Here is a 70,832-nt window from a genome sequence, read left to right as displayed (position 1 = left end):
TGTTATCTAAGTTTCAGCATTTGTTAACTAAGCACAAATTTGATAGCATTGAGGGGAAGCAATACACTCAAGAGATTACACAGACAAGAATATGCTGATACTAAAGGCAGTGAAAAAATATTTTGTATGCCAAGAAAGAAAAAACTTGGGGTATGACCTGGAAATTTGAACACTTGAAGAACAAGGGTTCAGCGTTTTTTGTTTTTCATTTTTGGCACAATCCATTCACTCCAATTTACTGCTCATGTGTTTGGACACAGATTCAACTGTCTCCTGTATCCAAGGATAATGACCTAGGACTCCAGTGATTTAGCAAACCTCAACTCTGTGCAGCCATTCAATCAGTGATGGGCTAATCCCTTAATGGCCATTTGTGTCTTTCCAGTGCATCCTAAGGAGTTCTGCAACACTCTGATTCTGCTGCACAGAATTATGTGCACTTCTTCCACCCTCGTTATCTTATCAGGTAGCTAATTCCCACAAATGATCATGCAGTTTCAAGTTTAAGATGAAATTGCAATTGAATCATAAATTTGTCACTCTCCAGACAGTTGCTAAGTCAGTAAAATCTTGATCAAGTGGGGATTAGTCCCTGGACTGAACAATTAAGACCTGTGAGTGCATCTGGCCCTCTGTCAGAGACATGTTTATTGATAAAAAAAAATAGTTTATGTAGAGGTTTAAAATGTTATTAATTCTTAAGTGGGGTATAATCCTTTGTCTACTATATTGTGACACACAGCTAACTATCCCACTAACATCTTCTTCTGCTCAATTGACTATTTAAACAGAATTAATCTTTTGAAATAATGATGACTGTGAGCCTTAAACTACCAGAGAAGAGTGCAATGAGAGATGTCATTTACAAAAATTGTTTTCTTCCATGACTTTTTTTTCAAAAAACTTGTAAAAGGAAGTAGCCTTTCAAATCATTCCCTAGTTTCTATTAAAATGTTGACATACACTAAGCAATATATTTCCTAAATAAGAAAATTCTCCTTGCTGCAGAGAACTGTTGTATATGTACATCTCTGAGCCTTATTTTGGAAAAGAATTGAGGCACAACGGGTTACAGGAGTGCTATTTTGCACTGCTCATTACATAATGGAAGCAAATAAAGGAGATAAGCACTTCCCCCAAGTTAGTGACCCCTATCCAAAGTTTTCTCTAGTAGATACTTCTCCCATTGTATCACGTAGCCATGTTTTACCAGAATCTAATTTTGTTAGTTTATTGTAGGAAATAGTAGGTCTCTGAAACATGAAACATGACGGTTCCATGGCTGTAGATTTTGCACCTCTTAAATTTTGAACATCAAGGCAGTTTCTTAGCTACAGGTATCTGTAGACTAAGATTCTGGTGACTTCTATATTTCAGTTATGGAGTTTTCACTGTGTTGTCAATCTGAACTCAATTTGCAGAACCGAGCACAGACTTAAAGTCTCATTTCAGGCATACTACAAAGAGCAGCAGTTTTCGTTCATCTTTGTGCTGACTGAGACCTCAAGTAGTAAATCAAAAGTAAATGATTTGAGGTATGATTCACTAATGATACCATGAGTGTCTGCAGTCTTGTTACCTGACAGATTCAGTGCCTGCTAGGTCTGTAGTAGGTGGCCATTGACCAAGCTCTTCCAGCACCAGCAGTATCAGTTTTTCTGATTTATCTGGTGTAATGAAAAAACCCCAGCATTCCTGTATCTGTAGATAAAAATGTGATTTTCTTGCCTGGTGGAAATCTCCATGCTGTACTTGTTTGTTATGAAAATGACTCACTGGAATTGCACCAGAGAAAGGAGAAAATTGAGCTTGCACTTTCTGCAGCCCAAATACTCTCATTCCATATTTCTGAACACAAGACTTCTTTGTTAAGCAGATCTGTACCCTTCAATCCCTTTGCTTTTTTCTCGAGATACTGAAACAAAACATTCAGTTTGGGGTTTGAGAGAAACATTTTGTTCAACTTGACATAATGTTTTTCAGCATTTTATTTCTAAAAAATAAAAAAGCTCCCAAAACATTAAATGTAAATTTGACCCAATTAATTTGAAATTTGGGATGGATACCAAGGATTTGCTTTCCATCTGAAAAATTAATTCATACCCCCAATTAACTTAGCAGTGTGCTTCATACTGCAATGTTTCAGAGTTCATAGCCATACCAATACCACAACAATGCATTTATTCCACACCAGAAGCCGAGAGGAATTAATGTTACAGAGGAAATTAGTATCTCCTTATAGAAACATAGTGATGATACTTTTCCTTGCATTTACACTGAGCAGCACCAAATGAAGTATCACATGCAAAAACCAATCACCATAATGTTTAGCTATGTGAAGCATTCACAGAGCTGGAAATAAAGGTTAAATCATAAACCACATGATTTTGTCAGTGCACAGTTACATTCTGCATCTTCAAAACACTCTTTAACCACCACTTGTTACTTATGACTGGTGCAGGCCCTAAGTAAGGTGTAGAAATGAAACCAAGCATGGTTCAAAAGTTCTCAAGAACAGCTTAGTCAGGCAGGTACTTATACCTGCAGTGTAAATATTAGGTGGATTTAGCAGTGGGATATGGTGGAAAACTTCTTGTCTAAATTAACTCAAGGGTCCCAGCCATCTCACAGACAACATTTCTGCAGCCCATCTCACACAAGGGGGCCTCCAAAAGCCAGAATTACCACTTCAAAACTTGCTTTTGCAGAATCCCTGGAGAGTTTAATTCCCACTCAACTGCAGCACCAGGTGGGGAGTTTTAGTCTCTGTGTGGGCAAAGGTAACAACTGCCCTGGGCAGCAGAGGTGGCCATGCCCCTCGGGACTCTCCTCGTGGGGCTTTGCTTGGTGCAGCACCAGCTCTGGTGGCTGCCCAGGGGTCTTTGGGGCTGAGCCACCTACACCTGCTCAGACTGGAATGTTTAAATCTGTATCCACCATGGCAAATGCTCCCCCAGTATCACACCCGATGTTTTTTGTCAAATCACAGCTGAAGGGGCCCTTGCTCAAGGAACGCAGCCCAAATTCTTCTGACAACCAGGTTGGATTAGGGTGATTCACTTCATGAATCAGGCAGAATATGCCCTACACCAGCCACTGCTTCTCCATGCTGCTCAGGAGGAGAATTTTGTAAATACTCTGAAATCCTACACTCATGGGTCACAGTCATTTTATTTTGCCCTTGCCTGTAGCTAATTAATGCAAATTAAATTTTGTGCCAGTCAGCTCAAGCAATCTGTGCAGTGTACAGAAATTCTGAGTCTCCAATAGCAGGCAAAATTTATTTCACCAGTTATTAACATTTTCAGAAAAGGTCAGAATTCTAAATGCACTGATATAAAAGAGATTAAAAAATTCAATCACAATAATCTTTGATTTAAAAGTACAATTGAAAAATACAGTTGGGTTACTTAAGTTTTTGGGGTTTTTTCAGTTTTGTATATGTCTTAATAAAAACATTTAAAATCTAAAACAACAACCCTGCATCTAAAGATGGATCTCCACAAAAAGAGCCAGGAATGCATTAAGCTATTTCCAGCAAATGGCCAAATTAAACAGTACAAATTGACAAAGTTTCCTCTGACTAAAAGCAATGTAATATTTCTCATGATTATTCACTACATCGATTCTAAAGTGACTTCATGGTTTGGGACAGTAGGGGTCTGAAGATTAGCTCACCCCCATCTTCTAAAATTTAATACTCCTTCCAGACAGAGAGGGGAGGTTTAAAAAAAATAACAAAACAACAACAAAAGCAACAACCAACCTGCTGTAGCTTTCTCTGTCACTTGAAATGTTATTCTACTTATATATCATTTACAAATCTTACCATGTGAGAGGCAGAAACACATACCAGAGGTACTGGAATGCAGCTGAACTGTAAAATACACAGAATATAATTCCTGTACATAGACCTTCCTATAGTCTTGCTGCCCATGTGACAGAACATCCACTAACTGTCTACTCATGTGGAGTAACTAGGACACCTAATTTGGAATGATCACTGAGTTTTAAACCTAACCCACCAATTTTTTTCCTTGGGTGAAATAAATTCATGAACATGGAGCATGTCTAAGTAGGAGTCTGAGGTTGCAATTTCAGCAGAGGCTCATACTATTAGAAGTGCATTACATTATATTACATTTGTTAACAAGGGAGATTAATGTTTTAACTGGCTGGTCTCAAAATTCATGGTTAATTCAGGGTCTTTAGCATGTTTTTGTTCCCTATAGGACCCAGTTTCAATAAGTACTCCAGTGCTATTAGTAATTACATTGTGCAAGTGTCTATTAAGTAAAATGTTTCAAGATGTAAACCCTTAAAAAGAGCAGTATATGTTAACGGAGGCTATACCTCAAAAATTTATTTCAGTCACACAATTTATTTATATGATTTTGGATATCTAGTCCATACAAAACTTTTTGTAATCTCATTAGATAGAGCAAAATAGCACGCCAAAGGAAGAAAGGTGAAGTCTAGAGGCTCTTCACTAAGAAAAATGCACTTCCTTTATTTCTTTGAGATTATTTCACGAAGAGTTTTAGTTCTTTCTGAAATGTACAAGGAAATATTTGTTCCCTAGGCAAAATTTACCTGTGTATCTGTGAGGTTTTAAATGTTATGGCTCTACAGCAATCATCACTGAATATCTCAATAACATTGTCAAGTATCAGCTGCTTCATGTTTGTCATTGTGGAGCTGGAATCTTCTCCTTTTAGCTGACTGCCTTTAATTTAGACCAAGTTCATGATAAAATATTTGGCTGGAGGACCAGTGGTTGCTGTGAAGGGAGCCTGGGACTATGTTTCAGCTTCTAGTGACTGTATTCTCCATGTGTGCAGCCATGAAGCACAAAATCCAAAGACTGGGAGAGCAGGAAAGGCAATCTGTTACCTCCCCACAGGGTGCAAGTCTAGGACTCTCCAACGTGGATCTGAAGTATGGTGGTAAATGCCTGAAGAGAAAATTACCTGGCTATTGCCTGTTCTGTGTGTTGTATAGCTAAAAGTAAGGTTCTGTCACTTGGGGCAGGAGTATTTCCCTATCAGTGCACTCACTCATTTTTTGCCCTTAATAGTTAATGATTTGTTAAGGAGACAATGGAAATTTCTTCAGTGTTTGATTCAGCTTTAGAAAAAAACAGGGAAGTCCTGAAAGTCTTGAGTATTTTACCTGTGTGTGATAGATGAGAACTAAAGGGTTAAAAGACAGCCATCAAGCAGCAGAGAGTAGCAAACACACTGGACACAAACAGGTGATAAAAGGCGATAAGAGAGATGACAAAATTAAGAAAATAAAGAACACTGTTATAAAGATTTATAGATCAGCTAAAGCAGAGCAAAATAAATGATAACAAACACTGATAAAAAATAAATGGGGCATCAGCCATATAAACACACAGGGAACTTCAATGCTTCTGTATAGTACTATGACACTGCTTTGTTTACACCAGCATTGACCTTTTGCTCCCAAAGAAGTTTATTAACCATCTTGGTCTTTCTTTGTGTTGCTTTACTCATCAAGAGAAAGTTGTACAGGGTTGATTCTGATGAATGGCTTTTTCAGAAAGTCAAGTTATCCCTGACTAGATGCAGATGGCCCAGTAAAAAATGAATGCTGCCAGCAGACATTGTCTTTATCAGTAGTAAAAGTTCAGCAGGGACTAGACTTCCTCATCTCTGGCCAGAGAAACCCAGCCTTCTGTTTCAGCACCATATCACATATTGTCCTAATGAATTCTTGTAACACACTGCAGCCCAGATAAATATGCTTATATTAATGTTTTTTGGCAGTCTGGGGCATGGTACAGAATCGACACAAGTGTTTGGATTCTGCCTGCGGCAGACACTAGGAATTTATACAGCTCAGAAATACTGGACTGTTGTTAGGTTGCTTGTCCCATGTGATGACCTTCAGAGTTGCAAACTGCAGCTCACCCTTCCCAGAGCGGCTACACAGAAGGGGAGCCTGGAGCAAGGCACGCTGAAGTCCTGCAGCTCAGAGCTGGAGAGGGAGCAGCTCACTCAGGGCTTCATCCTCTCCACAACAGTACCAATGCCATGTGACCTTTCTTTGATTCTCGATAATTTTTCCTTCTAATAACAGAAGCACTTATCTCCACCTCTCTGAGGTGACAAGCAGTGTGTGGTTTAGAGCACACCACCCTTCAGAGCATGAAGCATCACCCTAGGCAGCCTCAAGGACAGCAGAGGCTTTGGCCTTTGAAGAACACCCCAGGCAATCAGATTTTTGAAATTCTCTAATTGTCAACAGCTACCCAGATTCACGGGGATAGAACCTGTGACTGTAACAGCAGCACAATTGCACGTGTGGGCTCTGAACTACATTTGCAGTTGCATCACATGAGAGTCTCTAGCTCTGACTGCTGCTTAGTGAGGGCTGTAACTTTCTGTTGCAAGTTTGGAAACTCCTCCAGCGGCAGCGGGGGCTTGGCAGCCCTGCTTTCCTGGGAAGGCAGCTGTCCCAAGAGTGAGCAATACAACTGGGATGGGCCATCTTGTGGCTGGGAGCAAAGACACCCTCCTGCTCTGAACGGGGCTCTGCTGGGCTGTGGTGATGGCCATACAGCTGATAAAAAACCCTTTACTTGCCTTTACAATGCACCTTTGCAATGCACCTTTGCTGGGCAGCCACACCATAACTTAACCTCAAAACCTCAGTGATGGAGTTAAAAATGTCAGAGACTTTCCTGTGAGGAAACACTAGGGAGATGTGATTATTGAACAAACAGAGCACATGAATGAGGACATGACATTTCCAAAGAAATTCTGGAGCAGGATTTTTTTTTTGTGGTTACGTTTTACAACATTTCATTCAAATGAATGGGAGTTCTGGGGTGTGACTCAGATGAGAATGAGCCATAAAAAGAAACAGCCTGAGAACAGATATAGTTGTATTTCTCCCCTGCACCTCCATACTAAGGTGTCTCAGTGCCCTGTGTTTTCTTACAACTCCTTTTCATTAAAAGGGCTTTTTTGATGCTGGGGAAGAACAGATAGTTTTATATTAGATTTATCTAGCCATTCAAGCCAGGATGGTCAGCCAGGTCTTTCTGTTACTGCTCAGCCTATTTTTGCAGATTAGGATCTTGATTCTGCCAGAGTTCATCAGAACATAACAAGCCTATTTATCTTTAAAAAAACAGTGATGCAATTAAATTATATTTATACCTATGGGATAGTTATTTAGTCATCAGGAACAGGAAAGTCCTTCCTGCAACTAGATTTTCTCATTCAAGATTTCCCATGCCTTTAAACATTTGTCTTTTAAAGCCTTATCTGTGGCTTGCAGCCTCTTTAAAACAGAGTCTTCCTGCTACTCCATTCCTACAGCACCTAGCAAAGCTATGTCCATGTTACTTGTGTCTTCTAGGAGAATACCATCTTTCAGACCATCCTCACTACTCAGAGCCCTTTGGGGGATCAGAGCTAACTTTTTTTAGCAGCAGAAGCTGGCATTTGTGTTTGGATTGCAATCTATACAGAAAACTGCTTTTTGTTTGTTTGATGCTCTGGCTTACTTCCACTGGCTGTGCTGGTCTTGGTTCTCCCTCCACCCTTATTTAACCACCTTGCTGTGCTGGTGGAACCACACATGCTTGTCAGTGCAGAGATGGCCAAACCAAGCACTTCAAGCCAGGCTTCGTCATGCTGCTATGTGAAGCCACGGAAGTTCTGCCAGCTTTTTTTATGGGAATTGACCCAAGTTGTGCTGACAACATGAAAGTATGCAAAACTTTGTACAAGCAGAGAACATAAGCACTGTATATTTTGTCTCTGCCTCATTTGAATCATATTCTAGTGAACTCTTTTCTTTCCTATGTTATAAGTAGACTTTAATGAAAAACAAAAAGAAAAAAAAAGGGGAGTTTTCTTCCTGGGATTTTTTTTTTTTTTTTGGCATCTCTTTCTGTGCTTTTCATTGGCAACTTGCAACAAAACAAGCTGCTTGGGTAGGACTTCTTCAAAAATCTGCTTTTCAGCAAGTTTTTCAGGGAATCTCACTAGTGAAACCAAGGGCAGCCCTTAGGATCAGTGCATTGAGAGCACACCTATTGAGAGCGCACCCATTGCTGTCTGCCAGGCTCACCTTCCTCTCAAACAGCTCTCACAGGACGCTGCCAGAGCGCTGGTAAGTCTCCCTAGAATGCCAAGAGCTGTTCTACATCTCTGCTGAGCAACTGGGGCTCTGAGCACTCTCTGAGGCTATTGGCCCACCACTGTCCTCTGGGTTTATCTCAACTTTACCCCCAGTTTTGTCACTGTATCCTTCAATCCCCTCTCTCCCCATAAAAGTGTCTAGCTGTCTCTTAAACTCACTTTACCATTTGCTTCTTTGACCTCGCTTGGCAACTTATCCTTGTGTTTATTATTTGAGGTGGAATAGTTCTGGCTACATTCCTGGTTTTACTCTTAATTGTCTAATTTTTAGAATGGTGTCAGTGGGGTTGGGGTTTTTTTAGCTCATCACTCTTGTGACCAGGTCTTCTGTTTCATTAGGCTCCTTTGTGTCATCAGGACTTCCAATAACTCAGAGAATCCTAATGAATCTTTTATTGGATCTTCCCAAATATTGCAGCTGGACTTTCTTGTCCATTAGTGCCATTCTGAACTGCATGCACTGCCTTTAATTACTTTTTTGTTAATTGGAGGGCAGGGAGCGGAATGAGGATCTTCCCCAAGCAAGGAAAAACTCAGTGGTTCTTCCTTTCCCTACTTGTCCCAGGGGGAAGTTACAAACAGGGCTCAAGCAGGGCTGAGCAGTAGAACTCTTTCATGTCCTCTGGCAGCAGGAGCTACCTGTGTCTGCTGGTGGCCTTTGTGTGCCCACCTCATGCTAGGAGGAGGACCTAGGGCCTTCCTGGAGGCCCTCAACCTGCTCCAGAGATTTTTCTTGGGCTTTTAGACAAAGTGCAGGGAGCAGCTTGCTTACCATACTGGATTTGCTGTCAGGTCCCATTGATGACAAAAACAGGCTGCCCGTGACAGGAGTTTTTCAGAGCCTGTCTGGGGAATGGAAAGGAGGAAGAAACACTGGTTTAAGGCACCCACCTGCATCTTCAGGAACTGTTCCCAGCTGCTGTAAGGTTCATTGTTGGAGCAGTGAAATGAATCCTACTGACATCCTGAAACAGATAGGCCTGGTTGGAGTGGCTTCTGAAATGAAAAATTTGCTTGACCCACCATGGAAAGAAAAGGAAAGAGCTACTTCTTACATACCCCCCCACTTCCCTTACGGGAACCATCACCTGTCTGAAGGATGGACTGCCTTCAGGTGGGTTGCCTAGCTGAAGCAACCTCCTGTTTGGTCAGTACAGTCCACAGCCATGAAGACCTGTACCAGAAGCCAATCATGTGGCAACAACCCAGGCATGTTAACTCTCATGCTTTCCTAAAGCAGACAGACATTTTGCTGGATTCACCTACCTTAGAAATATTTGTCCAAGTCAACTCCTGAATTCCAGCTGACACCATCGGAGAGGGAAGAAATCACATTCCCTTTCCTACTCAACATATTGTACCTCGTGAAGGGGCAAGAAAAAAGGGGAGTGTTATCTCTAAAATTAATATTGCCCATTCGGGGGGGCTATGGAAGCCACAGGACAGGAATTGTGTGCCAACCTCACTAAGACATTAACCATCAGCCAAAATCACATCAGTCACCATTTTCAGTTTAAGAATAGAGGGCAGAGGCATATAAGATTTGCTCAATTAATTGTGGGATTGAAAATTTTCCAGAGAGCTGAGGATACTTGTAAGATATAATAGAGTGCAGCCCCCTCATCTTTCATACAGAGGTCAAGCTCACAGAAACTCAGCCTGCTGATCAGTCTCTGCATGTCCCAAAATGAGGAACTGCATGCTGCAAGAGCCAGAGTCTGGGTGCTGCTTCTGAAAAATTCATGCAGTAAAGCACTTCCATAAAGGTGGTTACCTTGCTGATAGAGTCTCAAAAACAGGGAAATGAAAAGCAAAGACATAAAATGCCTTTCATAACAAACACTGTAAAATAACAGGGAATAAAAATTTTTAAAATCTTGTAAACATTTACCATTGTCCTCTCTGTGCTTGGCAGATTGGGGGATGTAATGATCATCAAACAGCAGAGTAGCAGTAAGTCTTTCACTGAAAAAGTGGTGACAGCAAAAGCAAAAGGACATGCTCTGTCACTCATCAACCCGCGCTTCATTTTTTGTAGCCATCTACCATTATTATTTGGCATGTGATTCCCCAAGCAGCAAACCATGGCTGTAGTTATTTACAGGTCACTGGAAGTCTGGCCTATGCTGCAGTGGAGTTTTGGTTGTATTTCATAAAAGATAGTTTTATTTATGTTTGACTGATGCAGACAAAACGGGAGGCTGATTTTTCTTTTTTTGGCTTCAGTGTAAACACTCGTGGCAGCTCTCTATTTTGGGTGCAGACTGAAAAACATTGTTTTGTAGTTGCAGAAGTCTGCTGTGTAAGTCAGAGGACATTGTTATTGCAGCTGAACTTTTCTTTCAACAAAGCAGGAGGAGTTGCTTTATTTTTTAATTCTGTGCAGTTTTATGTACACCATTCGCTCCAAATATTTGATGTTTGCCACACTTGTTATGAGTTTCTCCAGAGAGATGCTGTCTTTTGGCAGCGAAAGATAAAGTTGACTGATACAAATGAGTCACAGTACCCCAACAGTAATTAACAGTGATGCAATACCCAGGCGAAAAAGAGGACTTGAAGAATTAACTGTTGAGTTTTCTTGACGATGCAGCTGCACTTTAAGAGAGAAAGCTCAACCCATCATAGAACTCCATTGTGTACATTTGAGAAAAAAGCTTGGCAAGATACATTAAAGATTTTTGCTAAAGAGATACAAATATTTTGCAAGGGCAAAGGGCTCTGAGGCAGGCTGTACTTACTTCCAAAGAAAAGCAGGCAGTATGACAAAGAAACAGTAATATTTCTTTATCTTCGTTTTCACACTTCATCATCTACGAAAGACTGTCTTTTTCAACCTGCTGCACTGATTTAAGCCACCCCAACTCTAAATTAACTTTTACTTAAAAGTCAGTCTATGACATCCTAATCTAAGAAGTTATCTGTGCTTATGGTTTCAGCCCAGTTCTACAGAAGGCCAGTTCTGCTATTTATAAACGGGATTTTACTGTTCTATAAAGTTCTTACACAAATCTCACGGGTCGAAAGAGAAGGAATGGTTGGGTAAGAAGATGAACGACTGAAGCAACTGCTTTATAGCACAATATGAAACTTGACACTGTTTTCTGCTGCCAGTATGATTCCCAAGTGAGATGGATAAATTGTGGTCAAGACCTGGACAGGTTAACTAGTGGTCATCAGTGCTGGTGGTACCTTTATATACAAAAAAAAAAGGGATACTATTGGACAGGGCATTTGAAATTTAATACCAGACATGAAACAAGACATCTGTTGGACTCTCATTTGTTTCTCTTTGAATGGGCTTTAATTGAAAGCTCAGTGAAAAATGCAGGTTACATTCTTAGTGTTATCAATAGTTTGTAACAGCAACAACATCAGAACAGTGATGCTTCTAATCTTTATACATTTTCTAATTGGAGATGTCTAAGAGCAATACATTATCAGATATATATATATACACACAATCTCAAGCAATTAAAAGTAAATAATAAACCCCTCCTCCCAAAACCCTGAAATAATATATTTCCTTACACTAATAATGTCTTTTCCACATATACTTGACAAAGAGTCTTTTTTAAGTTACTTATCTTAAGAGTAATCTGTTAATGGAGATCCTGGACCAGCCCCACTAAAAGTTCAGTTTTAAGTTTATACAGCTTGCTAGCCACATAACCAGTGTGGCTTTACATTGTAAACAAATCCCAAATGTCTACAATGATTGGAATTAGTTTTGTGTAAAGGAGATCTATGCATCTCATGATAGAATAAGTTTAAACCAATACATTAAAAAGAGAGAGAGAAAAGGAGATAGCTAATTGACAAACAGAACAGTTTTGAGGCTTCAATTATGCAATTATTTAAAAACCAAGTTAACTTAATGGTAAGATTCTTATTTTCTCCACAGAGAGGCTCTGGTTCATCTGGTTTTAGCTGCTCTAGAAAGACAACCTTTAAAAAAAGGTTTGATTTGTGAAATTCACAAGCAGAGCTTCCAACTCTAAAAGCCTGCCCTCTGGCAGTAGGAGTACAAAGTTTACCAGAAGTACCTCAGGTGACTGTTCCTTCCTTTTGTGAGGAAAGCTGCACTAGCATTCAGGAACCTCAGCATATGCAGGGATGATGTAAGCATAGAGCTAACCTTCAACAGGGAGGAGTCATCCTACCCACTGCAGGAATTAAAAAGGTACAGCAATCTGTACCCAGAAAAGCTCAAGTGAAAATAACACAAAAAAGCCGGAGACAGACATGAAAGCTAAGCACAGTTTATAGTAATCTCGAAACTGTGGCAATCTTGCTTGCTTTTGTACAAAACCACAAGTAAAAATCTCTTGCACTTATTGAATAGGAACTTGTGTAGCTCCAAATGGAAGGCAAGGCTGAACAGAATCCTACGGTTTAGTTAACTTGTGTCAAATAGGATGCGAAGACAGCTGCAGCTCTCTGACAGAGGTGATCGAAGATGGCTGAGAAAGTTTGCAGTAGCTTATAATGTCCCATCTGGTTTTTTCACTTGTTTGAACTGTCTAAAGGGCCAACTGCAGTTTAGTCATGTTCCTCTGGTGCATGTTGTGATGACGAACTAATTCATCAGACCTGGCAAATTTTTTTTGACAGCTGGGCCACCGGCAGCTGAAAGGCTTTTCACCTGTTAACAAAACACCCTGTTATTAGCTGAGCATACAGCTCATCTGAGACACTGCTGTTTGTTTTCTTTCTGCAGGGTTGTGAGGAGCTGGCAGAGCCCTTGTCAGGAGGAAAGGAACCCTGGGCTGTCCTGAGAGGGCGTGGGAGTGCCCCCAACTCCTGCTCACATCAGCGCTCAGTGCTTTCCTACATCTGCCTCAGCTGATGTTTAACAACAGCCTTTTCAGATGGCGTAGAACACTTTGCAGTGGTTCATTCCTGAGGACGGGCCCTTGCTGAACACCGTGTTGCCATGACTATGCTACTCTTGGCTCTCAAATGACCAAGTTTCAAAGTCACTCTGGCATTCACACAAACTTCAGTCACACCTCGGGCGGTGGTGCAGACATACTGTTAGTCACTGGAAACTGTCAGTGACTATTTAGAGCTTAATCTCCAGTCAAGGGGAGTTTTTTCCAGCTAATTCAACGAGTTTTGGCTGAAGTTCTTTGAAACTGGTGAGTGTAAGTGAATACGGTAGAAGCAACAAGAGTTCAGCATGAAGTCTGCTGAGCCAGACTCAAAGTTTTCCACTACCATCTAAATAAAGTGGATTTGCATCTATGGGAGATGTCAAATGCTCAAAATAGCATTTTTCTAATATTTTCATGAGCATAGTATTCAAATAACTCCAAGCAACGCACATTCAAATTTAACAAGAAATGCCACCACTTTTTAACTGTTTAATCTGGTCTCTTGATTTCCTACAATGTTTAAGTGGAATTTCAGGCTGTGTTTCTGATTCCGCAGGAATGTGGATGGAATGCTTTCATTAGCTCAGAGCAGTGATTCATGCTTCTTTTTTTCATTTTCTTTTTTTCCCCCCTCAAAATAAATGCAATATTTTAAAGTAGGTTCAGCTCTGGGGCTGGGCTCTTCAATGCTGTCTGCACATCTCATTCTCTCCAACACCCTCCAGACACAGCGGGGTGGTAGAACCTCACCAAGGAATCTTCTCCTCTTATTTACCTCACACTTTGGGCATTTTGCAAACCAAATGCAAATTCAGGCAAAACGGGATTTGCATAAATGTGTATTTCTGTTTGCAAACTGCCATGTGAGGTATTTTGGGTGGGAGAGGGTTGCCTAAAATCTACTTTATCCATTTAGCATAGATGCTGTCAAAAGCATCAATTATCTCCCAACAGGGCATGAAACACTGTGGGAAAAAATTGATCTGGTCAAAACCCACAGATTGTATAAACTGGTCTTCTTTCATCAGCATTAGCAAAACCATCCTGTGAACTCAAGTGAGGTATCTATGACTGACCAGCTCCTCACAGATCTGCCACAGTAACAGCAGCAGAGTTTCACTGTTTCGCAAGCAGTCCTGGTTGTCCTCTCACAACAAGGGGGAAGCAATCTCTATTGCTTCTGTGCTCAGCATAAATTACTTTGCACATCTTCGTGGTGCAGATACCAGAAATCACATTTCCATTGCTAAACATATCTATGGATGGATAAAACTTCCTTTGGTTAATTTTTTTTTGCTTTCAACAGCAAAGATTGCTGTTACAGTGAAAATTTTTGTGAAGATAAAACCCCTGAATCTTAACAAATAGTTTGGCAGTTGACTTAAAATTAGGATGGAATTGCATGGAAGCCACCTGTGCTTTGCTTCCTCGAGATTTAACATGGAGCAAGTTAACTTGATCTAGGTGTTTTGTCACAAAGTTTAGGGGCTACAAGAAAGAAACAGGAATGAAGCTACAGGGCAAGGTGGAGATGAAAGATCCCCACCCACCAGTTGTGCTTATTCCCCTCAGGAGCTGACACATCCAAAAGCGGTGTCAGGAGCAGCTCTGTAACACCAGCCCAGGTCCTGTGCCAGTGGCAGGCAGCAAACCCACAGGAAGGTCTGTGCTGCCAGGCTGGGCTGCCTGTGCTCAGGGGCTCAGACCACAGGGAGCCACGGGGAACTAGGACAGGGAGAGGAGCTTCACTAGCAAAAAAGAGAGCAAGTTCTTCTCTGTAGCTAATCTGGGCTAAAAACATTACTGAAGTCATGCAAGTTCTGAATTGGCAGATCAGTTAGCAGTGAAATGTGATGGGGAATGCAGTTTATCCCAGCTTGCCAGCGTGTTACAACCACTTGCCATTTTGTCTCTCCCAGAACATTACCTCTTGCTGGTTAAGAAAACATCTTTCTTCATGCAAATGCACAGAGACCCAGGCCCTGCAGCTCAGCAGGACCATGGGGAGAACCCAGGAACACAGCCGTGCCCTTTGCCATTTGCAGATTGCAAGTGTAGATATGGCCCTTGGGTGAAGCATTTATTTGGCCAGTGCCACAGAAAATGCCATTGTTCTCAGGTGAATCATTTCCTTTATTAAAATTTCTCTTTTATTTTTGGAAGTCTGAAATATGTGTTTTTATGGTCCAGAAGAGAAAAAAGAGTTCTTAGCAGGGAGAAAAAGATTTTCAGGCTCCTTGTCCATCTGTACAGAGACTGAATTTAAAAGGTTAACACCAGTATGGAAAACACCGTGACATCCAACAACATGCCAAAGTGCTCGGTAGACAATTACTTGGTAAAAACACTGCATACATAGCAGAAGGAACAGCAAATGTCAGTACACAGGAATAGTTCTAAAACTTAAAACTAAAATACAGAGGTTGCTGCAGTTGCTCCTTAATGGTGTTTACATTTATGTGAGGGCAGAGTAGACTAAAATGGCCTCCTTTTTCCCCCGCTGTATTTACATGAAATACTATGGTTTCTACAGAAAAAAAAGGTCCTTGAATATTTGAGTAAGCTTTTACTTTAGTGTCTGTCAGTGTGAGTTTGCAAAAGGCACTGCTTTTATCTTCTGGAGAGATTACAGTACAAGCAGCAACAGCAAGAGCTTTGCCGTGCTATCCTGCATTAGGCTCAGCTGACACTTGGGAGAAGCATGAGTAGGCATGAATACTTTAGATTACAGACCTTTGGCTAAAGCTAGAATTAAATATTCTATCTCGTAGGGTTTTTTCAGTAAAGGCAGTAGATCAGCTTGACATTTGTGGGCTGAGACCATGAGTCTCATTTCATAATAGCTGACAAAATTTATTTTGCCAAGCTGAAATTTCTTTAAACATTAAAGAAGAAAGCATAGTTTCTAAAATCACCTAAATCCCTTTGTGAAAAGTGACTATCATGCTTTGGGAATACAGCCACACTGAAAAATCAGCACACTCTGAAATTCTTTCTGCTGTTTTGAATATTTAACTCCTGGTTAAGACACTTTCTAATCACGTAATTTACAACAACATTGATTTAAAATTTAAAAATAAAGAAATATAAATGTGAAGAAAAGTTTACGCACTTGTTTTACCTGTATGAGTCCTGGTATGAGTCTTCAGATGATCAGATCTGGAGAACTTTCTCTGACAGGTTTTACACTGAAAGGGCTTCACACCTAAGAGGCAAAAAAAAAAAAAAAAAAAAAAAAAATCTATTCTTATGTCCCAACACTTTTTGGAAGGGTAAATGAAATCAGATATTTCTGAAGTTTCAAAAGTCTGGATTTTTTTTTTGTTCTAGTTACTGTAACTGCTCCACCCAGCTCTGTGCCTACACATTACAGAAAGTTAGTCATTAATGAGGCCAGCATCCCCTTGTAACCTCCTCTTCCAGTGTCTGGGTCTGAAGCATCTGAACAGCCCCATCATAAACAAACTCCAACTTAAACCATTGCACCAAGGAGGATCTGCAAACATTGTTAATCCCGATCCTGTGGCTTGGCCCTGTGAGTATCGTGAAGGAGCAAATAGGATAAAAGAAAAATCAAGGTGCAGAAATCTATTTTCATGTGCTCCCAATAGGTTTAACTTACTTCACACTACTACTTTAAACATGACACATAGTTCTTGGGAAAATCTTACACATTGGCAAACTTTTCTTGTGGAACTGTTTAGTTTTAAACAGAATATATTCCCAATACTGTGCATACAGTATAGAGGAAACAGTTTCATTAAGAGAGTTGTTTCAAATGGTGGTGTCAGGATGTAAAAGTCACCTAAACAATCACAGTAGGCCAATTAAAAAACCTAGTCACGGCCTTCTCCTAAAATTAACTTCAAGAATTCAGTGTTATGAGCAGACAACATCAGAAAAATGGAAGTTCAGGAGTATACTCCAGGCATCACAACTCACGTATAAAGATGAACTCTAATTAGTAGGCAAGTCTTGTCCACAAACCTGTGTGTCGTCTTTGGTGCCGTTTGAGTTGGTCTGAACGAGAAAATCTTCGTTCACAGTCTTTAAAATCACACTGATAAGGTTTTTCACCTGGAGAGGAAAAACAGTTTATCAGAAGATGTGCCTAAATGAGGGAACACTTCAACTAGAATCAGAAGAGGAAACATGTTGGTCTGAAAGACTCCTCTCAGTCTGAAGCAGTCTAGTGGCACACCAGGACAGATTTGATATAAAGCCATACAACTCTGCTGGAAAGGCTGGCATAATTCTACTGCATTGACACTGATACTGAATCTGCTCATTCTAAGAAAATAGTTTATTAGGTTAAAGCTGCAAAATAATTCAGGTTGAGTGAATTTTTATTTTTTCTGCTGGAAAAAACCAGGAATGTCTTGGTTCATATTTTTCTAAAAACCCCATTAAACCCTTTCCACCTGTTTCAGTAACACATGATTCATACAAAGGAACAACTTGCAGTTTGAGCTAAATTGGATTTAAGGCAAAAACTAAATAAATTCCGTCCACATAGGTGGCAATTTTAACCACATTAAATTAATTAGAAAAAACTGAGCAAAATTCAACCTCAGAAAAAGACATATTCTTCCCCAAAACACAAATTAAGTTTCTTCCACAAAGGGCCATTAAACAGAACTTCTCACATAGCTGCACAGCTCCCACTGGCAAGGCCATGAATTATTGCAAAGCCTCATCTAAATATAAACTCTTCCCCTCCTCCCATGCAGTTCAGCAGAGATCCTCAGGGTGGGATTTCTCTGGGACGAAAAGTGAGACTCTGAAGTTTTTAGAAAGAGAAATCCCTACAAGCAAGGTCTCAAAAAGAACATAGGTTTCAATGCAAAGGTCTTCACCAGCCACATAAACATGCAAAAAGAAATGCAGCAGTTGAGGAGTCTGAGGAAAAAGGGGAATACTGCCAGTGGGTAGCAGAGCACAGAAGTGGTGAAATTCGGCCAAGACAAGCCAAGACAATGCTTATGCTGTTACAGGAGGAACTCTATGATCTTCCAGATCTGACTTAATCTAAACTAAGGTCCCTTTGCACAACAGTGGAATCCTGCTGCAGCCTCAGATATAATGACATTTATACCCACATAAAGTCTGATTCCAGTGCCACAGCACAGAGGCTTCAGCACGAGCAGGAATGAAACATTTCTCACTGCAAAGCTGGGAGGATCCTGGGCTTTATCTGGGACGTACACACAGGAGCAGCTGGGACCTGCTCTGTCTGCTGTGGGAAGCTGAGATGTAAACCAAAGGTCCTGTGGGAAGGACCTACGGGAAAACATCAGCTGGAGGGGGCAGTGGGTTTGATTTCTCTCTGTTTAATTTTAAAAACATATCACTTTGATAAACCTTCATTGCAGGTGTCTGCATTTCTGATTCTGCTATGATGAGGAAATGTATTCTGGTTGCACTGGTATTCTGAGACACCAAAGCAAACCAGTTTAGTTTAAAGCAGATGCCTTTTGATCCAGGTGACAGAGAATAAGCAACACATTAAGGAGAGCATTCCAAATTCATCCTGGTGTAGCTAAAATAAAAATTTTACAGAAGCAACTAAATTGGCAAGAATAAGCTAACTTCCTGTGACAGTCACCCCAAGGAGTTTACTGATTCTCAAACCTAGGTGTGGACAATTTCTATGTCTGCTGTGCTTAATTTATTAGCATAAGAGATTAAAGTTGCCACAGGTGTTTGAAATAGTTCCATACACTTTGACCGCAAGGACTCCCTGGGGGGTGCCTGCTTTTCAGAAACCACTTACTTCCAAGGAATTCAACCCTTTGGCAGATTTAAGAGGGGGAATGTCAGCAGAGCAGAATGCAGTGACAGGATGATTGTCTGCTAATTGCAATATAAACTTAGAAGATGGTTAAGGAGGCATTGGAATAAAAGAGCATAGAGGGTCTGATGGCATGCACATGAAAGTATTTTTTTAAATACTTTGGAAAATAATGTTGACTAAATTAAAGACACATTTAACTCATGCATATACTAAGGGAGTCAATCTAAAATGTTTACATAGGGATATGGTGACACTGGGAAGAAAACAAAAAGCAAATAAATAAAAAGAGGCACAACATTTGGACAGAAATCCTAATTTCACTTTCCTTCTACATCTTCCATGTCAGCTGCCAAAGCTGACTGTCACATGCCTGTGAGCTCCCATAAATTTCATCAGAACAGGACAACAGAAACATCCCAGATTAGAAAAAGTCTGTTAGTACCCCATTAAATTCCCACAGTGAGAGTGTCTCATTTCCCCAGGCCTATCAAAGCCTCTCCAGTAAAAGGCTAAAATCTCTATGTATGAAAATATCCAGCAATGCCATCACCTCCTTATGTGAACACGTACAGTCTCAAAACAAAACAGGAGATGCAGATGGAGCTTCACCAGCCCTTCTACCTGAGACATGATTACCTACACTACTGAAAGAGGGCACACAAAAAAAAGGCTGAACTTAGTGCATTATGAAATAGTGAAGACGAGAGAGGGTAGAGGGAATGGCATACCTTTAATATTTAGGAAAATAATTTTTAAGAAAAAGCTCAACAGTTGTAAGACAAGCGTGAATCTGCCTTTGCACATATTGCAATAAATGCTTCTAATAAAATAAACTTATTTTGTAAAAAATAGCTAACTTAAACTAAGGGAAGTGGGCACATTTTCTCAGGAGCAAATTCATTTGCTCAGATGCATGGGAAAATAGAATATTCTACTGCTGTAGCAGTTGCACAAAATATTCACAGTCACTGCTTTTAATTAAGGAGTTCTGCAAGAGTAAAAGCCTGTCACTAACTAGAACAGATGAGAAAAGGAGGCTCATCTTGAAACCAGAGACTGCAAGTGTGAATGGGAATCTGAAGACTGATCTGTATTCCCTTCATCAATATAAACCCCTTTTCTTAAATAAGTACCCACTTAATCAAACGAGTCCCATGGGCACAACTTTGCCTTGCTAATATTGCATTTTTTATTCAATATAATTTGCTTTAGCAAACTCACACAAAAAAACATGTTTGTTTATTTATTTAGTAGGGAGCCTTTATAGTTAACATCTTCTGTCATCTTCACACCATGACAGCTGTGACATGTCATTACTATTCTGAAACTAATCTTGTATTTTAGATTCATAAGTATTTTTATTTTATGCTGTAGAAATATCAGCCTGAACAGATACAGCTACCCTACCATAAAGGACAACCCTCCTGATCTACACATTCTCATCCTCCATTGCAGATCATACCTGCAGCTGAGCCTATTTAGACTAAAGACTCTCCCTAGCAGACAGGCAGAGGATATTCTCTCTGCAAACCTGTTCAGCTTCGTGTTAGGATAAATCCAGTTTTCCCAATGAGTGGCACTGAACCCAAAGGTTCTCTGGCAAGAATGCTGGTGCTTCCACCAGAAGTTAAATTTATGGAGGTCTAGACATCAATTTGTTTCTGCAAGGAAGTGCCTGAAATCTGCCACAGAATGACAACTCACATTATTTGCTTTGAACAAACTGTTGAACAGTTAGACATATTTCTGCATTTCCTTCCAGAGGCCTATCTGCTGCAGCAAAATACACCAAGATAAGAAAAAAGCTTTTTTGGCTGTACATGTTTCAATAAAGGCATTGTTAAGAACAGATAAGCAGCCTCGGAGGGTACAAAGTGTTAACATATTTTCAGCTAAGGCTATTTGAAACATTGGTAAAAACTGACTACAGAATCCAACTTTGTGTTTCAGGGCCTTGCTTGGTTTTGCAATACTGCAGCTGGTGAAGAATAATGGAAGATCTGATGAGCCAGTCCTTTGTATGTATCTATTATAGAAAGAAAATACATAATCTAGAGGCAACAATATTCTGCAAAGACACAATCTTGTGGTTTAATATCAGATATATGTAACAGCCTGTTTTCAAATCATGTGTTCATCATTTAAAACGTTGACCTACCACTACACTAAGATAGTGTAAGGTGGAAGAGCTCCAAGCCATGAGTGAGTCCAGAACTAATAAAGACTAATAAAAGTTTTGTTTGATGAGAAGAGGTGTACCAAACACAACCACACTATTTTTGGAGAAAACTGGTTTCCAAATTTTGCTTTTGACATGCAGGAGAAACAAATCAGGGTTAGACAAAGACATGAAGTTGCAAAGGAGACTGGAAATGGATCTGCATCACAACAGTGGGTTTGACTGCCCCGGGCTCCTGAAGAACATGGTAGTGGAAGACCTTTATGGCCACTAAGTCCAGACTGTCCACACATCCAGCAGCCAAGAAAATATGATAACTGGGAAGTTATCCCCTCCAGATGCTCCTACAGGTCACCAAGCAATCCCAAAAACTAGGGCTGATAGACCACAGGAGGAGAGGAAATGAAGATCATCATATTCTAAGCCTCCACAGCAGCTGGGAATTTGGTAAGTAGAATTCCCAGATGATAATAATAGGAAATGTCTAGTACCCATTCAAGAGGCTGAGGACAAAAGCCTGTCAGCTGATAAAGGGGAAAGCTCCCTTCTGATCCTAAAGCTGAATGCATCAGCCAGGCAGGCTACCCAAGCAATTTTCATTCCAGCAGTGAATCATCCCTTGCTTTCTGTCTTTGGCTGCAAGAATCTTTGAAAGCTTACATGGCAATGTTGGTATCAGCAAACACAAGCTGGCTTGGGAAACATGCTGGCCTCTTATGGAAAGAAACTTGGAAAGATTTGAGAGATAAATAATTTTTGCTGTCAACATATCAAAATGTATGGGCAGAAAAATCTGCACCCACTTGTACAGAAAAGATGTTTAAGGGGAAAAAAAAGTTTTTCCTCTACCCAGTTCCACTACAGCATGAACCAGAGGAGGGGCATGTATGACCTCAAAGACAATGGGAGAAGCCTCTCTGGGGGTGTTAGACAGACACAGGTCTGTCCCCTACTTCTTTTGGAAGTTTTCTGACTCTAAAAACCTACATTATATATTATATTAAAAATCTTCTACAGCTAAGGAAAAAAAATTAAATATGTAAGTTGAAGTCCTTGTGATTCATTCAGAAATAACACTGGGAAAGCCAAGCAACGAAATGGAATAAAATACAGGACCAGAACAAGCAAATAATGACTGCTAAAACACAGAGTAAATCAGTTTAGGAATGAAGGAAATAGTGATTATGAGAAAAAAATCTAATCTGTTTAGGCATCATGGAGAAAAATAATGAATTTAATGGCCTTCAAAAGATTTCCAAATTTTCTTGTTTCCAATTTATTTACAGAAAATAGAAGAGCATTCCTGTAGACCTTCCTTTCTAAAGATGAACTTGAACTTACAGTCTAAAGTATCTTAACTTTTTAATTTCAGCAGCTCTGAAGATAGCTGGCTCAATATTTTCTGACTTGCCCATTCATTAAATAAAAGTGCTTTGTGTGCATTTCTCACAATTTCACACAATTAACTAACTGAATGGTCTCCAAAAGGAGAAGATTGCACCTATCTGTTATGGAATGTTAGACAATCTGCTAGGTCACCCAGCCTGGGCTGCCTTCCTGTTCTCTTCCATCCCTTTGATCTTCTGTCTTATCAGTGGTTAACTGAATATCCGTATCTACAGATTTCATCCACAGACTTCTAGGTAAGCACAGAAAGAACTGCCTAAATAAAAATATGACTGGCAATCAAAAAAACTCCCAAAAAACCCTAAAAACCCATAAGAAACATATCTGAATATATATCATAATTTTACACATCCAACACCATAAATCTCCCAATACAGGAAGTAACTCTGTTTACTCTTTGACAAGGTGCAGCAGAGCATTTGATTTCCACATTTTGAGATTTTATTTCCTGAACTCAGGCAGAACCCAGACATTAGCCTCCAAATGACTGGCTTCAGGCTCAATCCTTCATGGAAAGATCCCACAGCAGGGAACATATTTACCAACCCCTGCCTCCACCCCCAACCAGAAAAGGCTTACACAGGAGAACCAGAGGATGCTAAATGTCTAGGTTCCTCTTGCAGAGGAAACTTCTTAATAATTAACATTAGATGAGATTTGGAGTGAGATTCAGTGGTCCCAAATGAGGGGGGAAAGCAGAAAAAAAATTAAAAGAGAGAACAACTCACAGCCCTGCAATAGCAAGAGAGAGAAGGAGGTGATCTACTTGCTGTCAATGCTGCTGTTTGTTTTTCTTCACTAGATCCAGAGAGCCTTCTGCTCCAAAAGAGGGGTTGGCCAGCTGACAGAGCACACACTCGCTCATCTGATGGATTCTCCCGCTCCCTGACCTGGCAGAGCGCTTCTTGCCCCTTGTGCTATCCTAAACCCCCCCTGCCCAGTGTGCTGTGCCATGATTTATACCCACCAGTGTGCTTTCTGCTGTGCATCTGCAAGTGGGACAGCTTGAAGTATCTCTTGTTGCAGCCAGGGTAGGCACACATGAAGGGACGCTTCTCGTTCGTCTCACTCGCCGACCGCACAATGGTCGGAGCCACTCCAGGCACACGCCGGACGTCCTGCAACGACAGACACCTGCTAATGCCACATGTGTGCTCTCTGCTTTGACTTCACACATTCAGCCACTCAACACTTCCCCAGGACAAAGAGGTACTTAAGCAGCTCGAACTGGAAACAGGCAATTTTATGTCATTCTACATCAACAACCTTAGTATGTCTTAATCTGCTCTCCGCAGAGTGTTAAAATTATTCAAAGGTGAAGCGCAGTGAACTCTGCTCAGTGAATTCTCTCACTGATGTTTGTATGTGAGATTAAATGGCCGACACTCTGACCTCATGTATAACCACACAATCCTGGCAGAACTCTCATTGCCACATAAAATAGTTCTAAGTTTATACCAGTGTAAGAGGTAAGAGCATGAGCCAGAGGAGTATTGTCCTTTTTATTTCAAGTACTCATATGAAGTTAAAGGACAAGGAAATGGATGCCTTGGATTAACACACACTGATTAACAACAAAAACAAAAACAACTGTCTAGGTGGAGCTGGTGAATAGTTCAGCCTTAATGCATTTTGGCCACTGTCACAATGTTCCACCAAAGATGATCTCCTCCTTCTGGAATAATTAACTTCCTTGAACAATGTCAACCACTTACTTTTATTCACTCAACAAAAGCTGGCTCAGGAGCCTGTTTCTGAGAGCTTGCCACTGAAAAATGACCTGCTAAACTACACACAAAAGGAAAAGGAGAAAAGATGCTATCTAAAAACACTGATGTATGTTGACAACACAGAGAAACAGAAAAGACAGATAGTCTGTAATGACTTTGCCATCAGTTTTAACATGGTATATCTTTTACAGGGGTATTTAATAATGATATGACTGTCCCAGAAAGGGAGGAAATTAACTCCCATGGATGGTAAGCTCCTCCCAAATATTCACTAATTACTTAGTTATGAGGAAACGATCCCATATTTTGTTTGAAGGAAATACATTTGAATTAGTAAAGTTTCAGAAACACATAAAAACAAAATGTCATCTAAAACTTTCATATATGTAGTTATTAGATATAGTCCATCATAACCACAGAAGCTTCACACGGCCGGAGTGATTGGAGCTAGAATTTGGAAACTGGATCACATCTTTTAGATGATCCTGAGAAGCTGGTAAGGAATATTGCCTTGCAGACACATTTCAGAAGAAGAAATAAGCCATTTCAAGTGACTGTGTCAGAAAGCAATGTTATGTTAGAGTTCAATGGCTGCACTGAAGCCAGGACACTTACGTAAAGCATTTCTTGACAACGCAGGGAAGCCGCAAATCAAGGATGGGTTTACAAACACCAGTGAAGTAGTGAATGAACACTCTAAACAGGCAGCAGTTTTACTTCCCCAAGAGGAATGCCCCACAACCCTTACCTGTATGCCTCTAAAGACTCCATGGGTGTGTATTCTGTACTGGGCCCCACAGCTGTATAACATGGGAGCGCTGTGGTTCTCATTTTCATATCCCGCTGTATGTCTGTAAGTAAAGATGGGAATCATGAAAAAATTAAATCTTTTTCAGTATTCAGCTCCATGTGAGAGGTTTCTTTTCTTAAGTCAGTGATAACATATGCAGAGTTTGCTTTTACAGCCATGATATCCAAGTTCAAGCAAAATTCACCAATGGAAACCTGCTCTGCCTTCACATGGATCTGCTCCTGCTGGCACAATGCACTGACTCCATACAAACATCTATTAGTATCCATTAAGGCATCCAGGGGAAAAGAAAAAAGAAAAGAAATTGTCATGATTTGAACTCTGATGTATTTCCACAAAGATTTTAGGTAAGAGGAAGAAATTCACATAGCACAACGGTGTCATGTGCACATGTTCACGTTATTTATCAGTCAAACGTGGGGCTGGCTATTGCTAATATCTTCTGGAATGAGCAAAATGCCTCAAGTTTCACATTAAGTGCAGTGGATTTTTGTCAACACCTCATGACTCAGATATTACCCGATACTACCAAGCAAGTGATGACATTTATAAGAATAGCAGTCATGTACTCATAAACAGAGATTACAAATCAGTGTCTAAACTATTTATCCCACATATCAGCTTGCAGGATGTGCTACAAATTTATCCTTTATAAAAATAAAATTTTAAAAAAAAAAACAGCCCATCCCTACTAGGTATAAATTTCCAAGATTTCTCATGCAGCACATTAATTTTAAGAATATTTAACTTTTGGTGTGTTTTGGGGTTGCCACAGCCATATGTTTTGTCTAATTATGTTCTTCAAAATCCTGTGTTCTCATGTCCTGAATGTTGGAACATTGCTGTGTCTCCTGTTTGCAGCCTTTTTAATGTCAAAATCACGTAGATACATCTTAGGTTTAATTTTTGAATGAGCATGTTACATTATCACTTGTAGAAGTATACATTGGCAATGGCAAGTGTGCATGTTTTACACAACACCAGAAATTAGAAAGACCAGAACAAAACCCCAGGGCACACAGCTAGGGACAAAGATGGATATGTAGGATGTTATCCCAGTCTTTGCCAAATGCTTGCAATAGCAATTTGAAGGGGTCCCTGAGGTCCAGACTCTCATTTCACTGGTCCTTTCTCTTCACTCAAAGTTCATGTGCAGAGTAGAATTACAAGGAAGTTTTAAAGCTCTTAAGTGATTTGCAGAACAGGCAGTGGAACTGGAATGCAGGACATGTCTAAAGGGTCTGTGAACCTGGCTGTAGAGGAGGGGAGCAGTGTCTGGGAGCAGCTCTCCCTGCAGAGGGTGGGCTGCATTCCTCACCATTCGCCCCCGTAGCGGCTGGCAGGCTGCTACCTGGCAGATGTGCTCTCTGAGGTCAGTTCTTTCACTGCTCTACAGTGCTAATTTCAAATCCTGGCTCCACCTGACTATTCAAATCAAAGGCTACATCTTTTGAGAAGGTATGCTCTGCTTATTTCAATTTTAATTCAATTTTAAGGTGATAGTAATGAAATAAGTTATGGAGGGGTGGAAAATAAGTATCTCTGTTCTGTAGTAATATCTGTAATAATAGATAAAGAAAATACCATCAGCTGATTTAAATAGATTAAACTACTCTGTAGATATGTACCATGTCCAAATAAATAGGGTCTCCTCTCTGCCCAGGGCCCAGAAGTGGCCTTTTGCAGCCTAATCCAAGTAACAAATTACCATTTGCTATCACCATTTGATCAGCACAGGTTCCCCACCAGCATCAAATTTTCCTCTCTGTTTAAAGGCAGCAAGTCTGTACATGCCAAAATAAAAAACAAAAGAAAAAGCTGGGGAGAGCTGAAATCCCCCAACCCATGGTGATACCCATGTTGGTCACAAATTACACAGTGCATTTTAAAACAGAAATGGAACAAGAACGACCACTGATAAGGAGGAAGCTCTGCAGTGGAAGCTGTTGCTGACCTGTAGCACAGCAGTAAATCAAGGGTAAATGTGAACTTCAGCACTGGTCACCCTGAGTGTAACCTCCCCTTCACGCCTGTCCTAACAACCTTAAACACTACAATAAACAACAGACACAAAGGCAGATAAAAATTCCCAGGACAGAAACTTTAGAAGGAGAAGTTGGAATATGTAGTAAAACCTTATACTACAAAACACAGCCACGCTTTCCCTCCAAATTCTCATGGTTTTCATCTTTCCATGATAATCTTTTTTGTCAAGACCAGTCAGTTCTGAAATAATTCCTCCCAGGAATAAGCAGCAGAGCAAAGACCCTGACTGTGCCCTAAGGAATGGCTCTATGAATGAGAGGTATCCTCCAGATGATCTCCATCTCAATTTTTATTGCACTGTTGGGAAGCCTTCCTCAACATCCAGCCTTTTCATATTTCTTCCCCTTATTTCTAGTTATACTTTGCTAAAACTGTACACACAACTGCAAAGCCATGAAGATTAAAACCTGTTTTCTGAGCCCCTTGACCCATGATATACTAAGTCCTTAACCAGCTCCCTAGGAGAGATGCTTTAATAATCAGGAGCCCTATTTCCCATTTTACACTGGGCACATTTCCATCAGCGTTGGCTGGTACTCAGCATGGCCATATGGTGATGACAGCAAAATGGATCATGAGAGATTTCTTGGTTAAAACACTATTTACTCATTATGGAGCACAGTGGAATAATCTGACCTTTGGGGAGATAGAAATTAACAGGTGGATATTCCTTCCAGATCTTTTTCTTCCAGTCTCTTTGTTCCATGCACCCATGATTTATGCCACAAAGTGTACATCACAGTTGGCACAGTTGGCTTGTTTCATATGGCTGCAGTTTATATACTATAATAAAAGCAGGGGTAGAAGAACAGATACAAATCTAAATCCATTATTAAACTCAAACACCTGCTTTATTGCTTGCAAGAGATAATGAGCAGATGCAAGGCCACATACACAAGGAATGCAAGTAACTGATGAATTTATACCTGCAGTACATTAACTAAATGGAAATCTCCAGAGGGTAGGACAGTCCTTAACTTTCATCTTTTCTAGTCAGGCACTTTGTGTTTAACTAGGCAAAGAGACAACACTTTATAAGCTCAGGGCACCAAATCTATACATATAATAATGAAAAATTATCCCGATGGACTCTCAGGACTAGATGACAGCCTAGGCCTCCACCAAAGCACATGTTCTCTCTCAGCAGGATGGGCTGCTCAGACAACACCACAGCAGCCTGGAGGAATGCCAAGGGAGCCACTCACTGCCCTGTTGCAAGTGCACTCTGAGTGGGCTGCAAGCCCATCCACAGCTCCTACGCTGGGCGCCGAGGGCTCAGCAGTCCCAGCAGAAATCCAGCTAAAACCAGTGGGATAATCAGGGAGCAAACAGCTGAATTAACCAAAGAAGAAGAAAAATCCAGAAAAATCCCCAGTGAGGCCCAGAGTCACACTTAGGAGAGACACTAGACTGATCCCTCCATAGCTCCTAAAAGAACTCAAAACTAAGTGAGACCAGATGCAGACAAACTGGCCTGCCAGGATCCGACACAAATTTTTGTTTCAGCAAGGACTGAAGGATTTGGCCTCACAGTCCAGCTCTGCTTTTATTTGTAAATATACAACTCCCTTTAGCTTCAATCGGAACTGCTCAAAGGCAGAAATGGACTACAAATACTTAGAGTTTGGGTTAGCTGGTGAAAAAAGGACTCAGTGTATTTCGTTCTCTGGATCTAGACAGCCAGACCTGGAAACACAGCCATAAAGTGTAATTCTAGATAACTGGGAAACAAAGGCTGATACTTACAAAGGAAGAGCTCTGTGCTGTAGAGTATTTAGGAGCACTTGCGTTTACCATTAGCCCAGCAAATCCTTAACACTCGCAGAGTAGCTCTTTTAAAATGATTAATCTCAGAGTTGTACAGATTGTACAGAGATTAATAAAAATGAAGGGTTTACAGATGAGAATGTGTGATGAAAAACAGAGCAGCTTTAGAGAGTTGTATCAATCTAAGTGGTTATAAAGAAAAAACCCATAAAAGATGACATTCTAATCTGAGTATTTTTTAAAAATAATCAAGCTGCAATTTCTCTCTCACACCATTTTTACTTTGTAAAACTGAAATTGCCTGTCTAATGTATAAAGCAGTTACAACTTAATCTGAAGAGTTAAGCTTTTTATTATTATTTCATAAACCAAAAAAGGGAAGCTTTAGGGCACACTGAGGAGAGCTAGAAAATTTCAGATGAAACGTTGAATACACATTGATTCATGAGATTCAGACTTGGAAGAATAAAAAAAGCCAGAAAGCAAGATTACATAAAACAGGCACCACATTAAGCTTCAATTTAATTGTGTTTCAACGCAGGAACAGGAATTTTAGGGTTTAGAAACAGAGCCAAAAATGAGGCAAAGTGAGGGTGTGGGCTAGTCCTGTTGATAACAGAACATAAAGGAAGAGAAGTAGAGTTAATTCCCTCTGCTAAAATATTTACCATCCTAGCACCCTGGGAAAAATATGTATGGAGACAGCAAAAAGATCCTGATTAGTTATATAGAAGATACTGTTTCTGCCTGGTTTTTGTCTAATACTATTATGGAGGGTGGAATATGAAGCTGCATTTTTATCTGTCCTTTCCAAGGCAAAGGAATACTTAAAAGTATGATTTCACAGATTTGAGTCCTTTTACCATCCTCAGTGAGAGAATCAGCTGGTTGATGAGAGGAAGGCTCTAGATCTTCAGGGGACCTCTGTGTTTCTGACTTCAATAGTCCATCTTTGGTTTGGGGTTTTTTACCATTGACCTGAGTGGAATCAGGATTTCCCCAAACCCTTCCCTTCAAAACGAGACCATCAGTTATCGGTGGGAAAGGATAAATTCCGTATCAGAGACAGTAGCTTATTGCTAATTTCCACCTCATCTTGATTGCAGAACTGAACCCAAGTAGGAATTTTTGCACCCCCAAATTTTACTAAAAAACCACAAAAGCTAAACAGAAAAACCTTTACAAACTGCTCCTAAACAAGAAAGGTTTTCACTGCCTTGTTTTAGATGTTTTAATAGTGTTCTACAGAGATCATACCTAATATTCCTTACAGTGAGCCTGAGAAAACAGCGATAAATACCAATTTCCATGGAACATGCTGAGTGTTTAACATCCAAGCAAAACCAAAAGAGGAAAACCAAAATACTGTCTGGTTCTATGCCGGATTTCAGAAGACTGCCAGAAATATGGATCAAAGCTTTTTACTCAAGCAGCTGAAGAGACAATTACATTGAGTCTTGCTGTGGGCAATGTAGCCACACTTCTTGTCTACCATGCTGTATAGTTTCCTGCTTGGTATCAGTTATTTCTGTGCCACTTTTACACTTAACTCATCAAAATATAAAGGAGGGTTTTATCGTCCTGAGGGCTACCTCTAGAACTGCTGTGGAAGGAGGCAGTGTTTTTCATACTGGACAAATGAAAAAGCAACACAAAAATATGAAGGACAGAAACCAATGGCAAAAGTGTCCACTAATGTGGAACGTGCATTTTGAGATGCCTGGGACCCACTGAGTTTCCTGCAACAGAATAAATCTGATCCCAGCAGCTCCAAACAAAATACCACAAAATGAAGAACAAATCATCAGCAAACAGCCTGAGATAAAATCCAGTCCCATAGTGGGGTTCACTGCCTTAACAGTGAAGCTTTCCTTTCAGATTCTAGAAGTTGCCAGTTTGTGTGACAGCTCGTAGACAAGCCAGCCCTCTCTCTGGTCCACCCAAAGTTCAGAAGGTGACAGAGAGGGGGCCCTGGACAAACAAGCAACACAATTAACACACACGAGCTCACAAGGCACTGCTCTTCCCTCACGTGTGTTGCAAGAGCAACTTGAGCTCAATCAGAGCTGAATCAATTTGGAATTGAACCCAAGTGAAAATCTAAAATGCAAATTCAGGCACTTGGACTGTATGGCAGCAGTAATGGGCTGTCTTCTTCTCCAGGGACAACTCTTGGCAGAGGGAAGCTCATCTTGGGCCATCAGACATCCTTTTGGTTTGCCAGCAAGTAGAAACACCTAGAACTCGTGGCTGCAGCTTTTTCTCTCTGCTTCCCTGTTAACACCTCTCTCCCCTTCCCCTACCAGTCCATCACAGTGCTGTACTCTGGCAGAAGACAACATTTCAGTTCACTTCAGATGTCTCTCTTCACCATTTAGCAATGCCTGGCCAAGATCTCTGTTCCATACCTTTTACAGCCTGCCCACCTCTGCCTGTGTCTCAGGCCATGCCTTCCACAGATTCCTAAGGCTTACGCCCACTGACAGCACTCAGAGACCAAACTCCACTGATACGTAGAAACTTCTTGCCCCCAGTTCCAATATCCAATATTCAAATATCCATGAAGGAAAAAGCATTCAGGAAAAACAGTCTTCCATGGCCTTAAAGCCATGGGCTGAAGAAGGCTCTGAGCAGATAAAATCATTGAAGAGTTTAGATGCCAGGTTCTTGCTGCTGATGACACACAAAGAGGGCTGTTCATAAGCTTGCAACTCAATGGGAATGATTTTCACAACGACTGAAAAGGACACAGCTTTGGCTACCTGACAGTATCCCTTGCCCAATTTCAAACTTCTAATCTGGTTTGAGGAGATTCTGGGGCTGGTCACTCAAATATTGGCAAGACTGTAAAGAGCTAGAACCAGAATGCTCTCAGATAAACTGCCAGACAACTTCAGCATAGAAACTGCCAACTAACTCTACCTAAATTGCACTGCAAAAGCTTCGTTTCATCATGAACCCAGAAAAGCAAGCTACTGACCTGGTCTGTTGTCAAGTATAAAGTGTATGACCTGTAAGTTTTATGTAACTGTAGAGTTCTCTAACTATTTGCAGAACTTACTGGCAACGTTTTCTTCCTTCTTATAATGTGCAAAAGTCTCACTGAAGCCAAGAAGAAGTGCTGGGAAGAACTGAAGGCAAGGAGCTAAACAGGGACAGTCATCATTGGATAGAATCTAGAAGCTCCATATTTCAACAGGGAGATGGACTCCAAAATTCTTAAATTACAGCTACAAGATTGAGAAAAGCATCTGAAACACTAAATGTCTGGGAATCACTTATGAACAGTTCATATATTTTAAAGATGTAAATCTTGGGAAGAATACCTTATGTTCATGGCAACTGAGATTGGAGGTACTGTGTATTGTAACTCTCAGCCAGAAAAGACAGATAACTATTTTGGCTCATATTACTAGTGATGAGGCTATGTCTAGCACTGATTTTCCACAGATTCTACAATCTTGGCCTATACCAAAACTTTGAGCTTTGTTTTACCATAGATCATTCATCTTGATTTTTCCTCTTTTCATGCATCCTAGGTCACATACTTTACACTGCTAACAGTCTGACTCCTGGACAAGTAAGAAACCATTTATTTTGTTCAGTGCTCCTTTAATATTTCTATTGTGACTTTTTTTTTTTCACTGAGTTCCCCAAAGAATAACCTCTTCCTTGCTTTAATAACTTGGACCTCGGTCAAGGTTGATGTGTTTCTCCATTTTGCAGGATATTTTCTTCAGAAGAGACAAAACAGTGTCTAATATTGCAATGACTGATCTTTAAAGGGTACAGTTTAAAGAGGAAATCAAAAAGACTTATGAAAGAAAAGTAGGAAACAGCCTTTAAAAAGAGGGGATTGGGAGCAAAGACAGTGAACTATACACAACTGTAGGATTTTGGGATCTTCTCTACCCAGAAGAAAGCTCCTTGACGGATTTCTTCAGGTTCAATTCTCTCATTCACTTCACTACAAATAGTTTACTATGCTACTATCTTCTCCCTCTAACCTTCAAACACCATTTGTGAATGAGCTACAAAGAGACCCCATAATATTTTTTTCCTTTATCACAGTACAGCCCTGTACAAAAAGTCCACCTTCAACAAGATTTTCGCATCTGTGGACAACTACATGAAAGCACAGATCTGTGCAGGCTTTTATCAGCCCCTCCTGCTGTTCCCTTGAGACTGCACACGCTTAGACACTGAGAACATCTCAAAGTTGGCAATACCTGCCTTCGGTGGGGGAGTTTTCAGAGCCAATTATCTCCTCAGAGCAGTGAATCATCTGCTCTGAGCAGAGCGGGCAATCTGTGGCTTTCCCTTGGCTGAGATCAAAAGTAGCTCTGTCGCTCATGGCAGCGGCCGTGGATGAACCGAGGCGAGGATGCGGTAGCGCTGCATCCCCTCCGGCCTCCGGGCGCACTGGAGGCTCCCCAGCCCTGGCAGAACCGATGGGGGCACAGAGGGTGTGGAGAGGGAGGCAGCGGCACGGGAGCGCTGCCCGCCCTGCAGCGGCCGCCACCCCGGCGGGGCCCCGCGGCGCCTCGGAGCCTTCCTGCCCGCCCGGCCGCAGGAAGCCCCGCGGGGGAGGCGGACCGGAGCCTCTTCCCGGCAGGTGGGAGGGCGACAATGGCCAGGAGGAAGGAAGCCGGGAGGCGGCCGGGCCGGGACACAGGACGCAGGGCCTGGAGAAGGCAGGGAAAGGGAAGAGGGATGGTAGGAAGGGGAGACGGCTCAAGGGGGAGAGAACGAAGGGGCCGCGGCTGCCCCTCCAGGAGAGGCCCAGGCACCGGGAGCTGGCCCAGGCACCGGGACCGGGCACAGGCCAGCCCTGCCCTGCCCTGCCCGGTGCACCGGAGCCCCTGACACACCCAGCGCTGGGCTCCGTGGGCACGGCCAGTCAGCACCCCATCCCTCAGCCCAGGCCGGGGCAAGGATCGTCAAAAACACGGCAAGCTACAGCCAGGTGATGAGGCACTCTCGGGACCGGACAGTATTATTTTTTTGTGCAAGTAACCGCATTCTAGTCATGAAATCCAAGATAAAGTTAGCTCAGTAATGCAGCTACAGTAGGGCCACAATTTAGAAGAGAACAAAGCTCCTTACCCTTTCAGTGTGGATCCCAAGTTCATTTGGTTCCATGTCATGCATTCAAGCTGTGAGGTCATTTGGTATAAATTGTCACTGTTGTGAAAAGATGTAGAATTAGAACTAAAATTACAGCTATCATATAAAAAACAAAACATCAGAATATCAACAATTTCTTTGTCATTTGTTTTATATATATAACAGTAGAAAGTGGATGTATTTTATATAATCCATTTTAACGACACATTATGAATTTTTAAAAATGAAAGGAAATAAAAGAAAAGAAAATCTGTGGATCGAAAAGTCACTTTAAATCTGCAAGCCTGACGATTTGTGAAGAGCTGGAAATGGAAACATAAAACTTTTTCCTTCCCGAAAAATAATATCCGATATTGACACACTGAAATGAATGAAACGAATATAAGCTGCCCGGCGGGGTAACGCAAAGGATTGCTTGTTTTAAAAAGTCAAATCTGTTAACTGTTTTAAGCAGGAGTGTGAGAGACCACGTGGGTAATGGAGTGAAACAGCTATCGTGACTCGTGATGGATGTTGCTACATAGAGGGGCTTGACAAGCAGGAGAAAAATTGAGTGGCTGGGCGATAAAGGAAGCTCACCGCTGGAGCAGGCTCTTTCCCCGCCGGTGCACACCGAAGGCAGCCCGGCGGCGGCTGCAGCCGCGGCTTCCCCGGCTCCGCTCGGAGCGCCAAACCCGGGCAGCGCGGCCGCGGTGAGGGGCGGCGGGAGGCGGGCACGGAGCCCCACGGAGCCCCGGGAGCGCTCTCCCGGCAGGGCAGGTCCCCACGGGGCCGAGGAGGCTCCCCCGGCCCGGGGTCTCCCCGCAGCGCAGCTCCCGCCGCCCTGGAGAGCGCGGGAGGGGGGGCGAGGCGGGAGCCCCCGGCTCTTCAGCAGGGCGCTGTGATTGATGCCGGGGAACCGCCGCTCACAACAAACGCAAATCTCCCCGCTGATTAATTACACCTAAACTCGCTGGATTTACGCGGTAAATTTATACCATTTTGTTATTAGAAGAGGGTATTTTTTTCTTCTTTTTTCTCTCTCTTTTTTTTTTTTTTTTTTTTTTTTTTTTTACTTCGTGGCAGGTAGAAGAGACCTAAAAAAGCCAGATTCCAGTGGGAAGCTTTTGCATATAAAAACAAATTAAGTGACTTCAATCTCGAAGTATGCGTAATATCATTTGTCAGTATCACTGGACACTATTATTCATTAGTGTGTCTGAAGTGCTATTATGCTACTACAATGTCCTGCATATCAGCTCAGGAATTGTTAAACTCTCCTGCAGTTTCCCCATTTGCAATAGCAGTCCGTGCTGGTCTGTGCCAACTACGTTTTGCAATTCCACGAATTCTTCCTGTAATGCTGCTGTAATTAATTCCTCCAGGACCCTGATTTTTATTAGAAGTGCCCGCCCGATGCATTTACAGCAGGAGATTTCCCTTTAACTTTCTTTCGCTTGACAGTTCATTTATAAGAGCCTCCCCCACAATATCCACTTTTTCCCCTCCTTTGCTTTTTCATAAAGCAATACACTTATTCATCTTGTCACAGCTCGCAGCCACTGTATTCCCTGCCGCCCTTGGGTGACAGTGTCCAAGACGAGGCGCCCCGGGAGCAGCGCGGTGCCCGCGCCCCGGCGCCGCCGCCGCTCCCCGGTGCCCGCCCGGCCACAGCTCCCGCTGCGCTCCCCGCGGTCCGGCCGCGCCCCGCTCCGGGCTCTGCAGCGCCGGCAGCGGCTCGACGCCGGAGCCCGAGCTGGCTTCAGCCTCCGAAGGGAGCCCCGAGCGGCTTTCGGGCAGGCTGGGCGTCGTGGAAAGCGCTGGAGAGGGCTGGGAGCGGAACTCCGCTGCTTGCGCTAAACCCCGCTCTGCCCCGTTTGGTGTCTCCTGAGCGCGGCCCCCCAGGAGAGACCCTCAGCCCTCGCCCCCCCTTGTCCTCCTGCTGCGGGGGGCTGGAGCCGGGGAATGACTGTGGGGGGAGCAGGTGCGCGGCCTCGGACCCCGCACCAGCCCGGCCTCGGACCCCGCACCAGCCCGGGCCGCCCCCCGGCGCCAAAGCCGAGCGGGGCCGCGTTTCAGACTCTCGGCCCGCCCCGGGTGGGCCATACCCGGGCACCGGGATGCCCACGGAGCGGCACCCGCACCCCCTCCCACGGGCTGTAGGTGGGGTGTGTGCGATCTCTGCGGCCGGCAGCGGCCAAGGGGAGACATTTCTTTCCTGTGCTGAGCCACGGAGCTGCGAGGTTTTCATCTCGAAAAAGCCGGGATTGCCGGAGCTTTGGGTAAATCGGCCCTGGGCGGGAGGCAGGTGGGCACCGCCGGGCTTCGCGCCCCTTAAGCCCGAAGATAAGAACGGCCTCGCCGTCTGCCGCTTTCCCGGGGGCCACCGGGCACGGGCTCGGATTGAACATCTTGCATCTGACGTGACAGAGAACAGGACGTCCCTAACGCCATTGACGCCTCGCCATGGTTTATTATTGACAGTACCGTGAGATGATCTCATGGAATCAACAACTCCGCTCAAAATCTCGGCTTTGGATGGGGTTTGAATGAGGAGGAGGAAAGCGAGGTCTCCAGGGATATGCCTGCACTGATTCCAATCTGAATCCTTGGCCCTTCGAGCGGCCACAAAGAAGACACTAAAAATAACTTATTTTCATTACAAAGATGCTTTTTAAGAGAAACGAGAGGAAGGGGGGGAAACATTTCTACAACAGGGATTAATGTAAGTTGGAGTGGAATAAAAGGAAGTCAACACTGAGCAAAAAGGGAACTTAAAAGGAAACCAGTAGTAGATCATATAGAGTTTGTTTTGGCCTGCACTGCAGTATTACCGAGTTCTTGACCTCTGCACAGAAAGAGCTATAATCTGAACCGAGACTCCTCCACTTTTAAAGTCTTTGCAAGTGTGACTCACAGTAAATTTTCAACATCGAGCATGTTTACTACGTTAAACAGTGCGAGGTAGAAAAGTTCGCATCACCATTTTAATGGACCCACAACCGCACGCTTACGGTCTGCGCGGGTTTGTCATCCGTGTCCAGCTACCAGCCACAGGCGCGGGGCTCCTTGGCAGCGCAGCGGGCCACGCTCTAAACAGAGAGCAAGTAGCGGCCGAGGCGAGAGATTTCAGAGATAGTTTTGCTTTCGGCCTAAGAATTACGATCTTTCAACCATTTCTTTCTTCCCGACTTTGCCTCGGTACGGGAGAGAAGGCGAGCCTCTTGAGCCCTGAGTGCCTCCGCACTGTAGACGGGCTGGAAGCAGCCGGGCCGGGAGCTGTCCTGGCGGAGGGACCCTCCTGCCCACGCTCACTCGCGACCCGGCCCGGCTCCCCGCGGGCCATGCTGGGGCCGCGCTCCGCGGAGAGAGGGGGAGCCGGGAGGGTCCCTCGCACCCAGCTGGAGAGATGGAGGGGGAAGTGGGAGCATCAGGTGGAGGTGACTCCCTCTGCATCCTTTCCCTCTGCTCTCTCGCTCCACCTCCGCCCGCCGAAGCATCACCCCTCGGGTCCTGTTGGACGCGGCGGATCCGGGACGGGGGTGACGGAGGGATGGCCGCCCCTGTAAGGCGCTGCAAGGTGGAGCCTCGGCGGGGGTGAGTGGGCGAGGGACCACAAACCAGCGCTGCTCGGGCGTCCCGGGACACGCAGAGAAAAGGCGGTGCAGGGAAACACCGGCCACCGCATCCCGCCGGGGACAGAGGCGACAACACCTCCCGTTCCCGAACTCGTCTCTTCCGCCACATCCCCCCCTCCACTGCTAAAGGCGAACGGGAGCGCCCGCTGTCCCCGGCCAGTGGGAAGAACGGCAAACCCCCCATTCCGGGGCTGAGCACCATCCCCTGAGCGCTTGCTGCGCACTCCGCGCAGCGGGCGCCATGTGCGCAGGGAGGCGTGCAGCAGGCTTGGGCAGGGTCGCCAGCCCCCGCACTCGGGTGCGGCGACCGAGCAATCACTTGACAAAGCAGAGCTGTCGAACCTGGCCTGAACTGCGAAAACCAAAAGAAATCTTCGAGAAGAAGCAGCGGAATAAAGACGGTCTTGGGGAAAAAAAAATCACGATTTTGCCAAATCAAGATAAATGTGGATAAGGACAGTGAGGTCGTTTTCAGGGCGTTGGCGATGTGGCAAATGAGTCCCGCCCGTTTCTGTACTGCAACGACTCACCCACTTTTTTGACCACACTTGCGAGGCGTTTTTGAACGTGTTCGGTAGGATACAAGGACAGGCCGCGCCGAGCTCAGCCACCTGTGCGGGCCTCGATGCGGGAGCAGGCTTTGTGCAGCTGGGGCTGCCCTCGGCGGGGAGCAAGCTCTGCCTCACTTACACCCCCACACATCAGCATTGGCTCCTGTGAGGTTTAAAGGCTTAAATCCTTATCTTACTGGAGTAAGCCGTAAACCTCCCAGGGAGCAGGGCAGGATCGGGAGGAAGGTCGGGAGGAAATCGGTCCCCGTCGCGCACGCAGCGCTGCCCACTCGCGGGTCCCGAAGCGCTGGGCGGGAGGTGGCCGCGTTAGGGCGGCGACCTCTGTGCGCACCCCCTGCCCGGCGTTGCCTCGTGGAGGCACATGGAAGATAGAGCTCTCGACACTATCAGCATTCTCCTATCGGAATCACACCTCCAGGTGCTGCCGCTTCCAGGAGCGGGGCGAGAACGAGCCCCGGGGCGACTGGGGAAGGAGGCGGCTGCCCGCGGCCGCTCGGAGCTGCCCTCCCCAAGCCTCCTCCAAACCATATTTATAGATTTCCCTGCGCGGCGAGCAATCTCTGTCACTTCAGAGCAGGAGTTCGCCCCGCCAATTATTCTGCAAGCTAATCTCTCTGGATAGGCTTCTTTCCTTCCTTCATTACCTCATTCCCTCCTTCCCTTGACGTCAACTCACGTTCATTAGCGAAGTGGCTTCTGGAAGTGACAGAATTTTGTTGTCTCACGTCCAGTGTCGATTAATCTGAGATGATATAACCGGCCTACAAGAGGAGCCGCTCGCGGCTTCCTTCGCAGAGGCATATTGTTTTGTGTGCGAGAGTTACTTAGCAACTCCGAGATACAGGACTGGCTCCAAGTTCACAAAAAGTTGAAGAATAAATTTTGGGGAACTTTTTTTACTCACTAAACACGTTGTAAAACTCCAACGCCCAGCCCCCATGCCAGACTGAAAAAAAACAAACCGCGAAGCTGCGCTTGCCACGGGCCCGTCTGTTGGCAAAAGGATTTCGTTGCTTGCAGCAAAGCTCCAGACGCACCTTTCTCCCAGCAAGGAAATCCGATAGGTTTATTGCCCCGATTTCAATAAATAACCTCCCTGCAGGCCAGTTCCTATCACTCCTGGGAGTCATCGGAACGGCTCTTGGCCTGCAAGACGAAGCCCTTGGACGGAGCTGAGTTTTAATTGCCTGTACCGCGCTCTGCCCATCGCTGCTGCTCACCAGCCAGAGCTCCCACACCTTCCCGGCCTCGGGGAAGAGCTCCGGGGCTGCGGGGACTCTCAGAGCCGGGACCGGAGTGGAGGCGCGGGGCCCTGCAGCCTGGGGCTCAGCTGGGCTGCCCCAAGCACTTCCTCCCGCTGCGGTTAAGAGCAAACCCCAAATTCGGCGCACCGGTGAGCTACGGGACAGGCCCAAGGAGAGCGGGCAGCCCGGTTCCCTTTTCCCAGAGGCGGCCGGCACCTGCTGCCGGAGCGCGGCTCCCCCGAGCCGGCCGCGCCGTGCCCGATCCCGCCGGGATGCTCTGCCAGAGCCGAGCGGCGCCGCCGCCACCGCCAACCCCGGCTCGGGAGGGCGAACCGGCCCGGGAAACCTCCGAGACACAGCGGAACCCGCGACGGAAGGCGCGGCGTCTTTTTTTCGTTTTGTGGGGTTTTGGGGATGTTGTTTTGGTTTTTTTTTTTGGTTGGTTTCTTTGTTTTTGTTGGGGTTTTGTTTGTTTGTTTGGGAAGAGTTGGGGGTTTCGCCTTGCTTTGGTTTGGTTTTTACTTGTGAATCTTTTTTTTTTTTTTTTTTTTTTTTTTTTTTGAGAAGGGAAAGAATAAATCTGTTTCTTTGCAAAGAGGAGAAGAGGTTTGAACGGCATGCGGGGGAGAGACCGCGTCCCAGCAACAACCCGCGCACAAGGAGGGCAGGCAAAGCTCCCTGCCGGCCAGAGGTACCTGTTGTAGGGCGTCCGGAGGAGCAGAGCCTGACTGCCCGTGCAGCTGTCGGTCGGGGTGTGACAGCCGTACACCGGGGGAGGCACCGAGTACTGCTGGTCCCCTGCGGAGAGAGGGGCACAGAGTTAACCCGTGGGGCGAGCGGCCGCCCCTCCACTTGCCCTGAGCTGAACGGGGGCTCCAGGGCCCCGTCCGGGCAGCTCCAGCTCTGTGCCAGGCCTGCTGGGGCTTGGGGCCGGTCCCTGCGGATTGCCAGCCGCCCGAAAGAGCCCTTCGATGCAGGCCCCGCGGAGGCAGGAATTACCTAGGGAGGGCTGCTGGCTGATGGGGTCCTCGTGTTTGAAGGAGTGGTTGGTGAACTGAGCGGCGGGGTGGGACGGCGTGTGGCCGTAGCTGGGGGTCCCGTCAAAGGCCACGGTGCTGTAACCTGCCGGAGAGAGCGCAGCGGGATTAGCAGGAGCCTCCTCCAAGCCCCTCAGAGCGGACAGCGAGCGAGGGGGACCCACGGCCACGCACCGCCCAGGGCTCGAAACGCTTCGCGTTTGCCGCACCTCGCTGATCCCCCGCGGGGCGGCTGCCCACGCTGAGGAAAAGGACCGGGCCGGACGCCCCGAGCCCCTCCGTCCCCTCTGCCAGCGCCCCCCTTGGCACTCGCACATCGCAAGGCTGCGGGCGCAGCGCTCTGCGGGGAGAGCCGAGCCCAGCCCGGGCCGAGGGGCGGAAAGTCGGAAGTCTTGTTCGTGTTTAAAGAGAACAGATCGGCTTCGGTAATAAAAAGAATGTTTTCATTAATTGTTGCTCATATTAAAAGAGGAAGATTCCCATCTGCTCAGTGTACTCATCTGGCGCTTCCCATTTAGAAGTTACCCTTTAATCTTGCGCCTTTTTTATTTTGTTAGGAGCAGCTTTCTGAAGAGTCTGCAATAAAGAGGCGGAATGTTACGTGCAAAAATAAAACTCCTCCTTTCAGCGAAAATTGCTCTCCAAAATAATAAACAGCCTATTTTGTTTCCTACACCGAGCAGATTCAGATGGAAAGAGACCACCTCTGCTGACCCCGGGCCAGCATGGAATCGTAAATCAGGTGCTTGGACACCAACTTTCATTAATGACTTGGAGCTGGCTAAACAACTTCAGCTAAAAAAGTAATTACAAAGTAATATTATCTCAGAGGCTTCTCGGCTCATCAGCATTTACCCCGAGAACCAAGCTCCTCCGAGAGTCACTCTTAAAAAAAACCAAAACCAAACAAAACAAAAAACCTCAACCAAAACAAAAACCCAACAAAACAAAACAAGAAGTCCGACGCGGGCTGGGGGAGAGAAACCAAAGGCACTACGAGCGCTTCCTCCCTCACACTCCTCTCCCTTAACCCTCTTATTCCAGCACGGGCATCCCTCAAAGACCCGTCTGGATGGGGCGTGTGGCTGGAGAGTGATTTTGTCAGTCGAGAGGGAGCACTCGGGGCTGTTTGCAGGCGCCTGTCTCAGTTCCCGTTCGGTGCCGGGTGCTCGGCGCTGGGCAGGTCTCTGCTTCACCAACGATCCGTAATCACAGCGGGTGTCAGAGAGAATAAAACGGAGAGGCAGCAAAGGGATTTGAATGTTGCTTCTCCGTTTTATTCTCTCTGCAGACAGGCTGGGTCCAGCGACATGACAGGACTTCATTAACCTGCGCGGCTGAGCGGGAGAAACGGAGGGAGCGACGGGAGGAGTGAAAATATTCTAGAAGACTTTAAAACCTTCACCTTCGCAGTGGTTTTAAGTCGGCCCTGAGAATGAGGGGCTTGGATAGGAGTGGGACTGGCTTGTTCCTGGCCAAGTGTCCCTCACATCCCCCTGACCCTACGAGCAGAGCTCCTTTCGCGGCGACGCGAGCAGCGTTGACAGGCCGGTACCTTACGGGCTCCCATCCCACAGCTGTTTCTCGCTCCTTATCTCCTCCCTCAGCCCTCAGGGTAGAGGCTCAACCTACAACTCCCTTTTCCCCGTTTCCCTCTGTCTCTTTTTTAACTTTCAGAAAACACTGACACTTTCTACGTTACTTTTGGCCCGCCACAGAGTTTCGGTGACCTTCAAAACTCAGCACGGAGCAGGACGAGGTTTTGGCCGCATTTTCCGGTGTTGCCTGACCCAAAGCTTCAGGAATGTGATAAGAAAGTTGAGTTCTGAACCGAGCTGCCGATAGTGAGGTCTCTTTAATTAGGGCGTTATCAGAACTAGGCCTGATTAAAATGTGCTGAAAATAATTGAAAGTTGTACATCTGCTGGAAAACTGGGCCCGCTGGAGGCATCCAGTTGTTGGAGGAGCCCAGCTGGATGAAAGAGGCAGGCAGACGAGAAGAGGAAAATTGGGCAGAGGTTTCAAAGCCTTAGTTTCCTACCCCCCACCCCATCCCAGACTTGGCAGAAATGTCATCGCAGAGCCAAGGTAGCGTCTTTCCCACGGTCGGAGGAACCGTCTAAAAAAAAAAAAAAAAAGAGTTCAACCTTGAAAAGAGCCAAATCAAGAACATTTTATCCATACACACACACACACAAAAAAAAAAAAAAAAAAATGCAGCAAACACCCTTTGCCGAATTCCTCCTTGGCGAAGGAGTCCTCTCTCTGCCTGTCACCGAAAATAGCTGTGGCTAAGCCCCAGTCCTACACGTGCTGGGAGGCAGCCCCGAGCCGAAGGGACCCCCCCGCTCCGCGGCGAGGCAGCCCGGCCTGGCGGAGCACGGGAGGGAGCCGGGACACGGTCCCTGCTGCCCGCTACGGCGCCGTCCCCAGGCTCCTGCAGGGCCTCATCCTCGGGCATGTGCGCAGGGGTCAGTGCGCTGGCCCCGGCTCTCGGGCCCGCACAGGTGCGGGTTTGTGCGGGTTTGTGCGGGTGTGTGCGGGTGTGTGCGGGTGTGTGCGGGTGTGTGCGGGTGTGTGCTGCCCTGGGGGTGCCGCAGGCCGAGCACGGCCCGCGGGACGCCGGGCCCGAGGAAAGCCCAGCCTGGGCTCCGTGTGTTGGGGCGTTAAAGGCTCCGTTCCTCTTCGGGGTGGTCAAACAGGGGCGTCAGGATGGCGCGGGGTCGCAGCTATTTTGTCCCTCGCTAACTCAGGGCAGAATTTATTTCCCTCACCCTTCTCTCCACTTTCTCGTCGCTATTTCCTCTCAGCGATTATAAATCCCCTCAGATGTCTAAAATCCTTTCAAATGTCTTTCAGAGGTCCCCGTCAGAGTCCCTGTCCCTGCGGGCTCTGGGCCTCTCCCGTCCCGCAGCTGGAGCTGGGGCCCTGCGGGGCACGCAGCGGCTCCGGGGCTTCGGCGCGGCCGAGCCTCTCCCCAGCTCCAGGGATGCTGCCCACTTTCCCAGCCGGAATCGGCAGCCGGTCCCTGGCTCCCCGCTCTGCGGTTTCAGACGTCGGAGACCGGCGCCGGGCGGAGCTCGGGGGCAGGGGCCGGGGGCCGAAGGCAGCAGATCGGTGGCAGCGGGACCGCGACCCGGTACTGCCCGGGGGAGGTCCGTGTGCGGCCGCGCTGCTGAACGACCCCTGCCCCTCGCTGCAAACATCGCCCGGGCCTCGGGCCACCCCTCGGCGGCCAGCACCGAGCGCGTCCGCCGGCCTCGGCCTCTGCTCTGCCCCTCGCCCGGCAGCCCGAATCGCCCGGGCCCTCCCGGGACGGTCGGTCCCAGCCCCTCTGTGGGTACGCGGTTGCCCCCGCGGGGCACAGCAATGCCGAGCCGCGGGCTGGGCGCGGGGAAAGCCATGCTGAAAGCAGAGACCCCGGCCACCCAACCCGCTCCTGCCGGGCCACGCACCCTCCGCCGATCCCCTGTCCCCCGAGTCGCGGGGTCTTGGCTGCCCGACTCCCCTCGGTCAAACTCCCCCGGGGCCGAGCAGTGCGGGGCAAACCACGACACACCGCCCCTCCGGGGCCAGCTGAAGGAGGGGGAACAAGACCGAGAGGTCTCATACAAGTTCTCCGCACGCTGGCCCCTTTTCCCTTCTTCCCCGCGTTTGCACCCGCAAATGTTTATACTGCAGGCACTGGGAGGAAAAGGGTTAGATACTGATCCCCGTGCCACACGCGGATGACCTCTTGCCCGGCCGTTCAACCCTCGGGAACTTCTCAGCGCCATGAGAACACCGGGGACCGCAGGGAGTTGCAGCGCAGCCGGTCCTGGCCACGGAGATGCGGTCAAGAAACGACAAGGCGCCCCTGTTTGTGCACTCCAGCGCGGGGGTATTCAGCCCTCCCGGGGTTAATTTGACAAGGGGCTTGAAAACACTAATGTGCGGACAACGATTTGCGGATTCAGGAGGAACTTCGGAGGTTCACCCCCGCCACCACCCCATCACCCCCGAGCTATGCAGAGGGAATTGTCTCGGGCCACGGGCCCCACCTCCATTCCAGGACTTGCGCCGTCTCCGGCCCGAACAAACCTTTGCGAAGGCGAGAGGCTGCTCCAACCCGGGGAGGGGGCCGGGGGCTCCAGCCCGCCTGGCAGAGCCGCCCGCTGCATCCGCTGCCCCACAGGAGGGGTGGGGGGCGAGCAACTCGTGGCTCCTAAAACTCCCGGGAGCGACGTGGCTGCCGCACAGGGAGGGAAGGGAGGACTGGCTCGCCTAACCCGGCTCGGCTGCCGCGGAGAGAGACTGGGCTTTGGTGTTTACATCAGGCGCGGCCCTGCCGGGCTGAGCGGGCGCCTCCGGGGGCCGCCCCCCGAGCCCGGGGCGCCCGGCAGCGCGGCCCTTACCCTGGTTGCGGATCGCTTGCTGGCTCTCCAAGCAGTTGGGCAGGTAGGGCCCGTTGGGGAACATCCGAGCCTGGCCCGAGGGCGGCTGGCTGGGCGGGGGGGCTCCGAAGGGCCCGTAGCGGCAAGCCCCGGCCGTGCCCGTGAACTGGCCGGAGAAGTGGACGGTGAAGGCGCTCAGGTATTGCTCCTCGTGCGGGTCCGATCCGTTCCAGCTCGGCTCTTGCTTGATGAAGGAGTGCGGCCCCAACGAGCCGTAGGAGGCCCCCGGGGGAAAGTCCAGGACGGGCGCCCACTGCGCCGCGGTGCTCACCGGCATGGTGCAGTTGCTGTTGCCCGGCAGGGAGGGCACGGAGGGCAGCAGCGCGTTGAGGTCTCGGACGTCGGAGCCCATCTGCTCGCAGACCTTCTGCCTGCCGCCGGGCAGCCAGTCTCCCCCCGGGCCGCACTTGTTCCAAGACACCTGGCCCCTGCCCGCCAAGCCGGAGGCCGGCTCCGGCTGCAGGCACCAGGCTGGCGAGCTCAGCCCTTTGGGGGAAGTTTGCTCCGCGACGCAGCTCCCCGGGTCCAGCCCTGCGGGAGCAGGCAACAGCGACAGGGAAAGGTTGTTCTCCAGGATCGCCTCCGGGCTTGCACCCGCTCACAGCGCAGGGCAGGGTGCGGGGGGCGTGTGTAGACGTCTGTCTGTACGAATGCCCGAGCTAGGGGGGCACAGCCGCCGCGCACGCCTCACCTCGGATGCCTGCTCACCCTCAACTTTGCAAAGCTCAAATAGAGGCGCTTGCCGGGGAGGAGGAGTCAGCCACGCCGATCCTCCATTCACACAACCTCCGCCGAGGGGCTGCCCCCAGCCCGCTCTGCTGAACCCAGCCGGACCAGACGCGCGGGGGGAGGGGAGAGACAGGAGAGCCGGGGATGGAGGGGGAGAGGTGACTGTGGGAGAATATATCTCCCCTACACATCACTCCCACCCTTCTTCTGGTGCAAGCGCCACTAAATCTCACCCTAACTTTCCTCCGCTTTAGGAGAGACTTGCAGGACTGTGAGAGGGATCCAGGTGGCCAGTAAGTACGCGCTGGCCGACTTCCCCCGCCAGCTCCGTGCATGTCCGTGGAGATTCCCGAGGGCGGCGGGGTCGCAGGCCCTGGGGACCGCGCGGAGAAACCTCCGCCCTTGCAGGAATCAGGGGAAGTGACACGACCCGGGGCGGGCGGACCCCGTTCCTGAGAGGGGAAACTATCTTTCCAGGTGCCTCTCCCGCTACGGGAGGAACCTGCGTCTCCATGAGCTCCCGCGGGGCGCGGGCTGCCTGCCCGGGGCCCCGCCCCGCACCCCGGGCGCTCCCTGTCCCTGGAGGCGCAGGGCCGGGGCACGTCCCTCAGGGCTGGCCGGGACGGGGTACCGAGGGCTCCGCCGGCGAGAGGAGGGGTGGGCGCCCTTTGCAAGGGGCCCGGGGCCGGTGTGTCCCGGCCTTAGACCTGTCCCTCCGTCCTGCCTGTGTGTGAGGGGGAAGGAAGCGGCTGGGCGGGCGGGGGAGGATAGCAGCGCTGTGAGTAACCTGCTTTTGAGAGATTCACCTGGCACTGCTCCCGGGAAGCCCCGGAGTCTCTCTTTCCTTTCCAGCCCCCTGGACAGCGGTTCCTCAGCGTCCATCCCGGGCACGGCGGCCGGAGGGCCCCCGAGGGCACTTTTCACGTTATCCCCGAGCGGTCCTTCCTCCCAGGAGACACGGCAGGGTTCGGGTCGGCCTTGGCAGCGAGGGGTGCCGTGATTCTGGCAGTGCGGGAGCCCACTTAGACCGGCTGTCCAGGCAGGAAGCGCCGGGGCGGGCGGCAGAGACCCGCGAGACGTGGCGGTACCTGCGGCGGGCAGGACACGCTCTCACCAAAGGCAAGGAGGGGGATCCTGCCGCCTTCCTGCAGAACTACTAATGAATAATCACCCGGGGCTGGGGGGTGTTGCTTCTACGAGCAGGCGTGGGGCAGCCGCCGGCTCAGGGTACTCGCGGAGTGCGCGGGGTCGCGCCGGCCCGGCCGCCCTGTCCCTTGCGCGTTGTCGCCGGGCGCTGTTGGAACCGTGGCACCGCAAGCGCCGCCGGGGCCACCACCCGGCGACACCCCCGCGGCGCTCAGCCCGCATACTCGCCCCCTCTGCAGCCACAACAGTGACAGAGGCGCCGCGAAGGTTCACCTGCCGCAGGACACGCCGAGCCCCTTGGCTTCCCGGTGACAATGCACACTTCGGGATTTCCTTTCCCCCGAGGCATCAAAGGTTACCGCAAGCATCGCCAGCCGCCAAGAGATGTTTTAAGATTCAAAGGGTAAATGCTCTAACAAAAGAAATTAAAATATGCCCTTATTGGTGTAACCAAGTAGAATTTAATTTTCTCCTAAAACTAATTAGTCATAACAGTCGGATTTTGTTATTAGTGGAATTACTTAATTTTTCACAAACTATTTTCAGATAATTCCCTTTAAAAATATCTCTTTTGGTGCATACATCTATTTATTGCAAAAAATCTACGTCTAATGTAAGTGCGAATGATTTGTTTATTATCTTTGCCGACATTAAACATCCTCTAAGTTTACAGGATGTGCCACTTCAGAGTCCACGGCAAACTAACGCACCCTCGGAGGGCACTTGTGAAGGCAGCCCGTGCCCGTGCGGGGGGATCCCGCTGACCTTGCTGACACCGCGGGCTCCGGCGCTTGCTCCCGCTCTGCCTCCCGCTGTGGCCGCACCGGGGCTCCCGCACACCGCGGTGTCCCCCTGCCCGGGACCCACAGGGGCCCCGCGGGGCTGCGGGGAGGTGCGGGATCGGGAGAGCGGCTGCTGCTGGCTTTGCGGGTTTCGGTGATGGACCGACACATGAGGTTGGTTGAACTCGGTACCTTAAAGGTCTTTCACAACCTAAACGATTTTATGATTGATTCTATGATCTCCGGCTCTGCGATGGACACCGTACATACAGGAATGGAAGTCTTTGGCGGGGTATTTAATTTCCCATGAAAACTGGAGCTCTCTAGGAGCAAACAGAAAATGCGTTTCCCATAGTGGGCTATTTTTCGAGCTAGCACGGGAGTTTTCTCTTTTCTTGAAATAACCTAGTTTGATAAATCATCTTGAAAGGGAAAAATGTTTTCTTGATCACTTAGCTCTGCATTATTCCACCTGGGAGGAAGAACTGCCGAAGTCCTTCCAAATCTTCGCCTCTCGCACTTTCCAGCAGTGAAACAAGACGACCCCTTGGCCATTAGCGCATCCTTCCTCCCCGCGGCTGCCAGAAACCCCGGCGAGGCTGGTGGGGGACTCTGGGGCTGCCAGCTCAGCTCAGCTCAGCCCTGCGCTGCGCGGAGCGCCGGCACCTGCGCCCTCCCGGGCCACCTCAGCCGTGCGGAACACGGAGCGCGCCCGCCGCGAACGCATTCCGGGGGCGTCCCGGGAGAAATCCTCAGCGGTGGAGCCTGAGGAGGGGGAGGAAAGCCCGGACCTTTCTATCTCGGGATGGGCTGAGGACTTTTGGGAAACGGCCAGGGCCGATTTCTGCAGCCATTCCCGTCTAGCCAGCGCCAGGGAGAGAGAAGAATCTCCCGCCCCGCTGCACTCCTCTAGCACAAGCCGGGAGCGCTGGCAGCAGCTCCCCTCGGGGGCGCCCGGCATGCCGAGAGGAGCTGCTCCCTCCGTGCAGGAAGCATTTGTCTGCTTCTTCCCCAGGCATCCCGATCCCGATTCCAGTCATACTCCGGCGTAAATCGCTCCAGGTCTCGCACACCGGGCGCCCGCGTCCGGGCTTGGGTGCCCAGTTGAAAGCAATGGGCAGGGAGATGGCGGTTCAGGGACAGCATCTCCTTTGTCAGTGTCCAGACCGAGGCGGTTCGGAACACTTTGCCCTGTCCCCTCCAAACACGGCCCGATCCAAATCTCTGAGAGGCTTCATTGCCCACTGTTACATGGCTGTGGTAATTCCTGATAATGCTCAATCTTCGATTGTGCTCAAAGGCATACTCTACAAGATTAAACAATAGCTGGAGGAGGATGATTCTACTGAGAGTCACACTCGATCCCGAGAAAAACGGGCTCGGGAACCTGCTTCAACCTGAGCACCGCAGCGGCACCTCCCCAGCCGACGTTTTCCCGTTCCGTTCCCCTCTGCCTTGCTAACTAATTAAGGGACCGGTAATTCTTACTAAACCCCTCAATGATCCCCCCGCGGTTCGGAGGTGGGCGAGACAGACAGAAACAGCGATAAATCCCCAGCCCTTCCCCTTCTGCTCACGCCGCTCACAGCACGCAGGGGGATCTGTCTCCTTTCACTCAGGTAACTGATCAGAGTTTGATTATTTAAGTGCCAAGAGCAGCAGAAACAAAGCTGCGAAGCATCTCCAGGAGCTCGGGGAGCAGAGGGGCAGGAACTCATCACGGAGGGCCCAATCCCGCATTTCTCGCTGCCGAGCGCTGCGGGCACCACGGGAGCCGGGAGCCGCCGGCAAGGCGGGACCAGTCTTCCCTGTCCGGGCTGACGGGGGCACTGGAACGCTTTCGAGCTGCGTAGAGGATATTTTGTTTATCCTTTGAGGGTAAAAGAGGGGGTTTTCGATGCACAGAGAAGCAAAGGTGCGTGACCTCTCCCTGTCTCTCCGCTGACGGGAGCGGGGCACTGCTGGGTCGGGCGCTGCGGTCCCTCCGAGGCGGGGACCCCGCGGGGATGGCGAGCAGCCATCGATGGCGAGCAGCCGCACCGGGGCTGCGCGGCGGGGAGCCCCAAGCCCCGCGGGGTTCTGTACGACTCCCTTCGCCCCGGCTCTTCCCCGGCTCCGCCGGGGCAGCGCGGCCCGGGACAGCCTCCCCAGCGCCGCGACCGCCGTGCAGCGGCGGCGGGCCGGGGCCGGCCGGCGGGGCTCGGGCCATTATTGTACCGTAAATCTTGGAAACGCTGGAACTAATTACGGAGAGGATATGTCTCAATTTGTTCCGCATTAGTGCCGCGCCGGGACGCAGGCACCGAGCACGGGAAATTGATGGGCCCAGCCCGGCCCAGCCCCGCCGGAACGGCGGCCCTGACCCCGCGTTCAACCCGGGGGGCGGCCCCGCTCCGCCTCCCGCACCTGCGGGGCCCCGAGGCCGCCGCCGTGCCCAGCCCGCCCCCGGGCGATGCCCGCTGCAGCGCCGAGGCTGCGGCCAGGAACGGGGTACCACGCGGGCTCCGGGAAATTTATTAGCGCGCTGCTAGGACGAGGCTCGGTATAAATCACCGAGCTGTATAGGGCCATAAAGCATCCCTGTGTGTCCCGCCCTCGCCGGGGTTCTGGTGAATAGGAGTTCATGGAAAGCTGGGTATCAGTAACATCTTCCAGATCTGGAGTATGTGACGTTTTTAAAGTCTTAGCTATACAGTGGGATATACTTACGGAGCAGCTAAAACTATTACATAGCGGTTTTTTATAGGTATTTGGTACTTACATACTAAAGAAATTTTGGGGATAAAAAAGCTCTTAGGTAATACGGTCCGTTCTCGGCATTTCCGCTAATGGCTTTGAAAGTAATAAAATTAATATTTTGGCAGGACAAAATAAAAGTATTCTAAAATGTCGTACATTGTAAATGGGTGTAAGGTAACTGAGATCTAAAGAATTAATTTCTCTCAGGTCATAGAATGCAGATCCCACTGTAAAGGCACACTGAACTCTAAATGTAATAATATAGAAACACAACAGTAGCACTACCTGTCATCGACACCAATTCAAAGAATTCTTTGAGCCACCCGGGACACCATCTTTGAGCATGGGTACACACTGGAAATGTAAACGAAACATTTCTACATTCAAAAGAATTAGAAAGGCTCCAGCTGAAGAGGACACACTGCAGTATCCCTTGTACCTCATGGGTAAGGGAAAGCACCCACAGCCTCAGGTCTCACTAACTCTTGGGTATTACAGGACAGGGACAGAAGACGAATTGTCCTCTACCAGTTTCTTCAGCAGATTGGCCTTAGCACGTTTTCCAAAACACTAACCATCCATGCCTTTTATCTATCAACTTAATTCTTTAACAAACACACTTTAACAACACAAGCAAAGTCCAAACCTCCCTTTTGCAGCCCTGTGCATAGATCCACTCTTCACCACTTGTCCTCAGTGGAAAACAAGAGGGCTCCAGCAGCTGCTCTGTCTTAGCTGGGGATCTAAACCCCTTTTCACTGGGTTTTGTTCTCATCCTACACACCTTAGAGTAATTAATCCATGGAAGCCCTTGACTAAAAATGCTGTTGAGCAAGTGTTCCCACTGAAATCAGTGCCTGAGGATGTCAGTCCACCAGGACTTGCACCACGCAGTGAGGAAGGCCAAGCACATCCCCTGCCTGAAGATGTCTGGTGAGTGTAGAAGACAAGCAGTGGGGGCAATGTGCCTAGTGCCTAAAGCAGAAGACAAAACAAAAAGCTCCTGGGTTCTGTTCAGTACCTTCTGCACACCCCAGAGGAATGGGTGACAGCAGTTTTGCCAGAACAATGGGGGACTCCAGCAGTATTTGTGGAGTGCTTGGAGATCTTGGGTAAGCCAAGGCAGATGGTTGCATTTTGCAGCACAGCTCTGTGTGATGTGTCAGTGCTGTGACCTGTGAGGGGGTGGCAGGGCTGGAGCTGGAGAGCTGTTGCAACACGGTGAGTCCCTCCTCCCAGCCCCAGCAGCACAGCACAGCCAACACCCACGGCTCCTTCACAGCCTGGGCAGACATTCCACTGCCCCCAGCCCCCCAGCACAGCCCTTCGGCTTCCTTAGAAACTGAGCAAACTCAGTCCTTCATAACCACAGCTACATGAAGGTGTGTGTGTCTCTTCTCTCTCTGGACTGCACGTACTGATACGTGTGGATTGCAGCAATACATGCGAGGCAGAGAAGCTCATTTTACTCATCTAGATGGCTGGAAGCAACAGGCAGCAAAAATGTACCCCCAGCTGAAACAAGAGGTTTCCCAGTTCTTAATTCCAAGGCCTCCCACTCAATGTGGCTTTTGGTCAAACCCAAAGCTTTACAGGCAGTCTCTCCCTTGTGTGGGTATGGGACATCTGATCTGGACATGAGTGTGAAAGGCCATCTGAAAAGTCCATGGCTTTAGGGCATCAGCCCAAGAGAGATCTGCTGCAAGCAGGGACAGAAGCCACAGAATCAAGTGGAATTCAGATGGGCTGCAGCTGTCACTGTTTTCACAATTGTGACTGTCACTGTCCAGCTGCAGCCTCTGCTGGCCCCACTGCCACTGTCCCACAAAGCTCATGCTGAGATGAGCTATGCAGGGACAGTTAGAGACGAAGCTTGCAGGGAGAGGTGGGGGAAGAAAGGAGAGGAGGGAAGGAACCCACGTGTTGAACTTGCCTTAGAAGTCAAATTTCTTCTTCATGAGATGCAGGACATTCCTTTCCCTTCAGATTTTATGTATGTTTGATTGCACTAAATTCATCTGAGTACTGCTATGACACAGGAATTAAAAGCACCAAGAGTTTGCTGTAGCTGTTGAGTCATGGGCACAGACTGATCAAATCTACTGCTTGTTTTTCTTCCTATTACATGAAAGCAGAGTTCAATAAAGTTCAGATTGGAACTAAGACCTACTTTGTGATGTCTTGACAAACCTTTCCTGATATATTTATCATATATTAGTCAGAAAGAAAGAAGCACAAAGGAACCCTGTCAACTTGTTATTTATGTTTTTTTAAATCAAATAGTGAAAGGAATGAGCAAGTAAGTGTGATTCCTTTCTCTAGATTGCAGTATCATAGATTAATAGCTCTATGAACAGATTTGCAAGTAGCACCATCATGCTAGTCAAGACATTAAAAAATTTTATGAGCAGTTGCTTAGGAAAAACAAGATAAAGCCTATGGAAATCTGATACTGGTCAATGGTGCATTTATTCAAAACATAATACTCACTTCAAGTCCCCATCAATCCTTTGCAAATGAAACTTCCATTGTGATCACTGTTCCAGATCTAAATGATTTATTTTTTTTTTCCTTTGGTAGACATTAGATAGATCTCAGAATGTAGAAGTTATGTACCTACTGATACGGAGTTAGTCATGCACCCATGAGATAATAAATACTAAATTCATATAAGAAGATATTTCAAAGAAGGACTATCTTCACAAGAATTTCTTTTTAACATTTATTTGTGGATTAACTTGCATGAAAAATCTCACATTTCTGGGTGATTTGTTTCAAAATTCAGGGCTTCTACAGCTCCAAATCGTGAAAGTTCTTGGGAGAAAAGCAGACATTGGATTGTGTGCAGTTTGAAAGCTGAGTTCTTAGCAATATTTAGAATCAAAGAATGCTTTGGGTTGGAAATGGCTACAAAGATCATCTCGTTCCAACCCCCATGGTGTGGGCAGGGACACCTTCCACTACACCAGTTTACTCCAAACCCTATCCAATCTGACCTGAAACACTTCCTGGAATGGGGCATCCACAGCTTCTCTAGGCACCCTGTGCCAGGGCCTCACCACCCTCACAGTAAAGAATTTCTTTCAAATATCAAATCTAACCCTGCCCTCTGTCAGTGTGCAGCCATTCCCCTGTGTCCTGCTTCTCCATGCCCTTGTGAAAAGTCCCTCTCCAACTCTCTTGTAGCCCCTTTAGGCACTGGAAAGCTGTGGTCCCTCCAGAGTCTTCTTTTCTCCAGGCTGAACAACCCCAATTCTCAGCCTGTCTTCACAGGAGAGGTGCTCCAGCCCTCTGAGCATCTTCGTGGCCTCCTCTGGACTTGCTCCAACAGGTCCATGTCCTTATATTTGGGTGCCCCAGAGCTGGGTGCAGTGCTCCAGGTGGGATCTCACCAGAGTGAGCACAGGGGCAGGATCCCCTCCCTTGACCTGCTGCCCATGGTGCTCTGGATGCAGCCCAGGGTACATTTGGCTTTCTGGGCTGTGAGTGCACATTCCAGGTCCTGTTGAGCTTCTGGTCAACCACCACCCCCAAGTGCTTCTCCTCGGGGCTGTTCTCAATCCATTCTCTGCCCAGCCTGTGTTTGTGCTGGGGATTGCCCCAGCCCAGGTGCAGGACCTTGCTCTTGGCCCTGCTGAACTCCACGAGGTTCTCCCGAGCCTCTCCAGCCTGTCAGTGTCCCTCTGGATGGCATCCCTTCCCTCCAGCATGCCAACCACAGCACACAGCTTGGTGTTTTTAGCCAACTCGCTGAGGGTGCCCTCCATCCCGCTGTCCATGTCACTGACAGAGAAGTTGAACAGCACTGATCCCAATTTATCTCAGTTTCACCCTGAGCAGCAGTAGCCTTTGCAGTTTCTATGTGCTTTTGAGGAAATGGGTCCTATTGCTCTGAGAAGCTGCCTGAAAACAAGGAATGTACTGAAAGGCCAAGCAGAAGAGACCCACCAGGAAAGCAGCCTGTCAACCCATTTTTCTGACTTCATGATCTGAGCTCCCCAGCTTATGGAAGCCGTGTGGTCTTCACTGCCTCTGGGTTTTTGAATGCTTCATTCCTAATTGCTCAAACCCAAATGGACTCTCAGTTATAAACTTACTCTCAGAACCTCTGGGCAGAAGTCAAAATAAGTTCAGCAAATTGGTTGGATATCAGCTAAAAACACACTTAATTTTTCATCCGATAAACTTCTCTCAGAGGAACTACTGGAGTCAGCTTTAGCCAGACACCAGATCTATAATGAAATAATTCTATGGTTGGGTAACATGAACACCCCGTAATAGCTACATCTGCTTTATCATGGAATGAAAGCTCTTGAATAAGTTGGATAAGTTCTCTGGCCAAATAAGGATTTCAGAGTATTTAACACTTGCGACATGCTCCACTCCAACACTGTGGATCAGTAATATCAACCCAGATATTGTAAAGGGTTGGGCTCAGAGTGACAAGGACATATACAAAGCCATCTGCAGTTGCCACCTAATACATCTTCAGAGCTTGTGTCACTTTGGACAGTTCAACCCAACCTTGCAGTCTCCTGCCCTTAGCATCAAACAGCCAGGATCAACCCCCACAGCCTCAGAGGAGGTTGATTTGCATGCACAAGCTCAGAGGAGGTAGATTTTCTTCAAGATCTGTAATATTATTTAGCCAGCCTAACTGAAAGAGAAGCCAGAGGCCAGCCAGCACACAAGAGATGCTCTGGGCTGCCCAGCAAATCCAAGGGATCCAAGGGACCTCAAACACAGTTAAAAGAGGGAAGCACTATCCACTCCTGGATGCCACGTTATTAGGTGACTAAGAGCTGTGCATTGTGAGGCTCTGAACAGTCTTGTACAACTTTTCCCAAATCACAGAAGTCCCCTGGGAAGCCTCAGTAATCAAACAAGATCTTGCGGTCAGGAAGCTTTTCTTCATCCAGCCGATTTTATTTCCCCTTCATCATCCCATCTATTACTCATTACATCCTCCTGCCAAACTCGACATAGTTCTTCTGTCTCTCTCTCATGCTTCCATGTTTCAGTTGCATATAGACCATTATAGTCTTTCATACAAGCTTCTCCTATCTCTTATTCATGCTGCACCTATTTAGTCCTTTCCATTTGTCCTGCTGTCCTCCTAACAGCACCTCTGCTGAATAGAAGCACTCCAAACTGAACAGATATTCTACAAACAATTATATTTGGCAGTCTCTAAATGTAGAGACATGCAATCCAATGATTAAATCACCTTGAACAACTGAGTGAGAGTTCAAAGCCATAAAATTGTCAAATCGGGACAGGGAACTTTGGATGACACTAAAAGATCAACCTCACAGGAAGCCCTCAAGTAATGATGTATTAAAAAAAAAGCCCAAGTTTTCTTTACAGTCCTTGTCTCAAGGAATGTGTTGTTAGGTACACATCTGCAGTGATTTTTATGCACAAAATATTTTAGAAGTGTTCTGCCACTGTGACATCAGGCAGATACTGCTATGTGCATACTACCCTTACAGTCTTATAATATATTCTTGAGCTACAATATACAAAATAATTGTTCCAAGATGTATACTGAAGTTCATGCAAAGGCAACTTTTTACCCAATTAAATCACTTATTGTTGAGAAACTCGTGCTTAAGACATTAGAACATCACTGTGTTACACAGTTACAGTAATTTGCTCCTATCATCATATCCTGCTCAAAGATACAGCTTCCACAGCTTTCCCTGCTAGAAACTGCTAGAATGTGGGTTTTATCCATAAACAAGGCAAGATAATTCCACAAACCAGAGCACTTTGCAAATCATACTTCATGTACATGACTTACAATTTTATAAGCTTAGTTTGAAAGACTTCAAGTTTAGTCATCTGAAGACGATGAATATAGTAATTTATCTCTTTGAAACCTGGGAGCACCATATAGTTGGAGTTGGGTTTACATCCAGTTAGCAAGTACAATTATCTAGACACCCATTTTTGCTAAACTTTATGAGCTTTATGATGAGACATGGATAATGGGGTGTGTTTGTTTAAGGTCCATTTGGGATCACTGAAAGTTTCACCACGCCTGGGAGAAGGGTGATGGCTGCAGAAATAAGACAGCTACTATGTGACCTGTGGGAGTTCTCAACACCTGAGCAAGAAACATCTGGGAAGCTTTCAAAATGAAAAGGGCAACTGGCAGATTTAAAGGATCATGAATACCCAACAGGAAGAGACATCCCAGTGAAGCACCTGCATCTACCTGCTAAGCCTGGACCTCTGTGGAGCACAAATGGTACATAATGTGCATTTCCCAAGCCAAGCCCAAATATTTTTACTAGAATTACATTTTTTCAGGATGGTTTCTGTCTTTCCATAAAGCTTTCCCTCTTTCCTCAACTTCTGTGCTTGCTCTCCCTCGCCCTGAGTGCATTCTTGTCATAAAAAAGAAGGATGCACACCATTCCAGTCTTTCCTAGGTAACGGAAAGGGGCTGCACAGCACAGAACATTTGCCGATCATTTTTATTCCAAAGACACAAGGTGCTCTGATTCCCTGGCATGCATTTACCAGGAAAAAAGGGGGTGAAGACAGTCTTAGCCCTCCTGTCCTCACCATGGGCTGCTGCAGCACATGGCTATGCCTCACCTACTGCAGGATTCTCGGCTGTTCTCTGACTTCTCCCACTGCGAAATGGGGTCACATTCTCTCCTGACTGTGGCCAGAAAAAAACCAGATGGCACAAGGTATGCAAGGTATCACGCCCATGACCACTGACAAATCTAAGTACTTCTGTGGAATATGTTGGGAGCATATTCCTGGAGATACTGTTAGTGTTTATAAAGTCTTCTGGGGTGAACATTGCTCAATGGAAAAGCAACGCAGAAGTTTAACAAAAGCTACGCTGCAAAACGCAAAAAAGTAACTCTCCCACAGGAACTGAAAGGCATTTCATACATGTCCAATGAGACATTAAAAATAATTATGTGGAAGAATAATAGCTCCCTTGGTTGTTTTAATATATTTTTGTCTACAAACAAGAAACGTTCTCTCAACTGCTGCCTTGGCTTGGCTTGAAAGGTCTCTCAAACAAAAGCCCTTCAACTGACCCTTAGATTATTAAAGCTCAGTAACAATGAATGTGGATCTCAGTTCAAACAAAGACTGTAAAAATAAAAAGACAGCAGTTTTGGTCTTGGAAATGAGTGTGCCTCACTAAACTGGAAACACACAGAATGTATTTTTGATCAATAGTCATCCCTCCACTGAACAAACGCGAAACCTTTTGTCTGAAGATTTCCACACTAGGTTTCTCTTAAACAGTAACTGCAAATAGTCTCACTTCTACTACAAATGAAAAGGTTGGGTTCTGCTTCTGAATTTAAACTTCCCAGAACTCATTCAGAGAGCACTTCAGATCAACAAGGGACTTTTTAATTTTATTCTTAATGATTTTTCTTCCTCCAAAACTTGCTGAAATATCATTAGGATCATCAGAAATATTTGTGGTGAACAAAAATGCCAGCAATGCCAAATTACAAAGCTTAAACACTCTGATCTGTGTCTCCCATGAGAAAGATACAAAGGTTGAGATGTTCAGTGACAGACATTAATGTCCAATGCTAAAGCAGGAAAAGCAAACATAGGAGTGGGGAGAGATATACAGACCCTATAGAATATCTTGTTTTGAAAGTCATATGTCATTTAAATGGCTTTTATAACTGAAGAAGTTAATTTAAAATATATTTTGGTGTAGTTTTCTGGCAGAACAAACACGGCTGCCAATTGATAGAATCAGTTTTGCCCTTGTCAACTGGAGGCACAACGTTTATGTATCCCCTTCATTGCTGTGAGCACCAATGGCTGTGCACAGCACTCCCTCTGCACATAAGCCAAAAAGGATGCTGTCAAAGCAAGTGGGACAAAATGCCAAAATCATCTCCGTTTCATCTCCTTTGCATCTATCAAACTTGCTCTTGCAACCAGTGGAAGAACTGGAGAAGTAAGGATTATAGTTAGACCCGGGAGAAGGGGACAATCTCCCTAAAGGACAGTGGTCCTCTGTCCAGCCCACCAGGAGCTTACCAGCCCCTCACCAACTGCTCTGGCTTTCCATGTGTGCCCTGGGCTTTATTGTCTCAATATAGACCTTCATTCTTCTCTCACTCCCTTTCCTTCAGAAGCAGCAGCCAAACTCTCTCCCATCACATTTTTACTGGGAGCTCCATTTGCTATTATCAGCACGGTGGCATCCAGCAGACACAAGTGTTTAGCCATGACTTAGCTGGGGAGACCAGGACATACTAAAACTCTCTGATGTTTTCATTGTGGAAGTTCACCACCACTGGGAGAAACTGTAGAGCTGAGCAGCTGGATAAAATTGCAACACATTTTCCCTAAACCAACACCCTCTATACATTAACAAGGGCATGTAATGGATGTATAGAATTATTCCATGGCCAAACTTTGTCTCTTCTTTGTCGAATTTCAGAACAGAAAATGCAAATGTGCTTGATATTTGTAATAGAGAAAGTGCAAACAAAACTGTGGGTCTGGTTTAACACCTTGTAAGCCGTAAGATCACTTCTCTGCACGGGGATGCTTAATGACTGGAACTGGATTAGAAACCCTTGCTGACCAAAGCTTTCTATTCAGCCTATTTCTATTCAGAGCAGTAAATTAGCTACCTTTGTGCTATGCCTGATTCCTGCCCAGGGGGTTAGGGAGATGTTTGTTCTGCATAACCATGGCAACAAAGTTGGCAATTAGCATCAAGTTTGGCTATTCCCCGGAGCAGGATTTACCCTGTGAACTTCATTTACCAGACACCAAGCAGCCAGCAGTGTGACAATGATGCATTTAATACAGTCAAGACTGGACTTGAATACAGTTATAATAAGAGACACTATAACCTACTAATCTACATTTGTATTTCCTTCTTAGCTGCCTCAATAATCATCTCTTTGCTCTTCCAGTGCAAAGATTAATGCACTAAAACTCACCTGCAGAATGGAGTGATCACATAGTTATCTCAAAGTATAACTTTTTTAGTACATTTGCATTAAATTAAGTTAAATGCAGGACAAAAATTAAATATATATGCAGGAGTAAAATGTTTCTGAATGAGATCTTAAAATGAATACAGATGAAAACACAAAATAGTTTACTGAATAGAGTAATAGTTGATAGTGCCATCACTGATGGATTTCACAGCACTGACATTTTATGAGAATTCACAACCCTTAAATGCAAGAATCTTCACTTTGTTCTGTGTTTACAGAGTGTTTAGAACAGTATGGAACAGGTCTGCCACCAGGGTTCCTAGGTGTTTCACTGGTACAAATAAAAAACAGCAACAGATGAAAAGTGATTATTAGAAAATATTAATTCCTAACAGCTTAGCTTAACTTCTGGTACTATGAAATTAGGGCCTGGATTTCAGCACAGTTTTGAGTTACTGATTAATTTTTCCAGTTTCACCCTTTTTATCATTTGCACAACTCTTCTTACTCTAAAGTAAGATAGATTATGATAGCATTGATGGCCCTCTGAAGTTATCTTTTTATTATTTTTCTTTCTATACAGCAGCACAGAGCTCCTTGGTCAGAAAAGAAACCCTAATTGTCTTGTGCCTCTGTATTTAAAGCCCTGTAGTGCAATACAAAATGCTGGTCAAAACTGTAGAATGAGTTAGGAAAAGGAAGATAAACATTTGAGATTAAATGGGTCTAGTGAATAAAATATGAATTTAAGAGCCATCTTTTTTTTTTTTAATGAGGGTGAGCAATCCATTAACATTGATGGCTGCTAGGCTCACACAGAGGAAAACTAAATACCTTTATCATTAAATGTGACATGGTAATATATGCCAAAAGACTATCCCAGTATTCATTTGTGTCTGTCCAGAGTGACTGGACATGATGCCTGTTCAAGGAAACGGCAAACTAGGGCTTGTCATTTCTAAAGTTTACTAGCACGGTGTACTTAGCCATTTCCTTATAATATTTGATCTTCTGGATTAAGTAAAGCTGAAACCTGAAATCATGCTAAGGTGAGGAGAAAAATACCTTTGGACTAATACCATAACCTTTTAAGAGGGCAGCAAGTGCTCAAAGACAGGGCGTCTTTCTCCCATAAAGACAGCAATGTCTGGGTAATGCATCAAATGCAGAGGAAAAGAGGAGGCATATAAAATACATAGCATCACGACACCAAAAGTTATGTGAAGCCAGCATAAACTAGGCAGGACTAGCTGTGCCATGCTTTGCTTGCGAAATACGTAAAGAAATAAATCCACTGCTATTTAAAAAAAAAAATCATATACTGACAGAAGAGTACTTACATGCTTACAGTATCATTTAATATACATATTTAGTTTAATCCAAGCAGTTAGCAAGTCTTGGAAAACAAAGCAGGAATACTTTATCTTGGTTCAAGCAAAGCATTTGAAGGCAGGTTCCCCTAGGAAATGAGGCTTGTGTGATTGCACTGCCAGTCCATCTGTCTCTCAAATAACTTCTCAACCTCAGACCTATTTCAGCCAAATTCTGTACAGACATGACATTCCCAGCAAAGCTGAGTGAGCACAAAGTTCAAGGAACTGGCAGCTCAATAGAAACAAAGGGACCTACACCAGTGCCCCCACTAGAGAAGCTCTGCCGAGTGAGCTCAGCAGTTCTTTGCATTTGCTCCCCCTGGCCAGTTACTCATCAGAGCAAACTCCAACCCATGCTACCATTGCCCAGCTGTTATCTGGGGAGAAGTAAGGGAAGCAAAGGTAGCTGGAAGGGAGGGAATCACAGGGGAGATGGAGGAAGCAGGGGTTGAGGGGTGGGCAAAGAGCTGAGAGGCAAGGATTCAAATCCAGGCAGCCAGGATTCATTAGTTCCACTGTCACAGAACAACTTGTTTCTCGGTATTACAGTTCAGCCAAGAAACCACTAAAAGGAGTTATTTGCACAGCTCAGTTGATACTGCATTTTCAAAACCTTTATTTGCTGGCATTTCACATCCTGTCTCCACCCATGGAGGCTTGTGCAGGGAGAAGATTTGATCAACCCTCAGCAAGCCGAACCGAACATTTACATGGATGGGGGAAGGTACATAATAACATCCCTCTAGAGGTGCAAACATCAGGTTGCTTTAAATATGCTAGTGGAGAACTTGTATCCTTCCAAAGGGGGACATTTTCTGTTTCTTTTCATCAGCACCATTGTCTCCTACATTTTATTCTGCTTGGGAATAGTAGAACGTGTGAGTAAGGACAGAGTTTACTAAACGTTGAATTAATTGGGATTGATTTAACCATTTAGGCTTTTACTTGTGCTTAGGGAAATGTGCTGAACTTTGAAGAAGTTGTTTGATGCCATTTTTTCCAAGTGGGATGTAAACTGATTCTCCTCCTTTTCCTATAAAGGACCCCATTAAAAAGTTGTCCTGTGACATACACAAATGGACACCACAAAAGAAAAAGCCCAGTTGACAGAAACCACCCCAGACAGATGTATTTGTGAGCTATATATCAATCCCTCGCTCTGCCAAAAACTGACTAGATGATATAAAAGTACCCAGGTCACTCTAGAATATGCAGTCCTACAAAGACAATTTCCCAGTTTCTCCCGTGTGACAAGACCTGTGACACCAGCTCCATTGTCATGGTACTCTTCATTCCCAAATGTCATTAAGCATAAGTGATAGCCAAAATCAGCTTCAGTTTTGCCTCAGGTAGGGCAGAGACCCAGCCATTAATAGGGCCTGACAAGGGCAGAAGCAGAATTATCACCAGTGAGTTCTTGTGTCTATCAGATCAGCAAAATTAAAACACCAGCTGTTATTTCTTTTAAAAAAGCATCCCTAAAGGAGTGGTACAAACTCTTGGAAAGACTTTGCTGCTTACAACTTTTTTTTTTTTTAAGTGCAGAAATTTAACTTCCCCATGGTTTGCTCCTAATACCAGTAGTGGCTGAGGTTCCCAAAGAGCAAGTTCAATACCCAGGGGAGGGAGAAATTTGGACCATTCTCCAATGCCTTGCCAGCTACAGGGTGGGACTAGAATCACCTGGGGCTAAATCATCCTGATAAATTTTTACCTCCCAGCGACTGTGTCTGTCTAAATCATCTGAAAGTATTGCCTACATCTTGTCCTGAAGACCTGGCCCTGAGTTACCATGTGGCTTCCAGTGGATCTCTGGAGTTTCCTTCTTAATTGCGGTTGAGATGTGGGAATAGAACGGAACAAAAAATATCAGTATGTGCCCAGTTCTTTCTCAGAATAAGTGGCCAAAGCACATGGCATTGCAGAGAGGGTCTTGATCATTGAATTCAGATGTAACATGCAGCACCTTTATAGAGAGAAAAGAAGCAGAATTTGCCCACAAGCAGTTTTATCACCCAGGTTTCAATGTTCCGTAGAGGTAAGAGGAAAGATAGGATGCAGGAACCAGAAAGGACCATGCAAACTCACTCATGGAGCTGACCTGGAGGTCTCACAGTGCAGCCAAAAGTCTTTGCTGGAGAGAAGCAGAGTGGTTTCAGGAGTGTGGAGGTGTGCAAAGAAATCTGGGGGGAAGTTAAAGATTCTTGTGGCAGATGACTGCACTCACTCTCCTGCCATCATCTTCTGTCCAGAGTATGCCAGACATATCTCTGTTCTCCAGGTGCCACCTAATGGGTGGTGTAAGGAAAGAAGATAAAAGCGTAAGGTGGTCATAGTGGTGAGGAATGACCTTCACACCAGAGGATCCACAGCTGCGTTGTTGGTAGTGGAAGCTGGATGCAATTCTTTCCCATTGCTGGCCTTCCATCTGAGCAGCCACATTCACAGACTTACAACTGACCATGGGTGAGCTGTAGGCCCAACAAGGCCCAGATCATTTTCTGTTGTCTCCATTTATCTGGCACTTGTGTTCTTAGATTTCCTATAGTCCTGACGACTCTGACAGGGCTAAACAACTTCATAGCCAGCAAATAAATTCAGAGTATATCAGTGTCTTGTATGTCAGTGTCTCATATAATGCACCGCTGACTTCCCATACGTTTGGAATCGATGAAAGAAGAGACACCAGCTGTGAAAATCCCCATTTGAGCTAAAGAATCCCTTGTTTAGGAAACAAGCAGGATTACACAGGGGTGTGCTTCAGCAGCAGACCTACCTCTATGCAGCAGCACCTAGGGCTGCATGAAAGAAAAAGGGGGATTACAAGGCATTTGAAACATTACTCTTTTTCTGCTGAACAAGGCTTGCATGAATCCTAACTCAGAACAGCTCACAACTGAAGTGCATTTAATATTTACCTTCTCTTCATCAGGTGACAAGGAGAGGTGGAATTTTGCTGTGCTTCACAAAGGGAATGATGCCATGGCTCTCTGCACAGCAACTGTAACCAAAAGTTCCCAAGACCCAAATTGGTTCTGACACAAATCCTTCCATGAACCTGTCACTGGCTTTCAGCATCTTGTTTTTCCTACTGATGCAAAGCAGGATGTGAGTGACAGTGCTGGGACCAGCACACAGCAAAGCAGAGATCATCCTGCAGCTCTCTGGACCTTCTGTGGTAGCATCAGGTAACTTCCTTAGAAATAAAGCTTTAATTGAACTTGAGTGACTAATATGTTCAAACCAGAAACTTTCCTGTGGGTTTTAAAAATTTAATTATATTCCATCCCCAAATTTTCCTAGTGCTACTCATTGAAAATACACAGCTGCACTGGTGAAGCTGTCAGTGAAAGGAAGCAAGAGGTTTTGGCAGCTGCACAGAGGGGAAGAGGTGAGGCCCTGGACTCATGAGAAGGCGTTGGAGACAGTTTAGGCTTGGAGATCTCTGGAGTCTGATGACATTTTTGGCGATCTGAAGAAAACTCATTTCATCCCCACCCTTTTGTGAATAAGGCAGAGGTGAGTAGGTTACCAGGCAGCAGGTCTTGGTCCCAGCTCTTGCAGCGACATATCATATGACCACAGTCAAAGTGTGCTTGGGTCCCTCCATCATCTGCAGGAAGGAGGACGTGCACTTTCCATCATGAGCATCCAGATCTGAGGCAGTCTGGGAGGAGAATTTTTAGCTCTATGAAACAGATGCATTTGAGCCCAAAAGTGCTCAAGGTACATGCTGATGTTTCCAGCGTGGGTTTCAGCTCAGGAGCATTGCACACACAGTTCTGAGCTAGTGGATCTTCTCAGCAAAGAACATGTTCATCCATGCAAGTCACTCTGAAAGAGCAAAAGAACAGCCTTCCTGGTATTTGTCCTCCTTTGCACACCACAGAAATATATCTCCTCTCTGTCTAAAGCACTTTCTCCTACATTTATGCAGCCCCTATCACTGGAGAGGGAGTCAGCAGCGTGGCTCCAAGGCACTGGCACAGAATAAAACACAAATAATCATTATTTAAGCAATTTATTTTCAACCTATATTTTAGTAATTTAAAATGTAACAGAGAAGAGTAAAACCCCAAAGACATACCAATAGTCTAATAAACACTTGGGATTGTGAAATACCATAGAGGAAAAATAAATCACCACCTTCAGAAAAAGTCTGCCTGAAAAAAAAGACGTTCCTGTGCAAGAGATGCTATTTCAGTACTGTGGGCAAAAAGTGCTATATAAGTATTGATTAGTTTGATTTTTACTGCTGTTGTTTCAGCTGCCTACACGAAATATGGTAGAAATATCTCCTTCCCAGCCATGCAGTACAGCAAGACATTTTTAACACAGGAAAGACAGCTTTCAAAGCCTAACTTCTAAGGGGTTCAATACCAAAGTCACAGAGTATTACACCTTCACTGACATTAGTATCAGCCTGGCAGAGAATTGCAGTTTATATAAGTGTTTTGTTCCTGAACTAGGCTTAATTTAAAATATGTGAACAGTGTATATTCATAGAGTTTCCCTTATTCAGAGCTTCTGTCCCACCACCTTACTGCAGTAAAGCTTTACTAATGCCATTTCTGAAGCACTCTGCCTTACACACACCTCACAGATGATGATGAGCTGGTGATATCTAAGGTGCTATTAATCAGCTTCTTCAGAGGAAAGAAAAGTAGCCCATGACACTGTGTGAACCCCTCTTGCCCGTTCTGCAGCACTGGCCCCTCCAGCTCTCCTTGATGTGGTAATGCAAGAGCAGACCAAAAAGAAACGTGCAACTCTCGGCAGCGTACATCAATGAGGAAACCAAAATAGGTTTATCAAAGAAAAATGTGACTCTGACCCATCCTTGGAACCAAATCAAACAGTATCTAATGGCAGCAGTAGGTCTCCAAGAAGAAAACAAAGCTAAACTAGTTTAAAATAGATCCAAAGAAGAATACATGGGGTTTTTTGTTGTGGTCATTGCCAGCCAGATTATGATTGGTTACAAATGTTAAGGGCCCTTGAGTTGCTTGAGTCCTTAATCCATCAAATTGGTCATCGCTGTGTGCCAAGCAATGACCTCAGTCAAACGCCATAAATCACTGCTCAGTTAAAGAACCAAGCCTGCAAGCTCCCTCAAGTATCACTTCTCTCAGCACTTGTGTGTGGGGAAGGCAGGCTGCCCAGGGTTTGGGATTAGCTGATTTACGTGGAGGAAGACAAAAGAGCTCTCAACCCCAAGTACCAAATTTTGCATTAACAGAAGGTGGCATGGTGCACACTGAATAAAAAAAGGACAATAGAAGCCAGGGTGTGTTTGCTTCACATGTGGGTTAATAGCTGAAAGATCTGCTTCCTTACAGTGTGGTCCCAGTAAAAGCAGCATGTAAGAAGTTGTACCTACTACCCCTCTAATCCTCTAATTGCTAATCCTCTTCAGGGCATCACCAGCCACCTTGCAGTTACTACACTTTGTAAAGAGTGCCAAAGACATGTGCTGTTCATCAATATCATTGCAAATTCTCAGAAAGTTCGCTCTCCATTCTGAAGCATAGGAATCTCTAGCTGTGTTCTATTTGGCATCAATACCAAAGATGATGAAGCCTTTTTTTAAGTATGAAAGCTAGCTCTTCTTTACGCGCATAAAACAGGTGTTCAACTACAAAGCTTTCTACAGTAGGAACTGTATGATCAAAGCAACCTTAAAAAACCCTGTTGTTCTAAGGATTTTGAGGATCCGGGAGAATGTAGGGGGAGGAGGGAGAAAGGAATCTTTTAAACAGCAGAGAATAAGTGCGGTTACATTTTTCACCACTGAGCACTTTACAGCAAACTGTGTTTCCTGTGGTAGGACAGCTTTCATGAAGCCTTTCACCATCTCTCTCTATTCCAGTGATTTCTAGTCTTTTTTCAAATATTTATCTGCTTGTGTTTCCATACATATATCCATGAGATATATATATATTTTTAAAACACAATAATTAACAGCATTATAGGTTGCAGTAAAAATACACGTTGAGGTGCTGTACCATTAAATGCAAATATTTCCAAGGCAGTTTGGAGCTGAAGGCTGTGTCCACATTAATAATACCCTCCAAAAGGTTTTAATCTCATAAGCTTTCTGCACATCCCAAATTAGGCTGTAGCAATTACAGCAGAGACCACTCATATTATCCATTCAAATTTAAATACAAGAGTCACTCTCCTTGAAGGAACAGTCTGTATTTTGGCAAGGAAATCTTACCTCTCACAGTCCAAAGTAGTATTTTAAATGAAAATTCATCAGAATTAAAAGCATTGGCAAAGTAAGTGTTTTGGGCTTTCATACAATCTTATTTTTAAATGCTTTTGGCAGCTAACTCCATCTTTAAAATTCCATTACAATTATGTAGAATTGCCTTCTATGCTGAAAGGACATAAAACAATGAGAATAGATTTACCTCCTTTCTGTTTCCGTTTCAAGAACTCCTGAGGAATAAAACCTGACACAGAGGGGATGAAGTAACTTGGCTTTCATGGCAGGATTACACAAACCACAGGAGGACAGAACCACTCTACCCACCGCAGTCCTTCAGACCTTGAGATCCTGGCTCCAGGAAAGGGAATTCCAGGGGAATCTTGCCAGTGTGCCTAACCTAGTCATGACTGCAGCCTACTGTTGCAAAAGGCACTGTGACTGGAAACAACAGGCTTTTCTCCATACACCTGCCCCACCAGCTCCTTTTCAAACTTGTGTGCCTCCTGACATTTAGGAAACTGAGAAGTGCAGTCCTGCTGTGTGTGGGAATCATCACCTAAAGTAATCCAGTGCCCCAAGATTCACAGTGGAGCTGCAGTCAGCAACATGCTGGACATCCACTGGCTGCAGAAAGCCTGGGGCTTGACCCAAGAAGCTCAACAGAGAAAGCAATTTAAAATATACCACTACCAATGCAACATGGTGTCTTTTTTGGCAGAGAAGATAAAAATAGCAAAGAAACGACAGCTCTGTTCTTTTTATGAAAGCCTGGCAGTTTTCCAGTAGAGACTTAAGTACTTTTTGTACTTTGGGGGGAAAAAAAAAGGTGATGGGATGTGGTCCAAGACTGGTCATACGAACCTGAGAAATATGGAGTAAGAGGCTGGGCTGAAGCAGCCAAAGTGGTACCACCAGCTGCAGCCCCATTAATTAATGCTCTGCGGTATGTAGCTGTAAGAATGACCCTGATAATTGCTGAATACGAGCAGATAGCTTCTACAGAGCAGCTCTGCTTTTCTTACTGTGGTGTACTTACCCGAGGAGTACCTTGCACATTTCCCCATCTCACAGGGCAGTAAATTAGTTCTAATTGCAGAGGTATGTAGTAAAAGCTGTGCTCAGCCTTCTGCAGCATTTGAAGATTTATTTTACAGTTTTAGGTTTTCTCTGATGCCTCAAATTGTGGGGAAAGGGACATGAGAGAAAATGCAGATTTTATAGATCTATAAAATTACCTCAGTTTAGACAAATAAGTGTTTCTCTGCAACTCAAACAATGTAACTGAAAACTACAGTTCTGCGGGGGACAGCACAGTGCACTAGAATAGAGATTTCTTATTTTTTGCAGCTCTTCTTTTAATTTGAAAAGAATGATAACTTTATCTGCTTAAAGGGGAAAATATGACAGTACAATAAACTATTTTTAACATATCCTAACTCTAGTTTTATGAATAATTTCGAAAAAAAAATTGCCAGTAGTGGATACAGAGCAAAATTCTACAGCTCCACAGACAGCACTGACTCGTGCAAACAGCAGCAACTGCCTGAACGAGCTACCAGAGTCACTGGGTGCAATCCTCCAGCAGAAAGAGCCCAGTATTTCAGATCCTTGTGCTATGCCTTTAGCCTCTGTGTGGCACTCAGCCACGCTCTAAATCCTCTTTTACAAATATTTTCTTTGTCCTTTTTGTCTCCTATACGTTGCTGTCCCTCTGTCCCTGTTACAGGTAAGCCTCCACACTAAAATCCATCAGGGAACAGCAGCTGCCCACAGCAGCTCCTCACTCCTTCCAGAGCCAGATCCTTCTGGTACTTGTGAACTTAACAAACAGCCTGAGGATTTTATCTCAAAACAAAGCTGTCGGGTTGATCCAAGGAAACAATGTTCATCTCAGACTGCAGAATACAACTTGCAGGTCCTGTGCAGAGGCAAGGACACTTAACATGTGTTGCTTTTAGCCATGAGCTACCTGTTCCTGTCAGGAATCTGACATACAGGGGAAATGCTGTTTTCTTGTTTCTCAATAAGTCCTCCGACCAAACCCCAGCACCTACATGCATGACAATAGATATGTAGTCTTGCAAATGAAATCCACAAACAAAAAGTAGTCACCCAACTCAAGGCCAAATAAAAGATGAAAAGACAGGAGAAGGTTTTTGGACTGGCTGGTTCTTCCGGGAATGCAGCTGTGCATTCCAGCAGGCAGCAAGAATGTGGGTTTTTCCACTTACGCTGATCACAAGCTTTGCTACATTCTAGGCAAAAGCATTCATCCCCCATGTATGTGGTTCAGCTAGATAGATTCACAGAATAACACTACTCTGCATCAAAGAAGAGAAATTAAACAAAGATTCTATAAAAGGCTTCTAATGTCAGCCAGCATCATAGGGCAGAAAAATTAAGTCACCATTAGGAACACGCATTTCTTTTTCTGGCTGTGCAAGCCTGACTATACTGGGCATATCTGACATGCAACTTGATGTTGTCTCAGGATTTCTCCTCCCACAGCCAAGTGTAGCAGAATCCAGAAGTTTTGCCAAATTTATCACATGCAGTTCTATTACTTGTAGTTCTTTATACCATCCAATTTAGTATGATCAGTAATGATCAGCTAAAAAGCCCCCTCAAGTCCTTGTGTTACTGTGTTTTCTTCCGTCTCTCCAAGGGGTCACAAAGCATTGACTTTTCTTGTGCCCCCACTTTTGGCTGAAACCTGCTTGTGCCATGAACAAAGGGATGCCAACAACAAAGGAACTTCTGATGAAGACTCCCCCTGAGCTGCTACCAGTGGTGATTGTTAGAGATACAACTAATCCTACAGCTAATAACTGAACTACTGCAAAAGATCCTTGGAACTCATTCCTACTGCCAAACAGCACAAAGCTTAAATAGCATCGCTATCTGCCTCAAGTGTGCTGAGTTAAAAACAGATCCTCCCTTACCCAACTTGTAATGACATGACAAAAATGACTGGTGAGGGGAGAAGAGTCACAAGACAATGTGATCTTCAGTGTGTGGGTTTGTTGAATTCAAAAGTGAGTTCATCACTATGAAAATGCCCAATCTCCAATGGAGTTTCATTCAGTTCTTCATATTTTCTAGCAATGTTCTAATGTGGAGACAGGCAAAAATTGTGATGAATGTCCTGAGACAACCATCATTTATTGATATTTTCTTAAAGCTCTACCTCCCCTCAGAGCAAGTACCTACCTGCTGCACCAGTAGACGGCCCCTTAGCAGGACACATTTTAAAGTTAGATGTTTGTCTCCCCTGAAAAGAAAGCATTTCATTTCTTAAACATCTATGAAAGTCTCTTTGTACTTGTTCTGGCTCTCATTAATTTTAAGGGGAGTTGGAAAAAGCATCAGTAGAGCTTATAAAAATAAAAAACAATGAGAAAGAATGGGATATAAAAACAAAATTCATTGCCTCCAAATCTGCCCCATTCTCTTTTTTACCTTTCAGTAATGATTACATGTGTCTTCTGCACATTCAAGCATCAGAAAAACATATAAACCATTTTTATGGCATAGAGCAAAAATTTATCTATATATTTCAGCTTAGATCTGCAAGAATACACTTAAATTTTAGAAGTGGAGCGAGAAAACAAAGACAGTTTTATTCCATGCACAGCAATTACTCCAGCTGTCAGCACAAGTCACTTTTACTGCTAAAACAAAAGTGCGAAGCATCAAGTGGATCCCACAAAAACAATACAAGTTTATTTTAGAAGACCACACCTTCTGTTCTGTAGGCCCTTAAGTCAGGCACAAGTAAGAGCAAATTACCAAGCAGAATTAAAAGGAATGAAAATGTCACGCATTCAAGGGAGAAACTAATTTCTTCCTTAGCACTGAAGAGAACCGAAGTTAGCATTGAGTTTCAAAAACATTTACAGATCTTCTGCAACTCTCCCACGCTTTGGTGTACAGAGAAATTCTGCTGCTAGTGTAGACAACAGGAGTTCTGCTATCAACTTCAGTGGAAGCCAGAACTGTACCCTCTTTTATTATCAAAGCCCACAAACCCAAAATTCAGCCCCTTGTGGTTTTTTTTCAATGACAGAG

General features: G+C 45.7%; 2 protein-coding genes and 2 long non-coding RNA genes across 8 annotated transcripts; 1 reads left to right on the top strand and 3 right to left on the bottom strand.

Moving 5' to 3' along the window:
- Window positions 1-11,461: 11,461 nt before the first annotated feature.
- On the bottom strand, window positions 11,462-46,432 carry WT1 (WT1 transcription factor). Of its 3 annotated transcripts, none has more exons than XM_042035635.1 (9): window positions 46,357-46,432; window positions 40,351-40,473; window positions 40,047-40,149; window positions 33,898-33,975; window positions 24,916-25,018; window positions 23,405-23,555; window positions 17,045-17,134; window positions 16,170-16,262; window positions 11,462-12,825 (listed from the first exon to the last, which is right to left on the bottom strand). In XM_042035635.1, the coding sequence occupies exons 1-9, from the start codon at window positions 46,430-46,432 to the stop codon at window positions 12,704-12,706; spliced, it is 939 nt and encodes a 312-aa protein (XP_041891569.1). In that variant the 3' UTR covers window positions 11,462-12,703. The 3 variants fall into 3 exon arrangements, with proteins under 3 accessions (XP_041891569.1, XP_041891567.1, XP_041891568.1); XM_042035633.1 differs by lacking the exon at window positions 46,357-46,432 and adding an exon at window positions 44,783-45,644; XM_042035634.1 differs by lacking the exon at window positions 46,357-46,432 and adding an exon at window positions 44,783-45,644 and having other exon boundaries at window positions 16,179-16,262.
- LOC121668151 lies at window positions 41,400-44,776 on the bottom strand. The gene is made up of 2 exons (XR_006017274.1): window positions 44,469-44,776; window positions 41,400-42,507 (listed from the first exon to the last, which is right to left on the bottom strand). It is a non-coding gene; the product is annotated as an uncharacterized LOC121668151 (long non-coding RNA).
- LOC121668150 (translation initiation factor IF-2-like) lies at window positions 45,659-48,813 on the top strand. Of its 3 annotated transcripts, XR_006017273.1 has the most exons (4): window positions 45,659-45,843; window positions 46,377-47,099; window positions 47,363-47,652; window positions 47,935-48,813. XR_006017273.1 is itself a non-coding variant. In XM_042035637.1 (2 exons), the coding sequence occupies exons 1-2, from the start codon at window positions 46,710-46,712 to the stop codon at window positions 47,634-47,636; spliced, it is 657 nt and encodes a 218-aa protein (XP_041891571.1). In that variant the 5' UTR covers window positions 46,496-46,709; the 3' UTR covers window positions 47,637-48,813. The 3 variants fall into 3 exon arrangements, 1 of the variants encoding a protein (XP_041891571.1); XR_006017272.1 differs by having other exon boundaries at window positions 45,662-45,843; window positions 47,363-48,813; XM_042035637.1 differs by lacking the exon at window positions 45,659-45,843 and having other exon boundaries at window positions 46,496-47,099; window positions 47,370-48,813.
- A 10,205-nt stretch (window positions 48,814-59,018) lies between these two features.
- On the bottom strand, window positions 59,019-67,248 carry LOC121668179. Its single transcript, XR_006017292.1, has 2 exons — window positions 66,967-67,248; window positions 59,019-64,384 (listed from the first exon to the last, which is right to left on the bottom strand). It is a non-coding gene; the product is annotated as an uncharacterized LOC121668179 (long non-coding RNA).
- Window positions 67,249-70,832: the final 3,584 nt, after the last annotated feature.

Source organism: Corvus kubaryi, unplaced genomic scaffold (genome assembly GCF_017639235.1).
Source record: "Corvus kubaryi isolate FWS band 111438036 unplaced genomic scaffold, C.kubaryi_AGA036_p1.0 37384, whole genome shotgun sequence".
Taxonomy (NCBI): Eukaryota; Metazoa; Chordata; class Aves; order Passeriformes; family Corvidae; genus Corvus; species Corvus kubaryi.
Note: the sequence above shows the minus strand (reverse complement) of the source record. Positions and strands in the feature narration are given on the sequence as shown.

Coding starts and splice junctions, on each gene's coding strand:
- WT1 (XM_042035633.1), bottom strand. CDS start 45,173: ATGGGCTCCGACGTCCGAGACCTCAACGCGCTGCTGCCCTCCGTGCCC. Junction 40,474..44,782: donor GCAAGCGATCCGCAACCAGG/GTAAGGGCCGCG, acceptor TCTCTCCGGCAG/GTTACAGCACCGTGGCCTTT. Junction 12,826..16,169: donor GACTCATACAGGTAAAACAA/GTGCGTAAACTT, acceptor TTTTGTTAACAG/GTGAAAAGCCTTTCAGCTGC.
- LOC121668150 (XM_042035637.1), top strand. CDS start 46,710: ATGAATAATCACCCGGGGCTGGGGGGTGTTGCTTCTACGAGCAGGCGT. Junction 47,100..47,369: donor GATGTTTTAAGATTCAAAGG/GTAAATGCTCTA, acceptor CTAAGTTTACAG/GATGTGCCACTTCAGAGTCC.